This window comes from Mchenga conophoros, linkage group LG4, assembly GCF_057382185.1.
Source record: "Mchenga conophoros isolate Kocher_MC1m ecotype Shallow Benthic linkage group LG4, M_conophoros_male_GT1.1, whole genome shotgun sequence".
Lineage (NCBI taxonomy): Eukaryota > Metazoa > Chordata > Actinopteri > Cichliformes > Cichlidae > Mchenga > Mchenga conophoros.
In genome coordinates this window covers 9,032,364-9,104,452 of record NC_140529.1, presented here as the reverse complement: position 1 = coordinate 9,104,452, position 72,089 = coordinate 9,032,364, and the positions used below count along the sequence as shown (strand labels likewise).

Sequence of the window (72,089 nt, the reverse complement as noted above, 5' to 3'; positions counted from 1 at the left end):
ATGTGTGCGCACATGACAAACAAAGAGAAGAGAAACAAATTTAAAGAAGACAAATATTCCAAAAATCTAAATTTGCGCCGCTTCCTTCACATGGTCTGGGTTTTTTGGGTGAATGTGAATGTGTGAATGTGTGTTGGTGTGTGAGTACATGTTTGGCCAAGATAAATGTAGTGTGCAGATGAGCCTACCCACTATCTAGGCAGCTACATATCCCTCGAATAATGAATGTATGTGAAAACCTGCATATAAACCTGTTATTTGCATTTTATTTTTTTTATTTATTCAATATTACAAAGATTACAAATTAAGTAATCTACATATTCCAAGGCTGACACTATATCATGTGGCATTTGCCAAAGAAATAAATTCATTCAAGCAAAGCTAGATACAAAGTAGTCGGTGTACAATTTAAAGAGCAGACAGCTACACAATATGGGGACCAGATTAAAAATTCCATCTTCTGGTGCAAGTTCCCCTGAACTGGGCGTCTCAGATGTTCAGAAAAGGACAACTTTTCTCTAGTCCAGTCAGGGTGCACTCTGACCCTCGAGTATCGTTTGTACTGTGAGCACATGAGTGATGGCTTTCAAGGAACCCTATTCGCTATACTTCCGACTGCGTGAAGGCTTTCCGTTGGATAACATCCTGCATTAAAACCCTGCAGGCTCAGAATGGGACAATAATAATCAAAGTTTTTAAGCCAGTCAGGAAGTTAATTTCTCTCTCCTCCACTCATAACAGTAAAAGTATGTGAATGGTAAACTGGGGCGTGTAGTGTAAAGGTTCTATGAGTGGTCAATGGAAAATGGACTGCCATTTTTATAACACTTCGGTACTCTTATTGATGAGTCAAACTGGATTAATGCAAGCAGCTTTACCATTAGGCTTTTAGCTGCTCCTCTGTTGCTCTTTGCTCAGCGCCATCATCTGATTATTCTGCACTTTTTCCTCTTTCAGTGAACCCATGCTGGCTTTCTCTTCTTGAAGATGGCCTCTTAACTTCTTAAAGTTACTTCTCCTCTATGTCTGTTGAGGGTAGACTATAGGCTGATTAATTTAGCATCTCCTTAACATGGTTTTTAAGCTTTCGTCTTCTCTTTGGGGGATTTAAAACGCTCACCAATTTTCCTAGTTGTTGCAACTTGAAGGGGTAAACCAAGGCCAAAATAATAAAGAGAACTGGCAGTCCTAAAAGGCAGTTCAACCTTTCTAACTTCTAACTAACTCTTGATAAACAAGCTACATACAAATAGGCTGATGTCCACAGCAACACTAACGCCTCACTACAGAAAACTCGAGGCTTGGAGTTTTGGAGGGGCTTGGAGGCCAAGGAGAGGACCAGAATGCTGCTGCTGTCAGTTGTTGCTGGGAGTGCTGCTGGAACTTGTTTTTTTTAAATGTAAGTATTTGACACCAGACTCACTATTACCCTGACCAGAGTGTCAGCACACTGATGCCAAAGGACAGTATCACTAAGATGCCAGCAGATATCTGAAAATGGAAATGAGAACTTTCTCAGTTATCTCAGCTATTTGTTCATGTAAATTCAACATTAATAAATGTCAAAATAACAGCAGCATATCAGTCAAGATGCAAATTCCCAGTGATTAGTAAATGGACTGGTTCTTATATAGCGCTTTTCTACTCTGTCTGAGCACTCAAAGCACTTTATACAACTAATTAATTCACCCAATCACTTCTAAGCTTAAGTATCTAACATTCATACACATTCACACTCCGATGGATGCATCGGAGAGCAACAACTTGCCCAAGGATATTTGGCATGCAGACTGGAGCAGCCTGGGATCGAACCACCAACCTTCTGGTTAGTGGCTGATCTGCTCTGCCACCTGAGCTACTAGTAAACTGAACTATACGACTCAAACTGTACCAAACTATTACTGAGCAAACTACAGTGTTTATTCTATCAAGAACAGTGAATGAGTCATCAAAGAGGTGATTTTGAAACATTCTGGGAAAAATTCTTCCATCTTTCCTGCAATACCTGAACATGTAAAGTTTATATATCAACTTCCAACATAAGTGTCACAATATGATTCATAAGAAAAAAGCTCAAAAAAATGGACTGGTTCTTATTTAGGACTTTACTATTCTGCTTGAACACGTTCTCACAAGCCTCTTACACAAATTAATACTCAATCATTTTTCTATATCTAAGTAGCTCATATCTGACATTCAAACTACGACGAATCCATCGGGAGCATCTCAGAGCTCAGTATCCTAACAAAGGGTACTTTGGCATGCAGACTGGAGGAGCCAGGGATTGGCCTGCTCCACCTCCTGAGCCACCCCAAGGGAACAAAAAGGGTTGGTTGGTGTGGTTTTTTTTTTTACATTATGTTTTTTATGCATTTTTAAACTTTTTGGGCTTTTGGGTAAATTTTTAAAAAATGGATCTCAGAACTTGTTTAGTTTAATGTCAACATTCAGCAGGTATCCAGCAGCACATTTAGGTTCAAGGCTATGATTCAGTTGCATTTTAGTGAAATACTTAATAACAACAAGTTATTTGTCATATTAAGTGTCATAGTCCAAATATTCCCAAATCCCAAATATTCAAAAATGTAATGAAAGTAAGGCTAACCTCATTATGCCATCCCTAAATTAGGATTAACATCTACCGGTAATCTGGTGGATGTTATTAAACTGAGGCATATTGAACGTGTGCTTAAAGCTAGTAGGAAGTGCTGAAAGCAACATGAAATTCAGCAGTCCAGCCCAGACGGAGAAGAAAGGGTTAAGATAAACAGGGAGTCTTCACTTTAATCTTCATAATGGAAGCTAAAGAGAACTAATGATGCTTCCTCTCTCCTCCTCCCTCTACTCCTTTATCCTTCCTTTTTTCCACACCTCCATTCTTAACCTCAGGACCCTATCATCCTTATTGCTTCTCTGACTTCCATCCTTCACCACTCCATCATTCCTTACTCACCTCCCTGTCTTGTCTCTGCCACGTTTCCATTTGCATCCCTCTCTTTTTTCCCTCCTCAGACACAGTCAGGCATTACCACAGTGACAAATGTATCCTCCTACAGCACAGTACTGCCCACTGTATGTGTGTATGTGCGTGTGCATGTGTGTCTAGGTGTGTCTAGGTGTGTGTGTGTGATAGAATACAAGGATGGAATTTGGATTAAGACCAACATTTAACTTGTCTTAAAGTGTTAATGACGAAAGTGTGTGTGTGTGTGTGTGTGTGTGTGTGTGTGTGTGTGTGTGTGTGTGTGTGTGTGTGTGTGTGTGTGTGTGTGTGTAAAACTTTCTGTAGTAGGAGATAGAAGTGTTTTTTAAAAATCTTGCCTTGCGAATAAATATGCGAGAATGCAATGGGTGGAGAACAATGGAGGTGTTAAGACAGTGTGAAAGAAATTATAATGATGAAGAGAGGTACATAAGTAAAAATGGGGAGGTTAGAAAGCTGCAAGGCATTCTTATCCAAATGCATCATGAAATGTTGCTTTGTCAGATGCCACCTGCTTCCACCCGTAAACATAAGTTATTTCATGGTATTGGTTCCTTGATGCTGGTTTTTCAGAAAGGAGACACTGGTCTGGTTTGTTTTTATTTTCACTTTTTTATGTTTATAAAAACAGGCCTGGCTCAGGATATTGGGTCTGATTAATTTTGACTTACTTAGAGTGTGTGAATAGTGTTGTGTAAGTAGACAGGATGAAGAATCTGAAGCAGGCAATTGAAGGAGGGAATTTGAATGTTGTCAACATGTATGTTCCACAGTCACACATTTAGAGGAGAGAGAGGAATTCTGGAATAAATCAGACAAAGTGGTAGAGAGTGTTCTTGAGAGCAGATTGGATCAGACATCGATCAACATACAGGTGAAGGGAACCGTGAAGCCGTCTTTAAGAAATGTGTTTAAAGTTTTTAGAGCATGTTTAGTGCCACCTTGTGCCATTACAGAACATGACATCACTGGGTTGGTTTATGGTTGGTTTATGATTACTCAAACGACTGGAGAACTGGGCAGGTCTTTCAGGAACTGTACTAAACTGGTTCAAAACATACTTAGAAAACAGGAAATACTTTGTATCAATAGGTAACTTCACATCTGAGCAGACAAGTATCACATGTGGAGTTCCCCAAGGTTCCATCTTGGGACCCCCTCTGTTTAATATTTACATGCTCCCACTGGCACAGATTATAAAGAACAACAAAATAAACTACCACAGCTATGCAGATGACACACAAATATATATCACAATGTCACCAGGAGACCGAGGCCCTGTACAGGCTCTTGGTAAATGCATTGAGGAAATCAATGACTGGTTGTGCCACAATTTTCTCCAACTAAACAAAAACAAAACTGAAGTAATAGTCTTTGGCGCCAAAGAAAAACGATTACAGGTCACCAGAGAACTTCAATCTATACATCTAAAAACCACAAACCAGGCGAGAAATTTGGGTGTAGTGATGGATGCAGACCTAAACTTAGAAAAACACATTAAGACAATAACAAAGTCAGCTTACTATCACCTCAAGAATATTTCAAGGATAAAAGATCTGATGTCTCAACAGGACCTGGAAAAACTAGTCCATGCATTCATCTTTAGTAGGCTTGATTACTGTAACAGCATCTTTACAGGTCTACCTAAAAAATCAGTCAGACAACTACAGCTCATTCAGAACTCTGCTGCTCGAGTCCTCACTAAGACCAAAAAAGTGGACCACATCAGTCCAGCTCTGAGGTCTTTACACTGGCTGCCTGTCCGTCAGAGGATAGACTTTAAAGTTCTGATGCTGGTCTATAAAGCTCTGAATGGTTTAGGACCAAAATACATCAATGACCTCCTGACCCAGTATGAACCTTCCAGATCCCTCAGGTCATCTGGATCCGGTCTTTTTTATCAGTTCCCAGAGTCAGAACCAGACACGGAGAAGCTGCATTCAGCTTTTATGCTCCTTATATCTGGAACAAACTCCCAGAAAGCCTCAGATCAGCTGAAACACTCAGTTTATTTAAATCCAGGTTGAAGACTCACCTGTTCTCAGCTGCATTTGAATAAAGCACCAAATCCACACTTTTAAGCTTAAATTTCAAAACTTACACTAACTACTGATCTTATCTATTTCTGATTTTATCTGTTTTGATTTTATATACTGTTTTGTTTGTTTGTTAAGCTTAAATTTCAAAACTTACATTAACTACTGATTTTATCTACTGTTCTGATTTTATCTGTTTTGATTTTATATACTGTTTTGTTTGTTTGTTTGTTTGTTTGTTTGTTAAGTGGGTTTAGAGCTCTGGGTAGCTCCCCAGCTGGGTCTAGACTGGGTCTAGAGAGTATTTTAAATTCAGGGAATTTAAAATAGAAAGTAGCTCGTCCACAGAAGGACTGGTAGCTCCCCTTACGATAAGGGTTCAGATCGCGCGAACAGGTGTGAAATGTGTGTGTTTAGTTAGTTTGTTTGTTTGCTTGTTTTAATCAATTTTAAATCATGCTTTTTATTTGTTTTTGTTTCTAATGTCTCTGTAAAGCACTTTGAATCACCTTGTTGTTGAATTGTGCTATACAAATAAATTTGCCTTGCCTTGCCTTGCCTAACTCAGTGGAAAACAAGGAAACTAAAACTGAAAAGCAGTCAATTACTTTTTTATGGTAAAAATCAAGGATACTGTCCACTTTTACTCTTAAGCTCTTAAGCAGTAAGATGTTCTCCACCACTGATTTGTGGTGATGATACAGGAAAACCCAGCTATTAGCCTTAATGTTAAGGTTTGTGCAGCACTTTTGGACTGAGGACAGTTTGGAGAATAGCTTCTTTGAGTCAGGTGCAATACTGCTTCACCAGATTGTGAAGCTGGAGTCAGACACTCTGTTTGATATCATATAGATTAAGTCTTATCTGAAATTGAATCATCCATTTCACATGTTTGTTTTCAGCTGAGTTTAGTCAGTCTGTCTCTCATGTTCTTTTCATCCTGTTCTCATAATAAACATCGTCCACATCCTCAACCAGCCTGCGAGTCCCATGTTTGGGTCCCCTCTTCTCCACATCCACACAGCAACTGTGACATTTATTACTTGTTTTTCTTAAATACATAACTGATAATAAAATAAAGGGTCCATTTTGTATCACTTTTGAAACCTAAATTATCGTCCAAGTGTAGAATGACCCAGCCCTTATCACTGACCTCGTCCACTCACCACTTTCAAACAAAAATAAAAGGTTTGTATGAGTCGAGAGGTTACATAAGTTCCATTTTTGCACCTAAACAAATATGAATAAGTAATAATGACTCAGTACTATAGACTGGTAACACTATAGTTTAATGATTTACACATCTGCCTAACAAGTGAAAGATTTCCCCATTGTATTCCAGGAGGAGATACAAATCTTTGGGGCTGTGTCAGGAAGGCCATCTGTTGTGATGACCCCTCCCTTTAAATAAGGGAGCAGCTGAAAGTAGCTGTCATACTCAATATAACAGCCTGAGCCACCAACACATTGCACTGGACTCCTTTTTATTTTTCTGAAAATGTTTGTTGAAGATCATCAGTCTTACGCTGTCTCTGACAAACGTTCCCCGGAGTCCATGTGGGAGTTCAGCAGGTTGTGTAGATGCACTTTACAAAACTCACCACCGGATGGCAATGTTCAACCAAAATATGTGCACAACACCACCCAGGGCTTCCTCACCAGGGCAGGTAAACATGGTTTTTGTTGTTTTTTAAAGCTGGTGTGTTAATATATGTAAGAGAAATGTATCAGTTACAAAAGAGTATTATTACTCTGTACTGTCTGTGAAATGGAGAATCCCATTACATACAGTATTCACACAGAAATGTCACATATCAACTCCTCTCTTTTAAGTCTGTTTAAAAACAAAATTCATTTGAGACTTAAAAACACCACTGATTAGATATTCACCAGTCAGCTACCATGAACACACTTAAAAGCAGTTTGCATATAAGGTGTAAGAAAATGTGTTCTTTTATAAGCCTTAAAATACTACATCTGAACACAGAAGCAACTAGACTGAGCTGTTTGCTCATCATAGCTCTTATTGAAGTGGCACTGATCAAGAAAAGACAGGTTGAGCTGAAAAGATTCAACCTTTTTGGTCTGCTAGTTCAACGGACGCAGTGAACGAGTGTGTAGGTGGTGGTACTTCTTCACTTCCTGCCACCATAGACTCATTTCAGTTTGCTTACCGGACTAATTGTTCCACAGACGATGCCATATCTCACCTGCTCCACACATCCCTGAGTCACCTGGACACTGGCAGAGGGAATTATGTTAGGATGCTGTTCGTGGACTACAGGTCAGCATTCAACACAATAATTCCCTCTAAGCTTTTCACCAAGTTGACGGATCTAGGACTCAGCTCATCACTGTGTCAGTGGATCCTCAACTTCCTCACAGACAGACCCCAATCAGTGAGGGTGGGAAAACAAGTCTCTCCCCCCATCTCACTCAGCACTGAGGTACCTCAGGGCTGTGTGTTTAAGCCCCCTGCTGTATTCACTGTACACTTATGACTGTGTAGCCACATCCGACACCACCTCCATTGTCAAGTTTGCTGACGACACTGCTGTTGTGGGCCTGATCTCCGACAACATCGAGACGGCCTACCTGGAGGAGATTAGGAACCTGGAGACCTGATGCCAGGAGAATAACCTCCTCCTAAACATCAGCAAGACTAAGGAGCTGATCGTGGACTTCACTACAAAGCAGGCGAGGAATTACAAACCCCTCATCATCAGTGGCACGCCAGTGGAGAGAGTGGACAGTTTCCGATACCTGGGTGTCCACCTCACTCAGGACCTGTCATGGTCCTGTCACATCAACACCCTGGTTAAGAAAGCTCAAGGTGAAGGTGCTCAAGAACTTCTACTCCTGCACCATCGAGAGCGTCCTGACGGCAAACATCTGCACCTGGTTTGGGAACAGCACCAAGCAGGACAGACGAGATCTGCAAAGAGTGGTGCGCTCGGCCGAACGCATCATTCAATCAGAGCTCCCTGACCTGCTGTCCATCTACACCAAGCGGTGCAAGACCAAAGCTAGGAAGATTATGATGGACCTCTCCCATCCCAACAATGGACTCTTCTCACTGTTGAGGTCTGGGAAGCGCTTCCGCTCCCTTAAGGCCAAAACAGAGAGAATGAGGAGGAGCTTCTTCCCCCAGGCTATTCGGGGCCTGAACCAGGTGTAGGACTGGACTCTCCCAAACACGTCACTATAAGACTGGACTCTCACACACATCACATCACCACACGCACCTATAATCCTATAATTCCTATAATTAATAATGTTTATAATCTCTTCTGCTATTTGCACATTCTTTACTGTAAATTCCTAAGTTAATTTGTAAATTTTGTAGTAAACTGTAAATTGTAAATATTGTAAAACTTTTTTTTCTGTCATTTAATGGTTGGGCATTGTACAGCTACAAGCATTTCACCCCCATGTCATACTGTGTATGGTTGTGTGTGTGTGACAAATAAAATTTGAATTTGAATTTGGTACTAAACTGGAATTCACCGAGCTCCTGAGTCTTTTTGGTGCTTGATTTTATACAATCATGGAAGTGATTGGAACACGTGAATTCAATGAAATGAATTTGCTTGGGTGAGTCAACACTTTTGGCAGGAACACAAACCTCAGGGAGTGGTATGTATGTCTTCCTCAAGCAGGCCCTCTACCATAGGCCTGGGTGTTTGAGAGAGAACGTCCAGGAATGGTGATGCTATTTTCTGGGGGATTGAGGAGGTTGGTCAGTAGTTGGTGATTTCATATCTCTAATATGGAACCTGACCTCCCCCGGAGCAGGTTAGTCTACAGGATAAATTACCACAGCGATGTAATTTATGTGCATTTTTACTCATTACTTCTTATACTGACGTTTTGCAACTTATTTTTACATTCATTATACTATAAGAATGGACAACCAGTCATCTTGGTGGGAGGGGACCTTGGGGCTTTTACCTACTTTGACAGGATGGATGCTGGGTGGATAGTGTGTAATAATATATAATTCTATATAAATATAGAATTATATTCTAAAAGCCTGTGTCACCTATGAATAAATTGCACATCCTTATTGCACATCTAGAATATACCGCATGTGTTCTGGGATGATTTTTATTATATACAGCTAACTTAAAAAGCAGCGCCACATTTTTATAACAATAATAAAGTCAGAAAAGAAGGTCAGCCATGCTTCATTAAAGCTGTTTAATCTTAATGTGTCAGCATGTCAGAGAAATTCTGCTTTAGTTTAATAAAGATCTGACAGCTTTAGTTTCCACCATGTGATCTATTTTAAAATGCATTTAGAGAATACTTACCTTCTGCTAAAGGCTGCATTATAACAGGTGTTTTAACATGTACATATCACTATTTTTTCATATCGATGCATCTACTGTTAACTATACCACCATAGCCTGGATAAAGAGATTAGGACATGCTGATTAGGCTCACAGGGCTGCTATTGTTCTTGATTTGCATGAGTCAGTGCTGACAGAGAAGATACAGTTTTCTGTCACCATGTTCAACAGCTACGTGTCCAATAGAGACAAGTGTGCGTGTGACAGGTACTTGAGTATTGTACTTCCATAAAGTCTCAAACAAGTAAAACAAAGAAAAGTACTAGAGTAGGAGGTAACAACAGAAAACCTTGTGTTAACTGTGTAGATTTTTTCATGTACTGAACTAGTCAACAAAGAAATATGCAGTTTCAATGACTATGAAAGATAACCACGTAAACATTTCTTCTGTTGTTAGCAAGTTCACTTTCTTTCCCCAACATTTGTTTCCTGAAGATTTTGTGAGAACAAAATACTACGTTCAGTTGCTCCATTGTTACCCACTGAACATTATAATGACTTCAGCTGACATCTTAAAATTCACCAGCTGACAGGCGAACCGCTTAGGGGCAAGGTTAGGTTGCATTGTAACCACACATTAAACAAACACAGAATCTAACCTACTACCTCTACACAGGTACCAAGCCACCTGGTGCATGTTAAGAGATAGTGTATGGTTAAGGTTGGATCCACATCTATTTTTTTATTAAAAAAATAACTATTAGGCCAAGATGCATGTAAAAGATTTAACTTGAAAGGTAACATCTTCCAGTTTCTGATAATATGCTTGTTTATTATGTGGCTAAAGTGCAATCTAACCATAACATTACCCCTAAGTGGTTTGCCAGTGACCTGACCTGTGTTCAGAGGTAAACGCATACAGCCCAGTTTGATCTTAAGTGGAGCAGACCAGTGAAATTCTCCTTTCTATTGTTGTACAGAAGTTTAACTAAATCCTCACTATATAAGAAAAAGAAGTGCAATTTCAACATTACGTCTCAGTTTTGTTTTTTGTTTTTTGAAATGATAAAGAAATGTTGCTTGTCGTAAAATAAAAGAAATCTTTCAGTCTAACTCTTTTGGCTTAAATTGTTAGAATTTAATTTATAAGATTACAGAAAAAGTTCCTCAGACTGTGCTGTAATTGTAAAACAGAAAGCTTTTGTTAATTTGGTCCTTTTCTTGTTTTGTTTTTACTTTAGATCACCTAGAAGGTCCAAAATTGATTCCTTCCTTCTCATTTCCAAAAACCATCCAGTGGGCCGGATTGGAGTTGTTGCCAGGTTGATTCTGGCTTTATGTTTCAGTATAGGTGATGATACTTACCATAACCCTACCCTTGCTTCTGTATTTGGAGATAATCAAAAGCCTTTAGGAGAGCACCTGTGTCTTTTATGTGTAGTACTCTGTCCTTTGACTCTGTGGCCTCCACAGTCCTCCTGGGAAATACTTGAGGGGCTCACTGAGAATAGTGAGCACACTGGCTCCAAAACTACTGCACCAAAATCAAAAGAAGCGGATGTCATATATTTTCTTTTAGTTTTGCACTGCATTCTTCTCCATCCAACATTGAGGGAGAATTGCATGCGTTTCAAGGACAACTATCTGCACACTTGTGACATCGAGTGATTTCCAAGTTCCTCCTCTTTCTTTTCATTTTCATTTACTTCATTATTAATCCTCAGGGGATGGTTCAGCTCCATCAGGGTTGTAAAAGGCACAGTTCCAAATTACACACTGAACTTTAGTCTAGGCAGTAAACACCTCGCTGGAGAAAGAATGTGAATGCATTATCTTGAAGAAACCAAGTCATAAATGCGAGACAGAGGTCTGGTTTTGAGATTTATTTGCTCATAATTCTACATTTAAAAAAAACGGTATCAGTTTGTGTGAAATAAAGATAACATTAAACTTGCACAGAATGATCACATAATTGGTGCTGAATTTCCAGTCAGAGTAATAAGGAAATGTTGATAATTAACATATAAGTATCTGATACAGACTGATTATGGTGTACAGATATGACCCATGCAGAGGCGTCTGCAATATCTTAGATTTTGCTCAAAGTACAGGTTACAAAATACTGTCATCTGGTTGATTACAGAAATATAATGTAGCATTGGTCTGTCACATTATGTCAGAATGTCCATTGGCTCAAAGCTAGTGTGAAGGAGTAAATACTACAATGAACCTTGGGAACTCACTTAACAGCAGTTCCTACTGACCATGTAAATAAAACTATCAACTGTCTAGGAACAGCTCAACAAACTAAACATTATAGCAACCAAGTACTAACTACAGGGATCCAAAGCTACTATGACTTCTGCATATGTTGTGAGAAACAAGGGTACAGTATGAATAGCCAGCTTTGTTATGTTTGAGTCAGTCTAGCTTTCAGTTTGACATTATAGGTATTATTGTTAATAAATAATAATTACACTGATTGCTAGACTACGGTAATCAAAATATATGTTTTGCATGAAAGTTATCAGTAAATTTGGATCATTATTTGCTGACATACTTTGGCAGTTTTAAAGTTTTCTATGAAACCTGAAGAGAAAGATGTAGGCTGAGATAAAGTGAAGGTTAGTTTAAGGTCAGGAAGTGAAATGTGGTTAATATTGTACACACACAGTGCAGTCTGTGTGTGTCAGTGGGAGGGGCCAACTGCAGCACCTGTAATGCACCACCTGAGAAGAGACAGACAGAGCAGTGAACAGAAAAAAAGGAGGAAATACAGAGATGAACACAAAGACATGACTGAACGAGTGAGTTAGCTCTCGTTCTTGTATCGTCTGTGAGTTGGAGCCTTTTAGAGAGACCTTCAGCGGGGTGGATGATGTCAGACGTCCTCATTTAACCACACGGCCTCCTGATGCAGGTGTAATCTTTCTTAGGGTAGTTGTGCGGGAACAAAATGGATTGCGGACACTCTTGTATGAAGAAACGAGGATTGAAAACTGTCAAGTGAAACATTAGATTCCATGTTTCTGCCAGATTGCCAAGACAGCTTATGATTAACTTGGGCCTTGTAAACTCAGACCCACTTTCTGTCTGAGAGGGCGGTGAAACAAAGGTCAGCAGGACAGTGAACGCTGAACTTTTGTGCCTGGAAGCCTAAATTCTGGAGTAAAGAGGCTGGAAAGTGATTGGGAACCTTGCTAAACACAACTACAGCAGGTGAGTCCAGAATCATCTCTGCCTTTAATAAAATATCTAAACTGAGATTTGAAAAAATGACAGCTGCAGCGCATTGTTGCCATGTACGCGTTGCCTTCTGAAGACTTAAAAAATAGAAGTGGCCGTTGTCATGTGGGTGTTAGCAGCTCTAAAGTCCTTGCGTTGTTAAAGTAATACATTTTATCAAATGTCATTACAGTAGTTAATGTTTGACAAACAGGATAAAGATTAGAAAACAAAAAAGAAGTAGAAAAAGATTTTTCTTCAAATATTTTTTTCTATTTTTCATCTAATTCCAAGCAAGGCTTGGCTACATTGTTAATGCTTAATTTTTTATTTAAATTAGCACCGTATCAGATTCTCACTTAATGATCAAATATTGTCATTTTCTCAACACTGCCAAAATACGTTTTGACTTAACTTTTACGCAAACAAACCCAACAATGTGAGAAAACGTTGGCATTGTAGGTTTTCCACAGGCAGAAGAGTGTGAGCTCAGACCACGCATTTGTTTTTCCCCTGCTATCCCAAAGCTATTTAACACTGATAATTGCAGGAACATCGTTTTTTGTTAGTAAGCATTTAGGCATTAATCAGGAAATGTTTCTGAGCTTCGGACATTTTCTCACCCTGCATTCAATCTTTGACTATTAAAAGTTCCAGTTGGATTAATTCAATACATTAAAAAAAGCGTTACATTCATCAGTGATCTGTGGGTTTTTGGTTTCTTAGGTACGTCTGCCTGTCAGGCTGGCTATCAATTTCATCCACACACATAAAGTCCAGTTGTCATTGAATTTGCCAACGTTTACTGGACATATATAACATATGTGCATCTATAAATCTGCTCATTGATTGTACAAAACATTTGCGTTCTTGGATTGTAGAGATGTGCTCCTTGGAGCTGTTAAACTACAGTGTGGCTGTAAGCACATGCATTTTAATGTCTGCTTTGTGTGATCATCTGACAGCACTACTCTGGTCTAGTACCTGCCAGGTACAATACTCTCTCGCACACACACTCACATATCGTAAACATTATGGCTATTAATGCAGAGACTACACCCAGAGCACCATCATATCTGCAGTGACAGTAGTGATCCAATCTGTTCAAAAAATCTTCTAAAAATGTATGATTTTGTTATTTAACAGGACAGTTGCTCTTCCTACAACACAACAGCCAACACAACAGACACCAAGCCAAACTGAATAGAGCATTGTGGAGCATCAGTAAAGGAAGAACCCATTCAATCTTAATTTTCCTTTTCTTTCAATTTGAAACTCACAGCATTGAGCTTGGCAGAGGATCCCTTCTAGATGAACTGTTTTACCTCAAGGTTCCTTTGTGGACTTTGACCATTTGGTGCCACGAAGTTGCTTTTAAATGCATGAATCTCTACTTTGTGTGTACATTACAGGGCAGAGAATCCTCACAATCACGGGTCTTTGGACTCCTGTTTTAAGGCCTCAAGTTGGACTTTGGCCGCCATTAGCTTAGTCAGCAACATTTATTGGTTAACAATGTGCATCTGTGACATCAGTTCACTAATCTCATCAGCTAGCTTGATAAATTACCCCCATTTTTTCAGGACCAGTGGATTATCAGGTCAAGATTTATTCAGCCAGTTATTCCTTAAAGACAGAGGTGCTGCATGAAAATAAGCAGGCAGACAAACTGCAGCAGTGGCTGTGTGAAGCTTACAGTTGGAGAGACCTGATCAGGGCCCACCTGACTGATTTAACAAAACTAAACCTCTCAGTGTGTCCACCACTGCAGGCTGTGACCCGATGATTATCAAACAACCAACGCTGGCCCCTCTGACCAGCATTCATCAGACAATGGTGATAAATTCTTGGAGGGGCCCCTGTTACTTTTTGCCTAGGGCCCCAACAGACTCTAGAATTGCCACAAATGCAGATAAATGGAAAAGCCTTGAATTTAACATTACCACGCTTACCATCCTCTTTCAGCATCTCAGTATTTGTTATTTAGCATAAATTACAGATGACAGTTTTAAAATATGTGAATAATTAGGGATGTGATCTGATGATCACACTAGAGCAAAAGTCAGAGGCTCACCAAGCTTACTGCAATTTATCCTGATGAGAAGAATAACCTAAATTCGGAGCTACCGGTTGTGAGGACGCATCGAGGAATTGTGTGACAAATACGTGTTTAAGCCGACAAAAAAAAGAGAGAAGATTTAAATTTAAACAACAAGCAGGAAATTGGCTGCCGCAGTTAAAAGGTGTTCAAAGACGGTGGTTCAGACGTCGATGCTCGCTATCACTTCAAAGCTGAATAGAACCTACATCAAAAGAGACAAAAGAAGCTCCACAACAGTCAGTTAGCTGAGCGTATCATATGCTCCTGAAACAGAGAGAGGGCATGTGTGTGAGCGAGTAGAAAAGAAACGGAACACAAAATAAAACAATGTGGTCAGTTTCTATTTGCTCAGCTGAGAGAAAAACTTGCCTCGGGCCACAAGGCGATCAGGAGCTGGCCTGCAGCCAGTTTGCATGCCAGCTGGGAGAGTTAGGTGATCTTTAGTTGATAGGTCATTTTAAAGCCGAAATAATAGAACATTATTTTTTTTAAAAGGGGCCTCAATGTGAATCAAGCTGGGTGATTTCCTGTTTTTCCCCTTTTACCTATATTAAATTTAATAGTATTTTGCCCCGCCCAGTACGCCCATCATTATGCTCACTGGAACCATTTGATCATGTAGGAGACTTTAACACTATATCGCCTGTACTGTCCACATATTGTTGCATAGTTTTAATCAGAGTCTACTGAAGCCAAAGAATAGTTTGGATTTATTTCTTGCTTTGCTGAGAATTGGATAAATGATCTGTACCAATCTCAAACCTGTATGCAAAACACAGAATAAAGTCACAGATAAAAGAAAATTAGCTTAGTTTTGCATAAACACTGAGTGCCATGGGAAGGAGTTAGCTTCTCTCTGTCTAAAGTTACACATGAGAGTATTAGCGTGCTAATTTTCAGCAGGTATAACAGTAAAGATTAAATGATAAGAAAATGCCATGTCAGGTTTATTGCAGGGCAGCACTGTTGGCTTCACAGCAGGATGGTCAAACTTCACAGCAAGTTCAATTCCTCCATCTAGTTATTAAGTATAAACACAAGGCTGACAATGCACAGCAAGCTGCAAACCAACCAAAGTGACTGCAACTGCAATTATACTGTAAAAACATGAGCAGGTAGAAATAGAGACGACAATGCAACAAGCTTGCTGTTGGGGTTATTTCTTCCTTAATGAGGACACACACATGATCTTAGTATTTGGGTATTAACACAATGTGGACGACACAAAACACAGATGAAAACAAGCCCACTGAGACTTCCAGTGATTCTACTGCAGAAACTTGAACAGATAGAAATGGAGGCTGCTACCTGACTGGTTATCGGTTTGTTAGCTGTTGAAGTCCAGTGCATGGCTGCTAGGCTGGGGTTGGTCACTTTTAATATCACTCTGGGTTCTTGGCTAGCGAAGTGCAAGTAGATCTGATAAGCAGGCAGACTAACAATTCCAAGGAACTGAACTGCTGGGAACCAAAGCTCTATAAGAACTGGTTCTCAATTCCCATCCTTAAGTATATCAATTGTAACTTTAACAGCAAATCCAATCAGTCATTATTATAGGTAAATATTTCAATCTGGGCCAGAATGGTTATTTACTAACAGTAAAGTATAGTAAGATTTACTATAGACCTGCACTCTGTTTAGTATTACTGTTATTATTAATATTATTGTGATTGTTACTGTTTAATCTACTAGTGCCATAATTCATGGATTAATCACACTGTATGTATGAAGTTTACAGCGCACATGTCACGTTTGTCAGCTCATCATGACTCCAAAAATCACACTGAACAAACAGCCAGGAACACGATAAAGCTGTAACATATCATTTGACATCAGACATGCACACACCCCACACACACCCACTGGGGATTAATCACAATGACTTCCTATATGTTTGCCTTCTTATTCAGCTTTTTTTACACAGACATGCAGGCACACGCACATATAGTAATATGAGTATGTCCGTATCCACGAAATGTGGAAACTATTGGATTACACTGAAATATTAACAATGCCATGGGCAGAAAGTGTTTAGATACACAGTCAAACACACATATAAACAGAAATTACTACCCACACATGCACATTATTCTTATTAAATACAATTATTTATAACAAATTAACGAGTCTCTAGTTTTCTTATAGCCATCCTAATTAATTTTTTTTCTTCTCTTAAGGTTTATTCCACCCCACATTTTATTCATCATGGCAGAGTCATCGACAGGCTGGTGGAAGCTCACTTTTATGAGGAGAAAAAAATCCCAACCAAAGGTTTTGTATGAAATCTCTCCAGAATTTGTGTCCAACTCACCCAGCAGTCAGCATCGTTCAAGTGCAGCCTCAGGAGCTGCTGCCCAAACAGAAGATGCCCAGCTGGAAGCCCGACTGGGGAAGATCGTGGACAAGACGACAGCCAGTAAGGGGCGTCACGTCAAAGTGTCACATTCTGGGAGGTTTAAGGAGAAGAAAAGAGTGAGAGCCACACTGGCGGAAAACCCAGAGATATTTCCTGGGAGTGGCCCTGCCAGGGATGAGAACCAGAAGGCTGAGAAGTGAACATTACACAGATGAAGATTCACAAACATGTAAAGACTAACGCAGACGCATTTATGAGAGAAAAAAATACATACCCTGTTCAAACGGTCCAATCAGTCAACAAGAAGGAAAGGAAAACAACACAAAATCCAGCCAAGGATCTCTGGTAGATCTGTATCTTGAGGCACTTTCAGTCTGTTTTCAGCTTTGGTGATTGTCAAACATATGCTGCTGATAGTAGGACAAAAAGTGTTTGCAGGGATTTGAACAACTGTTTAGTCCATTAGTCTAGTCTCTGTTTTTAGTCGAAACCCTGCCTCATCACCTTATAAACACCACTGGATCACCTGGACTACAGTTCAGCTCAGACACACACATGGACTGTATCTACACAGCAATGTGTCTTTAACTCAGGCTCCAAGCAGAAACTGGATAGAACACGAGCTATGACAGCGTAAATGTGTCATATAGCATATTTAGTTCAATGCTTTAACAAACCAGACCCACTGAGTGGTGATACTAGTAGTGCAATAAATAGTTTTTCAAATTAATATCATTTCAGGTCCCGGTGATCAAATATCCATGAAAAGTTTTCTCTCTTTTTTCCTTCATGTGTTGCATTGAATGCATTTAATTATAGTTGAACTTTTGCACTATGATAATGGGCACAAAGAAACACTTCATCAAATGACTGGTTCAAATAAGAATTCCCAGACTGGCTTTAAAGAATTTCTTTTTCTCTTTTACCACCACGTTATAGTTTATCAGCAGATATTTCAGATTTCAACAAACTAAAACAATATGTGGATATTACTTCTTTCCAATAGAAATGTGGAACCACATTGTTTTGTTTCTGTTTTTCAAACAAAATTATCAATTTTTTGTTTGTTTGTTTGTTTGTTTGTATGGTTTTATTGACATAAAACAAAACAAATTCTACTAGAATCAAAATTTGGCACCATTAAAGCACAACAGAACTACTGGGTCAAACAATGGAACCAGTAAAGTTAGTGGCTACAGGACTGAAATCCACCATGGTTTCTTTAAAAAGAAATGACCCCACACTCTTCAGACTTCAGACTCTTCACACTGAGTTAAATGTTGGGGAACGTTCACCTCTGAATTTCCACAACTGACCATATCAACCAGAAGTTTGAAGGCAGATGTTAGAAGTCACTGATGCTAATGTCTATAAAAATGAAATGCAGGAACTTGTAAATTATGGGGGGGTTAACTAGTAATTAGTAACAATTTATGAAGCTTTTTCACTTAAATTGTTTACCCTTTTCATAAAGCTCTTTAAGTGAAACCAGCGTACTCTTTCCCAGATCTAACACTGAGGGAGAAGATGCAGCCGAGTAGTGAGGAAACAGAAGGAAAATTTTAATGTCATTGGTGCGATAAGTTGTGGTGAATAGCTAGCATGTTGAGCTTCGCTCTCGACCAATTCTCCAAACTCATCGGGACATATTTCAGGTGTGATACACATGTATGAATGTTCTAGAATTGAGAAGAAACGTGACTGTCTGACAACTTTCTGGACACTGGACACCACGAGGCAGTTGTGTCCTTGCAATGAATTTGAATATGTCCTGATTTTTGTCCAATGTGTAGCAGTAAAGAATGCTTGTTTCATGTTTTCCTTTTTTCTTTGTAGATCTATAGTTTATCTGTTAAGCAATATAGTTTGTGTGTGATTTTTTTTGTTTTTGTTTCCTGGGCGGGGGGGTGTTGATAAAGCTCATTTAGCAGGAGTGTCTAAATAGTTCCAGTTTAAATCATGTTTCTTCATGTATTTTACTAAACCAGCAAACCTGGAGTAAGAACATTGAGCATGCTGAACAGACATTATTGAGGTGCTCACGGACACCCACACATTCATTTCATCTCATTTGTTATCCAACAGAGGAACACATCCAACTCTGACTCAAGTATTGCCTTATCATTTTAGCTGGAGAAACACGCTTTTCCTAGAATCGCCCACTAGAGGGTGCCATTGTTTAACTCAAAATAGAATTTCACTGTTCAGCCGCTGCTCATCGTTGGTTTTCATGAGAACATTTGCCTGTTTAAAGGCATATAACAGGTGAGCCCTGCTGGTCTTTTTTTCTTCTTCTTTCTATTGTTCTATTTCAAGAAAGGCCAGCAACCCTGAAAGGTGTTGTGTCCACAAAAATAGAATAAAAAGGAGCTTGCAATTGACTTAAGAAGCTTGTTTCAGAAAAGTGCTCATTTCTTTTATAGCATCTACACTGCAAACATCGACTTTTAGTCTGTTCAGTAGTAGTGTTTAGTTTTAACTTTGTGTGATATTAAGATGGTATCCTTCAGTTCTTTATTCAGTTCAATTCTGCAACTGATTCGACTGTAATCACCTGATTTTGGTACTTGGCATTGCTATTATACATTTGTAATATAAATAATTGCTATATGAATAAAACCTGCAACTTTTAACCCCCAAATGATTTGCTTTTGTGGTGGGTAGTGCTATCAGCTGTGCAACTATTCATTTATTTATTTATTTTTACAGAATCGTCCTCGACAGCTATTCAAAAAGTTATACAAAATGAAACGTCATAAAGAGTGTGACATTGTTTGATAAAATTATGCCCGCTAGTGGTTAAAGGCATAATAAACGGACCATTTGCATGTTTGGTTTTGCAGCAGTATAATGAATCCAGTGTTATAATTTGGCAGCATTTTAAAATCACAAGAAGAAGAAGAAGAAAAAGAAGTGTAAGGAAGGTCCTTCACTGCTGAAGGACACATGAGAGAGACTGAAGGCAAGAGAATGAGACGTGCAATTTAAAGTATTCAGATTGACTTGAAGAAGGTAGGAGGAAAGACGACTGGACTACAGCAATAAAGCATCGAGTCTTACACGTAGGAAGTGATGTAAAGGTTTCGACTAGCAGTCGGACAGCTGGGAGAGCAGAGAGATGAGTGAATACAGAGCTTCCTTATTGACCTTATGCATAACCTTCATGTCTAGAAGAGTAAATTTGACATTTTTAGTTTAAACACCTTTAATATGTACACAGGAGGTCAGGTATAACAGTAAGTCTTTACAGATATTTAAATGTAGAAAATATTAAAATTAAACAAAGTTGTTGCACCTCATTCCTTTATCATTTGGTGAGGCTTGCAGCAGATTATTGAAACATGAGCAAACATGCATGCAGCTTGAAAAGGCAGCATGACCGTCTTTATTCTTCAGCACAGCCTGAACTCTCGTAGACGATCTTTGGTCTTGCTTTTAGTAGTTCTCCAGGGTTCTTGTAAGACGTTCTGAAGTTCTTCTTTGATTGCTGTCTGTTTTTTGTTTTGTTCACTGCCAAGACAATCCCACACTGCTTCAGTGATGGTGAGATCCGAACTCTGGGGAGGTCAGTGTGTCACTGATAGCGTTCCACTGTGTCTTTTTCATCACAGCTATGCCTTCATTGCATTGACAGTAAGTTTGGGTTCATTATCATGCCGAAATTTAAAGGCAATCAGATGTTTTCAAGTGGATCAATATTTGTGCTCATAATTCCATCAATTATGACACGATCCCCACTCATGAGCATCTATAGACATCTGTTTTACATTTGTAGACACTGCTGTTCCCCTCTCCTTACCTCTGTGTGTTAAAGAGAATTTTAAACAAAAAATTAAAAGTTGGATTCATCGCTCTGATGTTCCCACTGATTTTCATTCCAGATTATGTGTAATAAGGCATACCTCAGCCTTTTGTGCCCATTTCCCTTCCTTAAAAGGTACTGTCATTTTTTAGGGTTATTTCATTAAAGGACGTAAAAATAATAATTTAGTCAAAAATACATTGTTGTTGAACGTAATTACATACCAAACTGAATCATTATCACAAACTTAATATCAATCCTAATCCAAAAATACATAGCTGCTTCCACAAACTCGTGCCCTCTGCATCAATACAGCAGAGACGGACACTGCTGCTATGACTAATTGTGTTTTATGTACATGGCTAGAAACCATGTACATATGTAGTACACAAGTCTACACCTCCAGACTCAATTTATGAAGGATCATAAATAATAATAAATCACATTATTTCAGCCATTCTAGCATTATTTTGTGGTAATTACCCAACATTGTAAAGACATTTGAAAATTTCAACTTTGATTTTTTTTCCCAAAATAGTAGTAATAGCAGTAAAATACGTATATAATAAACATGTAAATATTGTAAACAAATAACTAAATGTAATAAAAGTTATTTATAAAGTTATTTACAACCTTATAAACAGTACACTTGCAGAATGACTAAAACTAGTCAACTGAATGAACAACAGGCTGTGAGGTCAAAGGTTCTCAAAGACACCGTTTACTGGGGAAACCTGCAGTCAGCTGAGACTGAAGAAGTCACTTGGAAGTCACTTTATTTTAGAAGTACCTAAAGATGCAACTTAAAATTGGTTCTTTGCCCATTTCTTATGCAGAGAAAATTTGGGTTAGGTGTCTTTTTTATACTTGAATAGTTCATAGGTTGGTGTTAAGTGGACTAGCAAACAAACCTCAATGTCCAATGAAAAAGCAAACAATTTTGAGAATGCCTTGAGAACTACAGCTGAAGACCACTTAAGAAAAAAAAAAAAAGAAATCACAATGAAATATAAATTATATTTTTTAAATGGCTCAAGGCTTTTGCGCAGGTATGAACAGCTGTAAAAATCCTCAAAATCTCACCACATTAGACAAATCATTCATTGTCTTTGTATAATGTGTCAGATTTTGTGAAGGCCACACAAAAAGACAAAAAGCCAAGAAGGTCAGTTCTCTCGTCTTTTAATAACACATTCATATCTATGCTCTGTTTTGTTTACAAGGAGTTTAAAACAAGTGTTGATGACGACTAAAGGAATCAGGCAGGCAGAAGGTGAAAGTCCATATACTGTAAAGACCAACGGTGCCATCTGCTGGAAGGAGGGAAGACCTGACACTCCTGATGAGCAAGGAGTCGCCTCAGGCTGCGCAGTCAACAGTGAGATGGGTTTTTTTTATTAATTTGAGGTTAGGTCAAAATGTGATTATTCTAGATCCAGCTCAGTACAGAGGACCTCCCTCCTTCCAGCTACACCTACATTATCAGCTAAAACAACAGGTCCTTTTGCTTTTCATTGGAATTGAAAATAAATCATCAGTCGGCATAGAAGGTCCTTGCAGGGCACTAACTCATGTAGGTTTTTCACAGAGAGAAAGAAAATGCTAAATGCACCCAAACACAAGAGATTCAATCTGCTGTCATAAAGAAGAGAGAAAAATGTAAAGTCAACCAAAAGAATATTTTGAAGTTAAAGAAAGCTTAATGAAACAAACTACATAAAATGCAAATTGGATAAAGAAATCTCTTATGCTGGGTTGTTACAGAAGAAAATTAAAAATTGGTGGCAAGAGTTTCCATCTCCCAATTTCCTTAATATTCCATTTCAAATACAAGTCAGAATGCAGAAAGAAAACAAAATCATCTTTGGAAGAAGTACGTTTTTTTCCTTTAATAGACTATCCACTACAGTATATGGAGATGCCACTACCCAGTTATTTATTTACCTATATTTCTTTCAAATGACTTTTTTTGTTTGTTTTTTTTAGTTATTTTGTGTCCTTTTTCAAAAGTTTTTTTTACCATTTATCTATTTTTTCCTTTTCCTAAGAGGTAGATCAACAAAATAATTACATGGTTATAGGTGTTGTGCCCCTTGATTTGGGAGGTGAGCAGCAGGGCAGAGCCGAGGGAGGGTTACGAGTAATTTTAGTGTGTGGTCAGAGCGAGATGAGCAGAAGAACTGAAGTTTGTCTTAAGCTGTGATGTGAAGTAGGGTTAGTGAGTAGCATCGGTAGCTTTGAGCAGTTTAACTGAAACACCTTTCCCAGGTCAACAAGTTGACGCCCTGCTATGACTGGCTCACTTCCTCCCTACGCATGAAGAAAATCTTCATCCCGTCTGGCTCATGTCACCCTGCATCACAATGTGTCCATAGAGTGAGTGTGTGTGTGTGTTTTCTCTTTTTTATTCATGTATTTTTTATTTTATTTTATTATTTTTTTGCATTTACTTTTACAGTCCCATCTCTAAGCTGAAGAGGTACAATTGCAAAAAGCTGAAAAATAAATTAATAAAGTCCAAGAATTGGGGGGGGGTTGTACTAAAACACTGTCACTTTGTTGTCTGACTGCTCGCTCTTACTTTTTTCTTTGAACAAACCAACAAGAGACAATCTTCTAGCTGAGTTTGCTTGTGTTTTGAGGTAGCGTTCCTAGTTATGTGTCAAGAGGTTTGTTTGTTTGTTTGTTTGTTTGTTTGTTTGTTTGTTTGTTTGTTTGTTTGTTTGTTTGTGTTTCCTTCTTGGGAAAGGAGTCCCTCTGTCAGATTCTGTTTCTGAATTGTCAAAGCCCCATTCCTGCTGACGGACAGAGGGGTAAGAGGTGGGGAAGTGTTAGGGACACAACATGGAGGAGTTTGTGCTGTTTTAGAGCAAACTCTGCCCATCCTGGAGTCAGTATGTGTATGTGCGCGTGTGTGTGTGTGCGTGTGTGTGCGTCTTTTGTCTGTTTTTTGATCAGGTAAGATAAGTTTACTCAAGTCGGAATTTCCTTTCGGTCGGAAAGGGGCAATACCAGTCAGGATCTGTTTTGCCAGTTTACTGCGTGTGCTTCTCATCAGTGCTGACCATGTTCTAAAGCATGCCGGGTTTAAAGTACGACAGGCGTAACTCAAATAACTACGTGTGACACAGCCAAGACTCATCACCAGGAGCATTTTAGCTTCTTTCAGCTCACAGTTTTGCTTTTTTGGCCCACAGCATCAACTTTGTGATCGCGTAGCAACAAAAGCAAAATTCTGGCTCTGGTAAGTTGTGAAAATATGTGACTTTGGAACCAATATTAGGGCTGAATCTTTTATAGGTTACAAAATGACATCAGTGACTAATTCATACAAGCCACATGAGGTTTCACCATCTACTTGCTCAAGAGACGGGCAAAGGTGGCGCAAACAGCTAAACCTTCTCCCAGAAGTCATAACAAGAACAGGGACTGTTATGAATATTAGACTTATGAGAGGATGTTTTTGGATGCCCCAAATAACTGTTTGTCAGTAGGTTTGCCTTTCTTCTTGGAGCTCTATATCAAAGTGAAATGAAACCAGTGGGGAAACGTTGTAGAAAATGGTCAGCCATAACAAGCACACAAGCAACAGGTAAACATGTCTGAAACACTGGTATGGTCCTTTAAACAATGTTAGAAACCGTGTCGGTTTTAACTCAAATGTTAGCGTGCTGGCAATGATACTGTTTTTATACCACGTGGCACCTCTCACTACCAAACTCTGTCCACTAGCTGATACAACTTATTGGCTCAATCACTCAAATTGCAATAAAAAAAAACAGAACAGAGAGGAAAACCAGATGAAAATGAAGAAATAAATGATTTTTGTCTCTGTCTCCGGCTGCAATTTGTGTGAGCCATTCTTTCTACATTCTTACTTACAGAGCGGGCGTGGCGAGCGGCACGGGGGCGTGGCGAGCGGCACGGGCGCGCCTCAGTTTAAACTGTACTGTCGTCTCTCTATCGTAACGAGACAAGAAGGGTTCAGGTGAAACTTCACCTGAGTTCTAAAATACTTCAAGTCCTTCTCAGTGAGCTCATTTGCTTAACGTGGCTCTATACTGCATTTTGGACTCCGCCCCTTCCTGTTTGTTTGGCACAGTCACTGTGACATACTGAGCTACATGTTAGTACTTCGTCTCATTAAGTAGCTGTAGATTTCTGCATTAAAAAAAGCTAAACAATAAGATGGGGTGAAATTCAACTATTTTCCAATAAAGACTCAGAGTGTGGATTCTGGGAAAAATAAAGAAAAACGTTTTTGAACAGAAGCGAGCAAAACGAACACAATGGAGACCAGCGCAAGAGAGGGCAAGGGACCCTTACATTCCCGCCCACTCCAAAATCACTCTTCTACCAGAGGACAGAAGAGCAACGACAAAGCATGAAAACGTGGTGTGAAAGAGCAAGAAGGGAGAAAACTCTGACTCCTCACCATCCACTGTTTTTGTTTTTTTAGATTTGCATCAGATGTTCTCAGTTGTTTGCTGAAATATTTAATCGATTAGTGCAACAGTACGTCCCCAGATGTCACTTCCAAACAAAGCTTGCTGTACTAAATAAGAATGAAAAATAAAAAAATGTCGTTCGAACCACTCCAGAAGCCCGCAGGCTGAGGGATGAATCCTGAATAGCATGTTGGTGGCTGTGAACGGAGCGCTGTGGTTTAGAAAGAGGTGGAAACTTAACAGAGTCGAGCTGTGACGTTAGCGCCTCTGGGCAAAAATACAAGCGCAGACGAGGTGGAATAGATTTTTCCCTGTTTGTTGATGAGCTGGTGGGGTAGCCGATTAAGCTTGTACCAAGCACAGGTAAGACATTAAAAAGACAGTTATTTGGCAGTGTCCTTCCGCAACTTGGCTAAGCGCAACCTTTCTGTCTGATGGTTCTTTCCCACTTTGATTTTTAAGGTTTTTTTCTCCAAAAGTACAAAAGGTTAGAGATCACATTTCGAACATGTTATGTACAGGTTAGAATATTATCCCAGCTGCGTTGCTGTAGCTCCCATCTTTTTCCTCTAAAAGATTTGTGGATTTTCTCCACTGGGTTCTCATCCTACTTTTATCTGCTTATTTTTTCCTCAACCACATCACCCAAACACATCCCCTGACTTTTAAAAAAGGAACATTTAAAACCAGCGAACACAGACGCGCCTGCATTCACACATACACACAACAAGCACACGTGTAGCCAACAGGGAGCATCTGAGGTGGCACGGTCAGTGCACAGGTAATAAATATTCACATTCAGAGAAGTCCGAGCTAGTTCCTGTGTGTAAGTAAAACACCTGACACAGTACAGCTACTCTGTAGGTGGACCGCTAATATTTAAAGTCCCAACCTCCAGGTGAGAAAGGTCGCATTTTCATATGCCAATATTGCAGGTCTGTAAAGCAGTCTCATAATGTTTGGCGCTTCGTGGCAATGTCGTCAAAATAAGACGAGGAGAGGAGGGTATTTCAGGGCACACGGCAGGCCAGAAGCCACAGGAACGGGGTATGACACAAAGGTTATCCGATTACCCCGGTGGCGAGCTTGGTCACCATGTGCACTTGAGGATCCTCTCTCGAGTTAAACATAACTCCCTTTTGGCCATTTCTCTGTTTCAGACTACAGAGGCTCCACTCACACGTCAGGAAGACCGAGCATGTTTCCCCCCAAAAGATGGAAAAATGGGACCCGTTTCTTCTCTACACCAGCAGACCGATCTCTCTCCACTTAGGAAAAAAGAAAACAGCATCTTTGTCATCCTGAACTCATTCAACCATCACACCAGAAAACACAAAAAAGGAAGAAAAAAAAAACTACCAAAGCCATAACTCAATACCTAAAAAGAAAAAAAAAATTTTTCTTAAAAAAATAAAAAAATATTCAGGACTCTCAGCAATTTTTTTCCTATTATATAGAAGACCAGCAAGCAAAAAAAGGAATACTGAGGTAACTTTACCCTGAGGTAGGTTTTTTCTTTTTCTTTTCTAATCTGTTCTAATCTTGGCGAGAGCGTCCAAGCATCGACCCCGCCCCTCATTATCATACGCAGGCAGGGTCTGGAGGCTCCGCCCACAGGCCTTCAGCAGACAGGGAGAGAGAACGAGGAAGCTGCTCCCTTCATAACGACATTACCATTGCTGAGCTCAAGGCAAGGAGCTATGGAAGACTTTGCTTTTCGTGCTCGACCAAGATCAGCCTCGGACTGCCTTCATCACTGCAGACATTAAAGGCATTTTTATTTAAGAGAAAAAACGCAGGGATGGCTGAAGCACCCGACTCTCCGTCCGAGACTGACCTTGACTTTCTGCACAAACGTAATGAGCATAATGTCTGTCGCTGACACACTTACTCATACTTGTTAAGCAAAGCCGTCAATACATTCACACCAGGGGCCGGGCTAACTCACATATCATATATATATAATATATATAAAATATGCCGTTTGGGGTGCAGGTCGCTCGCCAGCGAGCACAGCTGCTGGCAGTTGTTTTTTTGTTTTTTTAATCTAACACGCGAGCTAAGCCGCTGCAATAGAACTGCAGGACCAGCTGCGACCTCCACTCCCGTTACTGTCTCTTGCCGCGCCTTCCGCCACATAGCTAAATATTGGAAGGGCATCTTCAGTGCCTCCCCAGCCCCGAGCCTTATTGTAGGCTAAATGATGCTACACAGTACAGGCAAGGGACTAAGAAAAATAGAGAAGACGTCCTCGTTTTTTTTTTAAAGAGGAAAGGCAAGGCGGCCAGGCGCAGCTTTTTTTTTTTTTTTTTTTTTTTTTTTACATTTACATGAAGATTATATATTTACAACCTCATATTTTCTCTTTTTTCCTTTTAATCTCTCTACTATCCTGAAAGGTTTTAAAAGAGCAGTGTTAACATCTGCGGCCCCTCTTCTACGCTCTCATTTGGCCAGTAGGTTAGGGGCGGGCGAGGCAGTGCCAGACCCCGCACCTATCCTCCTGTGCCACTACAGCAGTTCCCCTGTTCCTTCTCCCAGCTCCACCTCACTGCATTCTATTAATAATAGCTCTGAATAAAACATTTCTATACATATATCTCTATGTTAAAAAAAAACCACCTTTAAAATATAGGACTGACTGCAGATGGTTGGAGAGGTCTCTTGGAGGCGATAGGACAAGAAGGCACCTGCTAGTGTGCCTGGGAAACGCAGATCTGCTATAAATCGGAACCCACCATAGCGTTGCTTCATCCATACATGGAGAATAAAGTCGGCCATGTTGTTTCGACTTATCTGGGTGGGATCCCATAAAGTTAGAGCAGATGAGGAGCTGGCTGCAGCCATACCGAGGCACACTAGGAGGAAACTATACCCTCTCTCTCCATGTTCCTCCTTACCCTCATCCCACCATCCTCACTCAGTTTCTCTTCTGGCCTGGAATCTGATCTCTGTTCTGTTTCTTTTTTCTTAATCCTGTTTTTATTATTTGTTTCATCTTTTTGATTTCACTCGTCTTTGTTCTTTGTCTTTCTCTGTGATTATTGGGCGTACTCTCTCCCTCTTTATATCTCTCCCTGTCTCTCGCTGGGTCCGTGTGTCGCTCTCATGTATCCGTCCGTCTATCCGTTCGTGCATTTGTCTGTCTGTCCTTCCGTCAGGCAGGGGGCCCGCGGCATGTGAGAAGGGTGCGGGGACCCCTCACTTCCTGCGTGGCTGGTGGTCCTGAGTCAGTCCCTGCGTAGGTCTGCCCATCTCTGTGAAGCCCGGCGAGTGAGGGCCAGGGCCCATGCCAACTCCGCTTTTCTGTGTCTGTTTGACCTGGGTCAGAATGTCTCTGATCTTTCTCTGGGCCAGCTAGGAGACAGAGCAGAGTTGAGAAGATGAGCTGCATAAGTTACGCCTTTTTCCCCTGCTGCAGGGAGACAAAGTTAGCAACACATTAGATATAGCAGACAAAACTGCGACTTCAGAGTTTGGTCAATTTTAGGTTTTTAGAAGGCATCAAGAAAAAGTTCAAGTACACAAAAATGATATTTTAGACAATCAAGGATGACAAGAAGATGAACTTTCTGAGTATCAGCAGCATGAACATATGCACCATTAAAATGAATCAATGTTAGCACAGATACTTAACCTCATAAATGCAGGAAGACAATCACATGCCATTGGCTACTTATAAATGCTAACATCTTTTTGGTAGCTAAGCTAACATAGCTTAGCATAGCGAGCATACAGTGCTGAATAAAATAAATATGACTAAGCCATGAATGTGTTATAATGTATGAGGTGTTAAATACGCAACAGGGCACTGAGTAACCATTAGCACCACCTAGATGTGAGTTCAAATTTCAACCAATCAGAGAGGTTTTTTTCTTTTTTTTCCATCATTGCTAATTAGAAGTGGTCACTGAATTTGTCTCACACTCACACTTTTTGGATTATGAGAGTCAAAGAAAAATACCTGCAAACAAAAACTGAGACCTAATTATGTGTCAAAACAATTAAAATGACACATTACAAAGGTCATTGTAGCAGTAGTGATACTTCATAGTTCATAACCATAGAACAGTTTGTTGAGAACATGATATATGAGCACATTACAAAACAGTAAAGGTGTACCTGGCTAGCATAGAAATGCCCATTGATCTTGACGATGACCTGGTCGTTTTCATCAGGTGTCTGTTCTCTGGGAACCACCACCTCAGCTGCTGTCAGGTTTTGCAGCTCGTTCACCTGGAGACACGAGACTTGGTTAGTGCGGCAGCAACAGTCCTTAATTAAAGCACCCTGATGTGCAGAATATGTTACTACTGGAAGTACACCAACGTATACGGTTTTGTGGCTTACCGTCTTGCCTCCCTTGCCAATCACTCTTCCTGCAGCAGCAGCTGCCATCTTGATGTGAGTCTCAAGTTTGACTTCTTCCTTTGGCCCAAAGAAGTTCTCTTCCTTCAGTTTGCCATAGATTCTGCCCTGAGCCTGGAGGAGAGGGCAAACAAAAGAAGGTTAACACTTTTCAACAACCAGTTGTTCCACCAACCAGGGATATTATCTCAAACAAAAGAGGTAAATGACTATCAGTGATTACCTTAAACTGAGCCTCAGGGGGTCCTGTCACAATCACCATCCTCATTTTGGAGTCTGGAGATTCAGCTGGTGCGATCTGAAGGAGATACAAGAAATACATTATTCAAATCTCAGTGTTTGGTTTGAGAAGTGTAAATGCTCTGTAGTCCTCACCATCTAGCAGTATTTGGAAAAGGAAATATTAGTATTTTCAAAATACCTTTCTGCAGATGCAAACAAAGTATTTTTCCCCTGAAAAGTGTTTACAAGATGCATCTGTTTATCAACACACCTTAATGGAGGCTCCAGCAAAGCGGCTCAGCTGTTTGATGTGCTGTCCTTTCTTTCCAATGATTGCTCCCACCGCCTGTGCTGGGATGTAAACATGGACCGTCTCCTGTTCTGGAGCCTGAAAAAAAAAAACAAAGCCAAGAAAATCCCATTAAATAAATAGCAACAGTCTTTTAAAAAGAAAAAAGAAAGAAAACTATAATCAGCTGATCTCTCAGGTAATCTTACCCCAAAGCAGCCGTAGGGGGTGCCACCAACTGCATTTCCAGGTGGTGGTGGGGGCATATTGGAGGAAGAAGGGAAAAGGCCCAGAGCACCCAGGTTAAGGCCAGGGATCAGATGTGTCTGTTGCTGCAGAGAAGGACAGCGTAGGTAAGAAACCGCAATGACAGTTACAATAGGTGGGCTGGTTCTAGTGTTGAACCAACACAAAGAAAAAAAGCACATCTCTCGTACTTGTGCTGTACTACTGACATTATTTGAATACGATTCAAACAGCCTCGCCATCATATTGCTATCATAAGTTCACAGAGTTCAAAGTCCGTCGCTGGGCTCCCCTCCAGTTTTCTGTGAGCGTGCACTCACATTCATCGCTGCGATGTCGTTCTCGTAAGCCTCCCTGACCTTCTTCATGATCTCCACCTCAGCCTGACAGCAGGCTTCGATGGAGCCTTTAACTGTGATGGTTCTCTCTGGATTATACAGCGTCAGGTCCTGGAGACTGCACACAGAGACGGCACACGGCGAGGTGTTACTCACTGATGTGGCTCAACTAGAAATTTTATCTGCTCATGGGTGAGCTGCAGTGAGGCGTCTTTCTGTGCTTTAAATCAATAAATCATTCACCTCAGCTAATACACAACCACAAGTTGGTGTGTGTCTTACGGGGAAATGGTGATCTTGGTATCCGTGTCCTGCTCAATTTTCTTCAGGTTGCGTCCCTCTTTCCCAATCAGCCGCCCAACAAAGTTGTTGTGAGCCATGATCTTCAGAGGGACCTCATCAGCACTGCAAGTGGAACCCACTGTTATTTTCATGCTTGCTGCTATAGAGAACTCATCAGCTCCAGGATCAGTTTTACTGCATTAGGTTGTTACCGTGCTGGATCACTATGATAACTTACGTCTTAGTGTCTTTGGCCTCCTGGTGCATGATGTCCAGGATCATGCGACAGGCAGCTGAGCAGCCCTCAGGGGTAGAGTGAATGCTGATGGGCTTCTCAGCAGCACCCGCATTCTCCTTGCGGTGGACGTCAATCCTGCAGCAACAGAAAGAAATGCACACATGGAATTGTGTATGTCAATTCTGACACAGGGAAAAAGCTCAAAAGCAGAGTTTTAAAATGTTAAAAAAAGCATTTTTTTAACAAGAACCAGAGTGTCTCGATACAGTTATGAAAGCAGATTTTTCTTTCTAAGAGCAATAGATATCAAACTTTTAAATTTGAGCATTTAAAATCATACATTTAATCTGGAGTGTTTAGGAAAAGGTTTCATATCAGAATGCTCTCATCCATCCATCAAACTATCTTACAGATCATACATTAAGTGTGAAATAAACCCATCACGCTGTTACCCACTTGCTCTGTGTCTGCTTGGTGATGTTACGAATGGTGGCTCCTTCCTTGCCGATGATTGCGCCAACGTACTGTGTGGGCACCAGCAGTCTCAGAGGGATGTCGGCATGTGGAGGTTTGGAGGGCATCCCAGAATTTGGGGACCCACCGCGGGGTCCGCCCCGGGGCCCGTAGCCAGGTCGCCGGCCGTTATCAGGCCCCCGCTGGCCTCCCTCCAGTTCAGAGGTTTCATCGGGGATGTAGGAGACACGCAGGGCATTGTTTTCAAACTGGTATCCATTCAGCTTCTGGATGGCTCTGAGGACCCAGCACAGCAGCAGTAAGTCATATTTACTTTGATTATCGACACGGCACAGTTTTAAGAGGTCACCGCGACAAACATATACATACACATATATATATATATATATATATATACAATACATAATTAATTAGAGCATAACAACAGACTCTTTGCAGGTAGATTTTGCAACAAATGCTACACAAAGTCATGATTCAACTTTTCACACACACCTTAGCGGTTTGTTATACACAAAATGGACCAAAATTCAAAAGACTGTGGAAAGAACAAGAGATGGAAAAATATTAAGATGAGCAACTTACTGCCTGGCTTGTTCGCGGGTTGCATAGGTAACATTAACCACTGCGGTCTCACTATCTGTGTTGACTGAAAGAAAGAAAAGAGGAAGTCTGAATACATTGTAACTTGTTTCATTACCAGGTTAAACAGCATCCTCGCTGACTGACTGATGTGTGTGACACATTAGTGCACGTCTCTCAGAGCGTTCTAGAGTGCACGTGTGCTTTTGTCATCAAAAACTACTTTTTCATGTGTATTCAATGACATATTTATTCCTTTATCACTGGTGGACATGGGTGATTACAAGCTCCTAGGTCAACATGGATATTTATCATTGGCAGAACTATACTTTTTGCACTAGCCTAACTGCATTTAAACAGGTAAGTTTGGCCACTTACAGTGTGATTGCACAAAAAACATTACATAAAGGGGTGAAAACACACATGAATCAGTCATTTACAGTGGTCCTTCACTATATCGCGGGTTGCTTCAAACGTTCCTTTTTGCTAAAGCATATAGTTGGATCAGGTGACCCTGAATCCTCCCTTAGTTATGCTGCAACAGGTTTAGTATTAACACTATATGTTAATAGACCTCTCTGCACTGAATCACACTTGTTATTAATCTCTGGCTCTCTCTGGCCACCCCTCCCTGAGCCTGGTTCTGCCGGAGGTTTCTTCCTGTTAAAAGGAAGTTTTTCCTTCCTACTGTCGCCAAAGCGCTTACTCAAAGGGGGCCATCTGATTGTTGGGTTTTTCTCATTATGCATTATTGTAGGGTCTACCTTACAATATAGGGCACCTTGAGACAACTGTTGTGGTGATTTGGTGCTGTATAATTAAATAAAACTGAACCGAATAGAACAAAGTATCCACTTCATGTACTAGCTCATGTAACACATAGAAAGAAAACCACCCCCTTAATCATCACGGTCATGCACCAGCTCTGCTCATCTGACAGCTACAGGAAGGTTCTTTGTGTTTTGCTACTACATTTAAAAAGCACATCACAGAGAGTTACGGTTCTCTTTAAAAACAACTAAACACCAAAATGGTTTAGAAGACAGAAGCCTTTTTGTGTACTCTAACTGAATGACTCAATCCTAGATATGCTCTCTAAAGCATGAATATTGGCACCCGCAGTCATTTCTGAACTTTTGGAATAACTCGAGTATCTCATCTTAAATCGTGGAAATAACAAGCATCCAAAAAAAGTGTCTGCAGTGAGTACAGGTGTAACTGTGCATCACTAACACATAGGTTAATGTTTTCATAATATGGCTGTAACTATAAGGTACTGTAGGTGAAGATCAGAATATATGTTACCAGCAGCTAATGCAGAAAGAGTTGCTGTGCTTTTTCCATGCACCACATACTCTAAGGTTTATGGATCAATAGCATGCTGTCTGGTCCAGGCTCAAATTGAATCAGTGATTAATATCCACAGTTAGCCAGTCGGTTATATGATACTGCCAGCATTTTCTACTTCTGTCCCATGGAGTACCTCAACAGTGACATTCCTGCTAGATCTACTTGTTCTCACTAATGTTCAAGAACTGATATAATAATAATAATAATATATATATTGGTAGTGTGCTTGAGAATTCAAAAAGTGATGATGCAGGGGTTTAATCTGTGTGGAAAGTGTTAACTGGATTTCTACATCATCATCATTAAAAAAAAGAAGCTTTTCTCTTTGCCCACTTTTTAAACAATTGAAGCAAAGACTTGATTAATTACAATAATCAAGAGATCATTAACAATAACCTACCACTTTGATCAAATCACTGGTTTTCACGCCACAACACTGAACGCTATCATGTAAAACGTGACAATCTGAATTAATCAAATATCTTTTGAGCATTGGATCATTGATAGGAACGCCCTGAGCTCTAGTAAAAATCTTTAAAAGATAATAGTAATTATTCATTTGAATAATTTATGGTGAAAATATAAAATAAATGGAACTGAACCAGTGGGTTTAAGATGAGGGCCAAGCGAAAGTATCTTGTGAATCCACGGTGCAGTGTTGAACACAGTCACCTTACATCATTGGTTGAGATTAGGAGCGACTGTAAAGTCTAAACTCTGATTTAACACCAGGTCAAAGAACTGTGCCAAATCAAACCTGCAAATACGCTGCAGAAACCTCTTTGCCAAAAGGTTTTTGGTGGTTCACTTTTCACCACAAACTTGCTCAGCTGAGCTGCAGTTACCAATGTGCTGCCACTAGGTGTCAGCAAAGCATTATGCTGTCCAACAATAGCGCAAAAGGAGAAGTTTAACTGCCAGATATTTTTATTTAATGACACATGTGGGAGATAAAAAACATAAGTAACAAGTACTAAAATAAAATGTGCTTCAAGTTTATTGAGATCTCACCTTGTTCACAGTTTTCTACGGTTCCACACTGGCCCAAGAGTCCATCCAGCACCTGATGGAGAGACGGAGAGAAGGGAACACTATAAAATCCCAGCACAAAACCATTTTAAGGAAATCCTAGACAATGTCATTCAATTCAAAACATCTTTTTGTTAGCACAAATGATTATTTCACAAACATATGTGTAGAGTAATATAAGACAGGCATTCACTTAAATAAGATATTTCATCATTTATGTGTTTGTTGACAGGTCTGCAAGCTCAGGAGCAAAAGACGCAATAAACGAAGAATAACACCACTCAGCTGGTCACTCTTTGACAACAAAATGACTTTGTTTTCATTTCTGTGAAAAATCAAGATAAATTTAGCAGAAAAAGATTGAGAGAGAAATAAAATGAGGCTGCTGGACAATCAGCTACAAATGTTAAACATGTAAATATAACCTGAGATCACACCAGTAATAACTGAGGAGATTTTAAAGGAAACGAGTCATCATGATTCCCCAACTCCACCCCAAAGACAGACGTTCACATATTTACACAAACTTAAAGCTCTAAATTTACCAGGATAAAGCTGAATTGTTTTTTTTCCCCTTTGAAATTTTTCAACTTAAATGTAACAGAAAACTATTAAACCCAACATACTTAATGAACTTTCATTATTTTACATTCATACATAGATGATGATGTCGTAAATGCCTGACCCCAAAAACTGTGATTCTAAGGTTAAATCATGCGCGCCTGTAAATTCTGGATGTTTATTAAGGTTGATTCAAGCACGTTTCAGTCAACTTTGCATTGAGACGTTGCCCTCACGTGGACAAAGGCAGAAGTCTGGCTCGTATTCACGCACACATACGCACATGCACACATGGAGCCACTCCCACAGGCGCTCGCTTGCCAGAAGAGGCAGACGGGTGTGCCACGCCCTCACAAAAACAATGAAAGTGCACAGAGCTACACACCAAATGTAGGGAACAGTGATCCTTCCACTTTCCATTCTTCTGTAGTCAGTCATGTTTGATGAATCAACAGATTTAAAGCCTAACAGGGGAAGAAAAGTCTGTAGTTTTGCCCTAAAAGTGCCTTCTGCACTCTTCTTTCCATTCCATTTCTGTTTGCATTATATACACACATATATATGCTTCAAGTCTCTACCAGAGGTCTGGGAGCCTGAGGGTTCGGCACAGTATCTTAGCTGTTCCTACGACTGCGCTCTTCTGCACAGAGATCTTAGATGTTCTTCCTGGGCTCTCCAGGAGCCACTTGCCTAGCTCATCCTATTGATGTAGCATTCCAACAGTGCCCTATTTTTGTCTCTTTCCCACCGATGCCTTCTTGCTCCAGTAGCCCACTTCTCATCAGGGTCACCTGACACAGACATTGTTAATCCGGGCATGTCTGAGGTAGGCTTGGTTAGCATGGGGTTAGTCTAGCCTAGGAATCTTACTTCATACAGATGCCCCAGTCGGGACTCGAACCTACGACTCCTGTTTCAATTTTTTTTTTTTTTTGCCAGACAGACCTGGAAAACCCATCTTGGATGGGAGAGAAAGTAGTGGCCATTTTGCACACACTGTTTCCCTTTTACAGTTTACACATAAGCAAGCAACGTATTTGTAATGTGATGTGGCCATCTGAAGTGTCAGCCATAAAATTTGTACGTTATAACCTTAAAAAAAATAAAGGAAATGGGAACTAACCTCCCACTGCAGGTGAGGTGGAATGTTTCTGATCTGGAGTTTCCTGGTTCTGTGGAGAGAAGAAGATTTAAGGAAATATTAACGCTTTGCAAACAGAAAGAAGCTTTTAAAAGTTTCAAGAGAATGAAATAATGCTTGTGTGTGTGTGTGTGTGTGTGTGTGTGTGTGTGTGTGTGTGTGAGAGAGACTCAGAGATACAAGAGAGTGACAGGAAGAAGCAGCTGCTGAATGAAGCCAGAACGTGTCCTGAGTGACAAACAGGTGATGAAAGCAAGATAGCCTTTGGTCCAACACTAAACCGAAACAGTGCACCAACCTTCTTTGCTATTATTAGTTCAGATGAAGACGTTTATATCACTTAGAAACAAGCCCTGTGAGCTACAGATCTAAAGATGCACATTTGCTGTTCTAGCAGCGAACAGTTAGGTTTCTCTACAACACTGTGGTGACCTACAACAGACTGGCGACCTGTCCAGGGTGTACCCTGCCTCCTGCCCTGCGACAGAGGGCATGGACCCTATTGCAAAAATGAGCCTAAACCAGCTGAGTGGTTAAGAAAATGGATGGAGGTGTGTACAGACTGACCGACAGTGTTCAGTTCACGACATTTGTGGCACCCAAAGTGGGGTAAAATGCACACACACACACACACACACACACACACACACACACACACACACACACACGCAGCTCTTAAATGAACCCAAGAACAGCGGAGAAACAAAGCCATTTCTAAGGCTGTGGGACTCCAGCGAACTATGATGACAGCTACTATCCACAAGTAGAGACAACTTGGAACAGTGGTGAACCTTCCCAGGAATAACAGACCAGCCAAAATGATTCCAAGTCTGCATCAATGTCTCATCCACACGTCAGTGGATGGAGCTTCACAATAAGACAAACCAAGTATTTTGAAACTACTGCCAACCATATTTTACAACAGTGGAAAATTAAACCAGAAGGAGACAGCATTGGTAAAACTAATTATGTGATTAAAGCAAGTTTGCAGCTAATAAACATGGCAATTTAACTGAAATACTAATTACAGTGAAGGTTTGAAATTCCATTCTGCAACGGTTTAGTTTTTCATCAATGACTCAATATTGACTCTGCCAAACTCACCTACATGCTATTTTCAAAACAAAGCTTTTTAAATCGTCTCTATCTGAACATGTCAGACTTGAGGTAGCCAGTTGGGAAATTCTCTGCATTTCTCATATAGATCTGTCCTATATCACCTCGACCTGAAGAGTAGCCACACCACCCACACACAATGAGAGAACCATAGTCCGACACATTTTCCCCTCGAATAAACCCATTTGTATCAGCTTTTTTAAAAATGTGTGAACAGATCTGGTTTTCCTGCCCACATCTCTTCTTTAACCAGTTCACCAGTGGATAGATTTCCACAGGCATGAACCTTCCCCCTCTGTGATGGTTCCTCATTTTCATCCTTACTCAAGACTACTCTATCTGCTACATCTTTCACTTTTAATGAAGCCGTTTATATTAAAGAATCATGCTAGTGGCATCTTTTAATGTTAGAATGGTTATTTTATTTGGCTAAGTAACTCAAAAACCTTTAGCCAATCATTCTTCTATCTTTACCGTCTTTAAGAACCATGCACCCCACCCAACTGAGCATCAATAGCTTTAAACGGCCAACCCCCATACTAAACGCCAGCCTAACCCCCCAGGAGGCTGGAGCACAGATGAATAGCCTTTTGTACATATAGAATACCTGACATCCTCCATCCATACTCCATTCCCCCACCTCACCAAAAAAGAAAGAAAAAACCCTTTTGATCCTCGATGAGCGCTTGGCTATCAGCTACGTCACCATCTCCAGCCCAAATAAATACTTTTTTTTTGGACAGACCTGTCCAAATGTTACATGTTTAAACACCACCGACTACACCAAAGTTCAACTTTATCAACACATTAGCCCCTCATTATCCTTCCCGTTGTCATTCCAACCCATCACCCCCACAGACAAATATATCCCAACCCCCCATCAGGCCACGGCCACTGAACCTGTTTGACCTCTGGCGTCACCACCTGCCAACCAACAGCCTACACCATTGGCTGAAACCATGGCAACAAGTTAAGAATGGGCGGGAAAAGAAGATGGATGGGTGGGCGGATGGACAGCACAACAAAATGCGTCACATTTACTTATGTGCTACATCGCTCATCTGTTATATCTTTTCAGTTTTAAGTATCACCTTTTTTACTTACATGTGGGTTTGCCTGCCTTTGACATATCTGTTCAGCTGCTTCACAAAATTAAGATGTTATTTTTATAATATATGTTTTGTCATTAGGCAAAGTAGTGAAAACAATAATGCTGAACTAGACTGTTGTTAGCTACAGATATATGCATAAAAAAAACAAAGTAAAGGCAATTTTAAGTGCACAAGACTAATTTAAGTGTCAAACTGCACAGCTTAAAATAAACATAAATTAACGAAACAAGAAAGAAATCTGCTTTGAGACGTCCCGCCCCCCCCGCCCCGAGTCCGCGTTGATGCGCAAAGATGGAAACCCATTGTCAATGCAGCTTGAAAATGCCCAAGGTTGAATATAAAACCTGAAGGTGATGAGGTTCCCTCAGCTGTGAAGGCATTAAATCCAAGCTCTGCTCCAGTCCCCAGCAGGACAATGGAGCAAAGAGAAAGACAAGAAGAAAGGAAAGAAGCCAAAAAAAAAATGAAAAGTGAGGTCCTCAAGGAGGTGGTGGAGGAGAGGAGAGAGGAAAAGGTCTTTGCTCTAGAGGGGGGGGGGGGTCAAAGGCCGAGGGTCAGAGCTCTTCAGATTAGCCTCCAATACCACAGTGAGGCAGGTCTGTGGGTGTAAACGTGACGTCCTACACTTTCACAGCAAAAAAGTACAACAGGAACTCAATAACAATCCCGTTCTTGGATCCTTCTATGTCCCCCAAATGTCATCGTGTCCACCATCAAGGCAGCTATACACAAAATAGTTCCAACGCCTGTTCAGAGCTTCACTGATGATGTGAGAAGTATGCTGCTGGTTACAAGGCTACAAAGGGCAAACTAGTCGTCACAAAAGTATCTTTACTACTGCTTTACTCACTAACTAGATTGGGACCTTCTTACCTTTCTGAACTCTTAACTGGCGTCCTGCTAATAGATCGTTACAGTCAGTTGATCAGATACTTCTGGTACCAAGAAGCAGACGACAGCAGAGGAGACTGGGCCTTCTCCCTCTTCGAACTAGGACCTCGCCAACATTTCACATCTCTAAAACCACATTTTTAGTCTCTGACGTATACATGTAGTATTTCTAGCATTACACTCATACTTCATGAGACACATGAAAATGTTTTAAGAGGCAAACGTTACTTAAACAAAAATGCATTTTTGTAATAATTCAGTCTACTTTTAGTTTGTTTTGCTTAGGGAGACGCTTGTGCCACAATGAAACATTCATTCATAGTTATAGTTTAATCGACAAATTTGGAAATGGGTATTTCAAAATTTCCATTTCAGAATATACAGGTTTGGTTTTTTTTATTTTACTTTTAATTTTAGCGTTAGATTTATCTTGCTGTTAGAAGTCAAAGGACAGTGTTCACCCAGCACTGTAGACCATGAGTTAACCACGAATAACTTTGACTGTTTTACCCTCTATGAATAAGGCAAAGCATTTCCTGTTAACATCAGAAATCATCCAAGTGGTTTTAGTTATGCTTAATGAACTTTAGAGACGCTGTGTGTAATGGCACTGCAAGCAGCAGTGTTTCCTTTCATTTCATTTATGAAAGAAAGAGGCTCAGAGCTGAAAATCAATGAAAACTGTCCCCAGCAGTCGAGTAGCACAAAACGCACATACATGTAATAACACACACAATCTAACATGGCAGCATTCAAAGCCACAAAGTGTAAAGTCACCCACAGTCAGGGCTGTGATGTGTGCATGCATGTGTTTCAACAGTGTTTTACTGCTCCCAGTGGGACTTTTCAGTGACACAAAAACATGTTTGACAGGTTTCACTGCCAACTCTTCCAGCAGAGCAAATAAAACCCAGATGACAAATGCTACTATTTTTACTTACTGAATAAGCATTTATATTAATGAGACATATTTGGAGAGTCTTAAGTGTAAAAAGAAAGGATACATGGTCAAAGACAGAAGATTTTCAGCATGTGGGTTCAGAATGGTTTCTTGTCAAATCAAATCAAACAAAGTTTGGTTAAAGTCTGCAGATAACAAACCTTAGAATGAGTCCAATAAATATTAAGATGATGCAGCTGGACTGACCTCAGTCAAACAAATACTCCCAGTAATAGGAAAACTAAATGCATACAAATGGTGCCAATTACTCTACAAGTGCTCATCAATACATCTCAAAGTCTTTTATCTGCATTTTTATTATTGAGCATTAACTGCTTTCTGCAGAGTGACCTCACCTACAATCACTCTACTAAACCACTAAACCACAAATGAGCCGAACAGGCTCAATAAACAAATCAAAAGACGCGAGTATGGCTTAAAGAAGCTTCTAGCAAGCTATGAGCCCCTTTGTCCCACTGTCGCACTTTGGCAACAGTGGGAAGGAAAAACTCCCTTTTAACAGGAAGAAACCTGTTAAAAGAAGAAACCTCCAGCAGAGAGGTCTGTTAACACATAATGAGTGAGAAAGGTGACTGCATTAACACCTGTGGCCACACAGGCCACAAGTTTGACTTCACCACAAGAAATTTCCTAAACACTTTTCAATTGCAGCTCACAAACAACTTTAAATGTCTGTCATCTGGATGAGACATCAAACAGCCACAGTTCTCTTCTCTAGCACTAACACAACATACATTTTTAGGTTTAACAGCAGCCAACAATTCCACTTTTTCTTTTTGGGAATTTCCAAATGGAGATCGCAAGTGCCAAAAGTTCCCCTAAAAGAAATGCTTCTGAATCTTTCTATTCGCCATTTTAATTCACATTTTTAAAAATTGAAACCTTAAAACTCATGCATTCATGTATTTAATTTCAAGTCTAACTTAAAATGATAATCAAAAATCTTACAATTTCAAAAGTGTTAAAGGAAATGAATGTGAGAAATAGTCAGAAACGAAAACCTGGAAAATTATTATGGTTTAAAATAAAAACAGCTAAATTATACAAACTGGAACATCTTTGCACTTTATTTAGCCAATAACGACACTCACTGCTTTGTTTGTACCTTTCATTATTAGCGACCGCGGTGGCTAACTTTCACAGAACTGAACATTTATTTTTTTGTGGGTCTAAACAAGCGCGACTCTTTTTCCAGACAGAGATATGCTGTAATTAAGCTAACTAGCTGTAGCCTTATTGTACAAAATAAATCTCTTTAATATGTGACTGAATTTATTTTTTGGCTAGGTGTGTAACCACTGATTGGCAAAGCCCATGAACACAATTTGAGACCATTGTGTAGAGAGAAGTCATTACCTGCTTCCATTACAAAACCCTTACAACACTCAAATATCCCCTAGCAAGAAGCAAAGCTGGTTGCTGGCACAAGGGCACAGAAGTGCAGGGGGTTAATATTTTATAAGAGCTATCTGGCCGGCTTAAAATCGTGGATGAATATTTTATCGCTAACAGTGAGGAGTGAGAGGATGATGGCGACCAAACACCATGGCCCAATCTGCCCACCAACGTTGTCACCGGCCAAAGACCCATCGTCCAGTCCCACCTGTACATCCATCAGTTAGATGGAGACCATCCTTTCTCTGCCCGGTTACCCTTCAAAGACAGTGCTCCTCAAAGCGCTGAGCTGGCAGGTTAAATAGACGCGGAATGACCATCGATGGTCAGGTGAGATAAAGAAAAGGTGGATCGGCCTTTGAATTTAAAAATCTGGTTCATCATAAATTCACTTAAACACAATAACCTCACAGACTGCAATGAGAAAACAGTCACAGTGGGCTATTTTCAGTCTTTATTAAGCAAACAAGTGGTGCTTCCTTTTGAAGAGCCTTCATATTTTTCCAGAACTTTTCGAGCGATATGCCAAAGCCAGTAGAATGAAAATCTGCTCTCCGGTAAATCTCGTTTGCCTCACTGTGGGTGTGGAAAACCAGGCCCAGGTGTGTCTCATCCTTTTCTTCCATACGTATTCCCACTCCTTTCTACATCTCTGTATGTTTCCTCCTTCCTCCATGCCCTGGAGTTTTCCCCAGGGCTGCAGGCCGGAGTGACAGTTTCAGTAGAAGTAACTTTAGATGCATGAAAGCTTTAAATAGACAGTACAAACCTGAGGAGGAAGGAGGAAACTGAGCAAGAGGTGGTGGGAATAGGGGAGAGGGAGGAAAAGAACGGGTGGGTGGGGGGTGGTGCAATGTAAGGAGAATAAAGCCGTAGCCTGTCCGTGCTAGATAGAAGAGACAAGTGAAGCATATCAGTCAGTGGAAAGGATCGTCACCTACCAGCTGGAAATATGTGTTAATGCACAGGTGTGGAAAAGAACTGTAAAAGAAAAGAAGGGAACATCTCCTAAAGAGTAAATCCACGTGGAATTACAGAAGGCAGAAAACCGCATGCTCTCAATGGGTTCATGATGTCTGGCAATTTAACGGTGTGTAAACAATAAGTTAGTTACTGATTTTGTTTTCCAAATAAGTAAGCAAACCCACGATGAGTACCACTCCCCATCTTCAGCATATTTGGAAGCTGAATCCAGTCTGTTACATCTGTGAACTTCTCTTCTCTAAAATACCAAGTCAGCATTTTTTTCTAATAAATAAAAAACAAACAATATTGTGCAAAATTAAACACAGACCTGGAGAACTGTCCAGGTCTGAGAACATAACTGTCACCATTTCTGGATTTGCCTGGATTTATAGGGGAAAAGCTGTTTCCCTCACCGACAGCACTCTCATTGGTCCATCAACACCCAGTTCCACAACTTAAATCTAAGTCCAGCGCGAGCTTTGTGGAGGAAGCCGACGGTGCAACAGCTACATGCGAAGGTGCACAATATGTGTGTGTTACTCGTAAATATCCCCGACTTATAATAACAGAGTTATTAACTTTGGTTAATTAATATGCAAAAACTTTGCTGAAAACTGAAAATAACCTTTAACCAAAAAAACCCCAAAACATTTATTTCTTACTTTTATTTCTTTATTCCCTTTTACACTTTTCACATACTCATGAGACAAGAACAGAATAAAAGAGAGAAAACTGAAAAACAACTGATTCACTGCCTGTGAGAACTTTGAATTTAACGTGTTGGCGAGAGAGGCCTCCGTTTGGGAATTCCTTTAGGTTAAAAAGGGGGGAGGGTGTAGCAGTAGGCTACGGGTCAAAGTTCAGGCTCTGTTCGCCACTCTGACCCCGCCCGCTGCTCGTGCGGTAGGTCTCCATTTTGGAGAGGCGAGGGTCTCCATTTTGAGAAGTTGAATTGCGCCTCGCTGTTTAGGTGGGCCGTTTGTATTTGAGGTCTATAGGCACAGCTTCCATCTCAGGGTTAGGCCTGTGACATTGTTACCGTGGACAAACTTACCAAATCAGACTTTTTAAATTATTTAATATTCAACGTGTGCCGTTTATATAGGTGTGATTCAGCCTCTGTGAAAACGAGTTAGCCCGTTACGCTTAAAATAATCCCTGCGTTTAACATTCGTCTAAACCTTGGTTTTGTATTTAAAATTATATTATTAATAATAATCACATGAGCTGTTGGCGTTTCAGCACCTCCACCAGCTCTCCCCTCTGCGCCTCCGCCCCTCCTCCTCTTCTCGCCATTTTGTGTTCCTATAGCCGTGTCATATAACCATTGTACCAGGCGGAGGAACTGCGGCCCCACAGCCAAGCAGTGGCGTTAACCTATAGTAGGAAATGCAGTCTGCGCAGTGATACAGGCGGGATCAGGGAGTAACCTCGCGTGTTACACTGTTGCACAGTTTATCAGAAAGCGGTCACCTATTGATAAACGGGAGACGAGGCCGGAGACGGAGGTGCTCCTCATGTTCAGATTGTAAGGTCACATGTCTGTGCGCCATTCCTGCTGATTGTAATAAAGTCTCCACGGATAACCCGCGACGTGGAGACAAAACACACGTTGGCGTTGTTGTCGAGTTAGAGAGCTTTACGGTCCGCCCTGAAATGGTATCCAGCATAAACACAGGTGTTAGAAAGCCAGGTTTGCGGCTTCAATAGAAAAGCATATTCCTTCCTTGTATTCCCCCCCCCACACACAAATAATACTATAGACTACATACATGTGAGAACCAGTCATCGGCCATGTTGACCAGGCAACGCCCATTTACTACAATGAATGTGCAGTCACATGACAGCGGAGAGCACATACAGCACATGAGAGGAGGAGGGCGAGGAGCCCACATACGCCATTACATGAACATGGGATCATGCAGGCGATGTGTTGGGTTGTGGGCTTCTTCATACGTCTGTTTTATCTCTCAGCTACCACCATAACAGTTGATTCAGTCCTGTTATAAGCTGTACAGTTGAGTAATATTTAAAACACGGCTGTGGTGTGAGTACGGTTCACCCCTTTAACACATCCCTCCGCGAGGTGCCTTACTCTCAGTCTCCGCATACTGTCGGAGATAAGTCCGCCACGAAATATTTACGGGAACTAATATGCAGGCCGGGAGTGCGTGCAGACACCGATCTCGTCTTAATCACCTGAACATAGGGATTCACTGTGAGCGCGCGCGAACGCTCTGCTTCCCCTCCACGCGCAGCCTGTGTAGTGGGGAACGCGCATGTCCATTCACAAAGTGCTTAAAAACTACTCTGAAGTTACTCCAGCGGCGCGAGGGAGGAGGGGGCTAACAGCCTTCTATAGAATGTGTGCCACGAGTGCTCGCGGCTGATATAGCGGACACGTTTGGGGGTTGTTGTTCGGGTTTGTGTGGCCGCGAGGATTGGAGAAACAAAAAGTGTCGGCTTCTGTTTGCTTTTTGCAGCCGACAGCAACGATTAAACTCCAACCTGAGTAAAAGTTGTAGAGGGTTTTTTTAAGGTCCCGAATGAACGCTTCGAGTTTAACACTTAAAAGAACGAGCCGCTGTATGACCGCATCTCTACATTTTTTTATTTTTTCGTAGCTCAACCGACAAAGTTGTGATGCGGCTGAAAACAGATTAATGTCACGTAGAGCCACGTTCTCGGGTTTAATTTGAACACGAGGAACAACTCAATAATATGACAATATTAAATTACTGTAACATGGCGAGTTTTCTCTGTTACTGTAGGGTCTTTACAATATAAAGCGCCTTGAGGTGACTGTAGTTGTGATATATGAGTGAACCGCCATGTTAACCTGATAACGGCAGGCTGTTGCTCATAACATGTATTTTAATGACAGGAGACGGTCGGGAAAATATTGAAAGATTTGAACAATAGTTCTTGGACCAATTAAAGACATTTAACTCCAACAAAAATCTTGGTTAAAGAATCAAGAAGAATGTTACCATCTAAATCCAATTACTACATTTTTCTGATTTTTGGTAGCTTTATTTCTTGAAAAAAAGTAACAGGCAAATATTTTTACTGTTTCCAGTTTCTTTACGTTTTATAACAAATGTGTTGCAAAACAGTCAGAAGGAAAAAGGAATAATTAAGATTCCCTGCAGACAAGAGAACAAAATGAGAGTGAAGGCCTGCCTATTTTTCACCTGCAAACAGCAAACAAACAGTTTTAATGTCAACTCACAAACTGGTTTTAAGTACGGTTTTTTTGTTCATGTTGGATCCCCTCACCTCTACAAAATAAACAACATGAGCTGATGATGTTACAAAGAAAGCCAAGTTTACATTATTTTAAAGGAAAAAAATAAAAGGTCTAAAACTAGGGCACACTTCTGTGAACCAGAGATAACAAATACCAAAATCGAATATTAGAATTTAAGGATTCACTTTGCTCTTCACATATTTATTTTAACTTGTCAAATGTTTATGATTTAAAAATAATAATAATAATAATAATAATTGAGCAATATTTAAGGTGGAATTTCAGGGAAAGCTGAAAATGGGACGCATGAATATGAAGGGAAAAAAATTAATACTTTGAGGAAAAATTGTGTTATAATCTTTTAGAAGAGTAGGTCTTAGTATTTTATAAACAGACAGATTCTTTCTTCATAACATGTCTCTCAACAAAAATACAGAGTCCAGCCCATTCATCCTGTCACAGTCAGCAGGGAACTAAAGAAAAAAGCCATCAGCTGATTTTTAACATTGCAGCTTTCTATACTGTCTAAACATACAGTCAAACATTGTGCAGAAAAAACGAGTGAAAGCGACACATGATTGTTTGATTTGTTACACTGGTTTCAGCTGTGAAGGTAAAGCACTGTTGAGCGAGAGCTTCGGGATTCAGTTTTTTTTCAACAGCATTAATCTTCTGTCATAAAATAATGAAACGAGAGTGCGTCTGCGCATTTAGGAACTTCAACAAGCTTCCAGATTTTACTCTCTCCACAGACTTTTATCGAGTCATTTGTGCAGCTGTGTCTGGGTAAGAACACAGAGCTTTTTCTTACTGTTCATTAAAGAATATTTGTCAGGACAATAATTCTGGTCCAGAACTGGAAGACTTCAAACACATAAAACACAAACACTCCACATATTCATTCCTTAAAGGCAACACAGCCATCATATGTCCAGAAAACGGACTCTTCTTATGTTAATATTTTAGAGACAGAAACAACAAGTTACCAAGTTTTGCATTTTTGTAAGGATTTATTTCGTGGACAGCAAACAGAAAGTGGACGAGGGCCCAGCTTCTGCCTCTCCCCGCTTCAAAAACAAAATGGGGGAGAAGGAGTAAGAAGGGAGGGGAGTTCCTGCTTTGTCTTGAGAGAGAGACAGCGAGTGAGAGAGAGAGAGTGATGTCAGCCTCTGCTTTGTTTTGAATCTGTGAGGAACAGGGTGGGGCCAAGAGTAGCCTATAGAAAAGCAGCAAGAAAAGGGGCCCGTCTGCTCACCGCCCACACACACACACAGACAATTTTTTTTTTAATTAAAAAAAAAAAATTGTGTATGTTATATACATATATATATTATATACACTAACACGAACTACACACTTCTCCTGTCTCACCGCCTTGGATTTCCTTCCTTGAGTTTCCAGCTTTGAACAGCAGAGGGCCGAGTGAGTCATCGAGCTCCTCACTGCTGTTCAGACCTCAGTGAAACAAGTTTCTATAGCATAGCCAGCAAAACACTGACAACGTGGAGTTGAGTTCATATTGAGATGAGAATTTTAGGTCTGTGGTCACTGCAATGAGCAGTTCAGGGAGAAAAAAGGAGAAAACTAATCAAGAATATCAACATAAATATATTACAACTGCAAACTGTACTGCAATAAACATAGTAATGACAAAACACATCGTTATCATACTTTCACAGGAATAAAATCCCTGGTTTTGCGTCCCCACACTGTTAACATTTGCATGCAGCACGGCTCACCCAGACGTGACTGTGGTGCTCAGCAGATTGTGTCTGACAAACATGACAGCAGTAAGAGTTCAGAGTGCAAACAAATCTTTCAAACTGTTTTCCCACAACATCAAAGCTCAGTCCTTAGACTCAACTTTATTTTTTAAACGTGACAGATAATTAACAACACTTTACATGTACTGAATTTAAATATTTAGATATTACCAAAGCTTTCAATTTAACTCCCTTGTTGTTTTAATAAAAATAATAATAATCATTATTATTATTATTATAACAAATAATAATAACACATAACAACATTATAATAACTGTTTTTAATGATATTTTGTTTTGAATTTTTGTTTTATCACAATTTTTAAGCCAAGTAAAGTTTAATATGAAAATAAAAGAGAAACTCTTCACCCAGTTTTAACTAAATAACCTCTCCCTTTGTGTGCAAATATTATCCAGGCTCAGATGTGTAATTAAGTTTCTCGTGTACAAACTAAGTCATGCTTCATAAATCCAGGTGTAAAACAGTAAAGTGTAAACAGAGCTTCAGCGAGCACGGTGGGAAAAAGGAAAAATTGCTGCACACACAATGTTTTGCAGAGTGACACCTAATCGTCACTATGAAACACTTTTTAAAATATTATTGTGAAACATGAGGGGAGCTTTCATTCCAACTTTATTTAAACCACTTGTCTTCATGTTGTATTTCATACAAACCTTATCTGGTAGCAAACAGCTACATCAGATTTAAGTGAATGAAAAGGATTTGTAAAAATACAAATTCATGCTGCAAATGTAACAAAACCCAGCTGCATTAATTAGGCAGTGTACTCAAAAATAAAATAAAATAAGAAAAGCAACATGTGAGATTTTTAAAACAATTTTAAAATGAATAAATATGCAGGAAAATACTAATGAAATAACTAACACAAATTAGAAAATGCATACACATCTTCTATAACATTATCACAGATTTCTTTCATTTAAAAATAATTTTAAGAGGAAAAAAACAAACAAACGTTTTTTCTCGTCTTAAAATGAAAGCCAGTCCAGTCAAGAACAAAGACATGAAGATGGTAAACATTCATCATCATAACACTGTAAAGTTTATGGCAGGAGCCTGGCAGTGGCTGTCGTCACATCACTTAGTCTGAGTCTGCCAGCCGTTTCCCTGCTAACTCATTACCAACACAATGAAGATCATCTCTCATACACCTCGCCTGAGACTCCCTAAGCTTTACCATCACATGCTGCTGAAATGCAGAGCCAATAAATACGCTCTCGTAGTGCCCATGAACATGGCAACTCTCCATCACCCTGACAGAAGAACTGAAGCCTGCTTGATTTAGTTTCAGAATAACAGACGACACTGTGCAGCGACTCTGACCTGTGCAGACCCCTCAAACTCTCACAGTATCTTCTCGAAGGTTCTCACCCAACATCACAGCATACAACCGTGGCACCTCCTTCCACATACACACATGCCTCAGCACCACGTGAGCTAGTGCAGTGGATGTGATATGGCACACCCCCAGACTTGCACACACCCACTTCAGTGAAGGGAGGAGGGAGAGAGGCATAGCACACTTTTATTGCTGGGGGAGGGGTTTCCTCTTTCTTTCTCTATCAGTCCTTCTTCTTCCCTCTGCAGCTCATGTGTGTGCGAGTGTGCATATGCATGTGCGCGGCCACACCGCATGCCTGTCTGTCAGACATGTGACCAGCAGGCATAGCTTCTATTTTAACTCTGAGAACGGCAGATTGAAAGGAGAAAGAAGAGCAAAGTTGACAGAAAGCAATCAAAATCTATAATGTGGCTCAGGAAAAAGCTTTATGTATTTCAGTTCATTTAACGTTCATTCAGAGGCAATGCATTTAAAACTGAACTAACATTTATACTCAAGTTCCCACAAAGTGATGTCCAGAAACCCTCAGGGTTAAGAGTTCACCCAGATTTATGTGTCCACAGCAGGGATCAAGCCACAGGATGATTCGATAAATCACAGTGTTGACACATCAAAAGCGAGATGATCACAAATCCCCACAGTCATCCTTTGGACAATGAAGCCTGGACTACTACTACTACTAAATCCCTCTTCCCCTGACTGTCAGCCACGAGTTGCTGCTGCAGTTTGGAGCAATACTGCAGAAAACACTAGTGGATTTGACCAAATGTTGGCTTCTCCGAGTTCCTAAGCCCAGTGGTCCCCAACCCCCGGGCCTCGGACCGGCACTGGGCCGCGAGAGTTGAGGCTCAGGTGTGAAATGTATGGTTTTCAGGGTTTTTATCGGTTTTCAGCGTTATTTTGTTATCGTTATGATAACTGTGATAGTGATATTTTATTCCTTTTGCAGTCATTTATTCCTGTTTGTGGCAGGGACAAATGTCATAGTAACAGTGTGTCAAGCACAAAAGGTTTTCAGCTCTTCATCATGTCTTTAACCATTTATTTATGCACATTATTGGCCAAAAGATTGGTTAGTGTCATCCCATTTGCTGATATTAGTCAACAAAAAAGTTGCTGATACAGAATTTCTGCACTGATGCTGATTGGTGGATACCTAGGATAAATTTATAGGTCGTAAACCTCGACACAGAATCACGATTTACACACACAAAAATAAAAACAAAACAAAACAAAAAAAACAATCCTTCTCCCAAGACAATGGCTTTTGCTTTTGCCTGCTCTTTATTCCTTTCACTCTGAATGCGATGAACCCAGCACTCGTGCAGATTCTCAGCAGTGGAAACTCAAGTCGCAGACAGACAGACATAGTGAAGCCATGTTGGACACAGTCAGTGAGTCACATTAAAAGGTTGCTAGTTTAGCTCAGTGGGTAACATATGTCGCATTGATAGACAGAGTAGGCCCAGGTTCGAGTCCCACCCACCCCTTTGCTGCACATCTTCCCTCCCCCTCTCTGTTTTCCTGTCTATCCACACTGTCTCTATCCAATAAAGGCTAAAAGGCAAAAAAAAAAAAAAAAAAAAAAAAAAAACCTTAAAAAAAACAAAACAAAACACTGAAATTTAAAAACCATTGTTCTGAGTCTAAATATAGACCGAGCAGCCCGTCAACGCATTTTGCTGATCAAAGGCAAAAGAGTTGCCTGCAACGCATTTATGTGGCACGAACATTCATCCGAAGAGAGCATTTCAACAACTTTTGCAAATTATGCTCAATTTCACACAGAAATTAATCAAGTGAAGAAGCAGAAAGAGTGAAACGTTTTAACATCTTACAACATTCCAGGAATTAGTCAAATTGCATGGCCCCTGACAAGCAAACACTTAGTGACAGTGGAGAAGAAGAACTATGGGCAGAAATCTGTGCCATCAGAAACTGAATTTGAAAAAGTTAAATTTGAATTTTAATGGCTCGGATTGAATCTGAATTGTAACTTGAATAAATGCTTTTAAAAACTGAATATGAATTAGCCTAATTTGAAATTCAATTTATTGGTTTGAAAATGATCAACATTAAATTGAATTTTATATTCTGAAAATGAATTTATTTGCTTTGAAACTGTATTTTATCCTTTAAAAGTTTAGCTCTCGAATAATCTCAGATTCACTTCACACCATTCAGTTTCAGTTCTACAATTCAGTTTTTTGGGACTTACACCCGGTTCCGGTTCAAGAGTAATGAGCGCAGATTAATAGAACTACGTTTTACTAGCGGACCGAAAGTGTTACTGACGGGAATCTACAGCATCTTGAGCTGAATTAAGACTTCAGAAGTCATTCGTCATGTCGAATGACCAGCGGATAAACTCTCAGGTTGGTAATAAATGTATTACATGTACATGTATTACTGTAGCTGCCTCCACCAGTGTGTGAATGTGAGAGTGAATGAATAGTGGCATTGTAAAGCACTTTGGGTGCCTTGAAAAGTGCTATATAAATCCAATCCATTATAAGAACAAGCGTCACGTTAACAAATGATAGCCGTACGGTAACTTTTATGCTTCTTGTAGCTGTTAGCTAAAGACGCCAATTTAGCCTAGTTTGCCCTGAATTCAGCTTTGACAAACAAATATGATCGACTGCCCAAACCTTTGTATTTTAGCTTTATTTATGTCTTACACAGCATCCCAACTCTTTAGCTAACTTAATAACTTTAGCTAAAGTGAATAGTTAGTCTAATTCATTAGTGCAGCATTACTGGATCACCTCTGAAGTGATATGATATACAACTATCACTGAAACAGCAAACTTTGTAAATAAACAAACAACACTTCTCATTCTCTAAACGTTTGGCCACAGCTGTAGATTACACTATCAGTGCTTGTTCACTCTTGACAATAATTACATTTCTTTTTTTTCCTCTCTTTTATTTTTTTCTTATCTGTGTGAGCACCTGTGTGTACACCTGTGAGCATGAGCGCGCTTGTATTTAAAAGGTTCCTTCATGTAATGATCTGCTAGAGGGTGTGGGGGAGCCACAGCCCCGTCCTCCAGGGCATGAAGCAGGTATGGAGGAGATCAAAACTCCAGACATCCAGAGGCCCCCAGAACACAAGAGACCAAGATGTTAAAAGATGTCCCCAGAGAGGTGGCGTCTGATACCCAACCTGACATATAGACACAGACATACAGGCACACACAGATACAGACATCCATTCCCACCCTCATGCTCTCATATGCAATTACTCCACACTCAACCAACGTGGAGACAGACATAGAGAGACACTGTACACACGATCACACTCCCCAAGCGTACTCTAAGAACCGGGTCTAGGTACCCTTGCCCCCGGAGGGGGAAACTGCACCCAGACCCAGGGGGTATTACCCTTTTCCCTGGGGTGGGGAGAAGCAGACCGCCTCGACTCCGCAGCAGCAGGGAGGCCCCACACTCCAGACCCCAGACAATAATTAAATTTCTAAATTCTCTTTGTGCATTTACAGGTAAACAATATCTAATATTTTATCTAAATGACTGCTTTGTCTTTGAAAAGGTGAAGAGCCTGCGGCCGGTGATGGTCCAGTTCTACTTTAAGTACATCCTTACGGTGGCTCACAGGACAAGGTTACATTCCTGTCCTGCCAGAAGAGAAGAGAAACTTCAGAGTCTTCATGCAGTTCAACCACACCTGTCATATTCGAGGGCCGGTGTCATGCAACTTTTCCATGCGTCCCTGGTGCAACACACCTGAATACAATTAGTAGGTCATTAGCAAGAGTATAGGACTTGACTGCATGCTGAGGTGGCAACCCCTAACCCTACTCAAGTAAATTTAAGTAAATGTATGTATTTGGAAACATATACTTCTAAAATACTTTTATTTCACCATGTTTATTCACTCATGAGCTGCTGTAACATGAATCAAATGGCTGAAAACTATTCACTTTAGCTAACTTAATAACTTTAGCTAAAGAGTTGGGATGCTGTGTAAGACATAAATAAAGCTAAAATACAAAGGTTTGGACACCGTTTTGCATGTTTCCCTACTGTAGGGGTCTCTGCAAGCATACAGGGCTCTGACAGGGTACAAGATGACAACTTTGCAATTCTACTAGAAACAGTTTGTTTGTCAAAGCTGAATTCAGGGCAAACTAGGCTAAATTGGCGTCTTTAGCTAACAGCTACAAGAAGCATAAAAGTTACCGTACGGCTATCATTTGTTAACGTGACGCTTGTTCTTATAATGGATTGGATTTATATAGCACTTTTCAAGGCACCCAAAGTGCTTTACAATGCCACTATTCATTCACTCTCACATTCACACACTGGTGGAGGCAGCTACAGTAATACATGTACATGTAATACATTTATTACCAACCTGAGAGTTTATCCGCTGGTCATTCGACATGACGAATGACTTCTGAAGTCTTAATTCAGCTCAAGATGCTGTAGATTCCCATCAGTAACACTTTCGGTCCGCTAGTAAAACGTAGTTCTATTAATCTGCGCTCATTACTCTTGAACCGGAACCGGGTGTAAGTCCCAAAAAACTGAATTGTAGAACTGAAACTGAATGGTGTGAAGTGAATCTGAGATTATTCGAGAGCTAAACTTTTAAAGGATAAAATACAGTTTCAAAGCAAATAAATTCATTTTCAAACCAATAAATTGAATTTCAAATTAGGCTAATTCATATTCAGTTTTTAAAAGCATTTATTCAAGTTACAATTCAGATTCAATCCGAGCCATTAAAATTCAAATTTAACTTTTTCAAATTCAGTTTCTGATGGCACAGATTTCTGCCCATAAAAAACTCCCTTTTAACAGGAAAAGGCCCCTCTCAGAACGAGGCACAGGACAGGACACCCACTTACTGCGGCTGGTTGGTGGCAAGAGGAAATACAAGAAAGTGGAGTGCAGAAAAAACACTTTCAAATTAATGTTCAATTTTAAAAAGTTAAGAATCCTTAAATTAGTTACAGATGAAGGGGGAGACCAATGGGAGCTCAGTGCTTCCGTGGTGCTCAGTGGGTGAGCAGGCAGCTATACTGCACATGGCTGGAGTTGTTCAAGTACGACCTGTGGCCCTTTGCTGCCTGTATTCCACATCTTCACTGCTCTACTATCAAATAAAGGCCAAAATGTCCAAAGAATATTTAAAAAGAAGAAGAAGGAGAGGGAAAAAAAAAAACAGAGCAGACCACACATCAAGTTTAGTCTTCTATCAAAGGTTGAGAAAAAAAAAATAGAAAACCCAAAATCACATAATTCCTGAATTATGGAGCTCACGAGTTTCATTATGGAAAAGTGGTGTAAATGTTCTGATTGGTTCCCCCACCGACACCACCAAGGGAAACCCCATCACTACAAGACACTGAGAAGTGTTTAACACTTCGCAACAATCTTATTAAATTAATAATCAGAGGACTGGGGACAAATGCGTGTATTTGTCCGAGTCCTCTGATTATTAATCAGTAGATCTTCACTTTCTTGACATTTTAAATTCTCATTTTAATATTTATACACTGAATTTCTTGAGGGTCTGCAGACACAAGACTCTAAACTACTCACTCTCATGTGTGTTCTTACAGATATGTTTATTAAATGTTGAGGTCAGGAAAGCGATTCCGCTCCCTGAAGACCAACACAGAGAGACTGAGGAGGAGCTTCTTCCCGCAGGCGATACGGTCTCTCAATCACACCACCACACAGTACTGACCCACACATATGGTTCTTACACACACACTGGACTTTCTGGACTTTGTTTTTGCACAACACTGGTCACTATATTCTTCATTTCCAGTTAATACTTGTACAGCTGCTGTTATTGTGTATATATTTATTTATATTTAGATTTCTTCATACATTCTTATATAGTTCTATATTGTGTATTGTGTATTTTGTTGTACAGTTATTTTATTTTCAACTTTAATTTATATATTTTATCTTATTCTTCCCAGTTAAATTTACCCTTCATTCTAATTTGTGTTGTACAGTTATTTCATTTTTAACCTTAATTTATATTTTATTCCTTCCTAGTTAAATTTACCCTTTTTAATTTTTCATATTTATTTCCTATCTTATTCATAGCCTTTCCTTTTTTGTTTTCTTTAGGTCACGAGCAGTTGTCCAAGCATTTCACTACATATCGTACTGTGTATGACTGTGTACGTGACAAATAAAATTTGAATTTGAATTTGAATTTTAAATAGGCAAGGCCCATTTTACATAATGATTATTTGACATGCCGCTACTAGTACTACTAGCCCGTGAAAACAGCAGTGAAATGTCTTCTGTGACCTCTTAATGACAACTCTGTTCAGCTGCATTATGGGAATTGCAGGATCTAACAGATGTATTGCTTAAATGATGAATTGTGGAAATTGTGATACTTAAAAGAAAATCTGCAATTTAACTGAATGTTTTATATCATTAGCATGTTTTTTAAAAATTAGTTTCTACATCACTATTTTGCTTTCCAAAACACTGTGGCTGCAAACTTTTCTAGACAAATTAGACTAAAAATAAATGAAATTAAACCCTTTCAGCATGAGCAGGGTTCCAATTAAAACACACCAGGTCTAATTTACTGTTTCAGTCTTTCTAATACAGTTATTTGCATCACATAGGAAAGGCTATCATATCATTCAAAATAGTACCGGTATACAGTGGGGCAAAAAAGTATTTAGTCAGCCACCGATTGTGCAAGTTCCCCCACTTAAAATGATGACAGAGGTCAGTAATTTGCACCAGAGGTACACTTCAACTGTGAGAGACAGAATGTGAAAAAAAAAAAATCAATGAATTCACATGGTAGGATTTGTAAAGAATTTATTCGTAAATCAGGGTGGAAAATAAGTATTTGGTCACCTCAAACAAGGAAAATCTCTGGCTCTCACAGACCTGTAACGTCTTCTGTAAGAAGCTTTTCTGTCCCCCACTTGTTACCTGTATGAATGGCACCTGTTTGAACCCACCATCTGTATAAAAGACACCTGTCCACAGCCTCAAACAGTCAGACTCCAAACTCCGCCATGGCCAAGACCAAAGAGCTTTCGAAGGACACCAGGAAAAGTATTGTAGACCTGCACCAGACTGGGAAGAGTGAATCTACAATAGGCAAGCAGCTTGGTGTGAAAAAATCAACTGTGGGAGCAATCATCAGGAAATGGAAGACATACAAGACCACTGATAATCTCCCTCGATCTGGGGCTCCACGCAAGATCTCATCCCGTGGGGTCAAAATGATCATGAGAACGGTGAGCAAAGATCCCAGAACCACACGGGGGGACCTGGTGAATGACCTGCAGAGAGCTGGGACCAAAGTAACAAAGGTCACCATCAGTAACACACTACAACGGCAGGGAATCAAATCCTGCAGTGCCAGACGTGTTCCGCTGCTGAAGCCAGTGCATGTCCAGGCCCGTCTGAAGTTTGCCAGAGAGCACATGGATGATGAGGATTGGGAGAATGTCATGTGGTCAGATGAAACCAAAGTAGAACTTTTTGGTATAAACTCAACTCGTCGTGTTTGGAGGACGAAGAATACTGAGTTGCATCCCAAGAACACCATACCTACTGTGAAGCATGGGGGTGGAAACATCATGTTATGGGGCTGTTTTTCTGCCAAGGGGACAGGACGACTGATCCGTGTTAAGGACAGAATGAATGGGGCCATGTATCGTGAGATTTTGAGCCAAAACCTCCTTCCATCAGTGAGAACTTTGAAGATGAAACGAGGCTGGGTCTTCCAACATGACAATGATCCAAAACACACCGCCCGGGCAACAAAGGAGTGGCTCCGTAAGAAGCATTTGAAAGTCCTGGAGTGGCCTAGCCAGTCTCCAGACCTCAACCCCATAGAAAATCTGTGGCGGGAGTTGAAAGTCCGTGTTGCTCGGCGACAGCCCCAAAACATCACTGCTCTCGAGAAGATCTGCATGGAGGAATGGGCCAAAAATACCAGCTACTGTGTGTGCAAACCTGGTAAAGACCTATAGTAAACGTTTGACCTCTGTTATTGCCAACAAAGGTTATGTTACAAAGTATTGAGTTGTATTTTTGTTATTGACCAAATACTTATTTTCCACCCTGATTTACGAATAAATTCTTTACAAATCCTACCATGTGGATTCATGGATTTTTTTTTCACATTCTGTCTCTCACAGTTGAAGTGTACCTCTGGTGCAAATTACTGACCTCTGTCATCATTTTAAGTGGGGGAACTTGCACAATCGGTGGCTGACTAAATACTTTTTTGCCCCACTGTACATTTTTTCATGATATAAAAGTGTGATAGTGATATTGCTGCTATAGCAACAGCGTGCTTTTATGCTCCCTAGTGCAGATCAGCGAGAAAAGCCTGGGCATGTCTGAAAGCTTCATGTCAGCCACTGACGATTTAGTACCTAAAAGGGAGCTACTTCAAACACCTCCCAGGAAGCACTGCATTTTGCAAAATGTGTAGGAAAACTGATCCTAAAGATGGAAGCAACAAGCACGTTTCACCAGAGGCAGAAACACATTAAAGTACAACCCGGCTACAAAGGAAGAGATGCTAGTAGGTGGTGATGTACGACCCAAATGTAAATAAATGACTCCACCGAGCGCTGCTGGAGCACTTGCTAGTTACACTGAACGTGATGGTTCTCTTATGTTGTGTCACTGGATATAATGCTGTGTTGTGATAATGTTTGAGACTATTTGCCCAATTCTAAAGAAATAAAATGCCCCCTACAAAAAAAGCAAAAGATAAAGACAAATTGCATCAAGGCTGATGCCTCCTGTCCACAAACGTGTGTCCTGTCGGACAAAAATTTCAAGAATTCAGATCTAGCGGGCAACGGCGTTGGGCCCCAGCTCCCTCGGCTCCATCTGACAGACACGCACGCAAACACAGACACGTTTTCATCCCCTTCAGGAACGGGGGTTTTGTCGCCTGTTGGTGAGGAGCTCAAGTTTGTAAAAGGCCATAAAAAGCTATTAAAAATTCATTAACTTAAAAAAATTAATAAGTTAAGGAAATAGTAAGAAAGATTCAGTTTGATTCAGATTAGGTCACCATTCTCAACACCTCATTTTACAGCAGCTGGGTAATTGTTTAAAATTTTTACTTGAAGGAGGGGTTTGTTTTTTTTTTAAGTTTAGTTTTTTTCCTCGTAGAGGTTTGATGTACGTATTCTATAAAACTAAAAGCATCCAAACTGTGCTGTAAAGTTATGGATTTCTACTCGTTGGTTTACGTAAAATCCACTTTGGTCGGGAGATTAAGTGAAGCTTTGTGCTCTTTGTCTGACTGTTTATACAAGAGGCCTGTTGTTCTCGGAAAACAGAAGCGGAAGTGGAGGAGCTGAAGGAAAATGTCTGCAATCAATGCAGTTCAGTTTCCTTGCATAAGCACGAAGGAAGACCTCCATTTCTGACCTGTTAGAAATACATGAAAGTGTCATTCGCCTTTGCAGATAACTGATCTCATGCTACGGCTCCCCTTGAAATCACAGTTCCTATTTAAAATGAATGTGGCTCAGATTGTTTTATGCAAAAAATTATAAAATTAAACCAGTTTTTGTATTTAAATGTTATAAATCAATTCCAACGTGTAGGATTTTTTGCAATTTTACAGCATTTTTGAACTGTGTTCTCTGTGGTGTTGTATTTTTATTTGTGTAACTGTCTGCTGTCAGGGTTAATGCTGACTGAGCTTTGTAACACCCTGAAATGATTGGGGTGAAAACACCAGCTCAAAATACATGACAGTGACTTACATCCTGTAAAACATTATTTTAGTGCTTCCACATTCAACCAAAAGCTGAGAAACACCAAGAAACACAGATTACCACTTGATGTATAGAACAAATGCTTTAGCAACCTGGCTAGCCAATATTTGCAGGGAAGCTTCTGCTTTGCTAAAGAAACGCGTTATCTGTAATAAAAGCATGTGTTATATTTGGTTAGCACTGGTTTTGTGGCTTGTTTTTACTAGTTGGTAAAGTTTTAGCTTAGCTTTAGCTTTTCAGCCTAAGCAGTCAGCTTCTAAATATATATATATGTCATATAAGAAATAAAAATGAAAAAAGGTTAAAAACACATTGACAATATTGTCAGTCAATAACGGGCCATAGTACAATTTAAGCAATTCTTTACAGTGCTGTAAAAATCCTTTAAAGAGAATAAATACAACATTTTTAACAACTACAGACTAGATGTACCAATCTTGTGGCAGAATTGCATTCTCTCTATTTAACTTGACTTTTCTGTTTTAGTTTTCAGTTTATTGATTTTATTGCAGACAATTATTTCTAAATCTTTGTGAAATGGTTTAAATAGTTTACTCTTTTCTTCCTTTATTTTATAAATAGAGCACAATTGTAATCATATGCAATATACAGCACTAACATATTGGAGGAATAATAGGTGCAGTTCATACAACTTCAGTACCCGTTCGACCAAAGTGTGGGCTTAAATGTGCACGTTTTAGTTTTTTAGAAAAACTGAAAAAAGCAAGTGACTAAGAATGGGGGGGGGAAAAAAAATCTGTCCTATTTAATGGCATTACTGTGTGCAAGTGAGGCAGGACTCAGGTACATGCACGCACACACACACACACACACACACACACACACACACGTAAACATGAGGGGCCCCATCCACCATGCACACCCGACCCCTGGCCCCAACAACCCTCCTCCCTTTCCTACTTTCGTTGTCTTCTTTTCTTGATCACTCCTTCTTCCCCCCACCCCTTGAATGTGTGTGCACCAACTAATGTAGGGAGAGGACAGATGGTTTGAACCAGAGAGAAGAAACAATCAGAAAGATGGGGTGGAGGGGGTAGGTGGGGGTCTTCTTAAAGAGACAGATCTCATTTACCCCTTCACCTACATTACACGCGTGCCTCCACTGTCCTCGTCCCTTCATTTTTACACCCTCTCCTCACCTTATTTTGGCTTGGACCTTTGTAATTACATTCTACATTAATATTGTTCTTTAAGTTTTAATGTCTTTTCTCTCTTTTATAGACTTAGAAATGAAGAACCAGTGGTTAGCTAAGTTTCTTTGTTTTTGCCTTTCAAAATAAGAAAGTAGAGGAAAATGCATTCTTACATCTTTAAATTTCACTTAAGCTCACATGTAACCATTTCTATTGCCCAGGCTGCTCAGATAACACTGCTAATGCTGCTTCTTTCCTTTTGTTACATTTGGATTTAGAAACAAACAGCAAAAATCTGACAATGCTCCACAGAAGATTTTAAGCAGTCATGGGCCAGGAAACAGACCAGTTCATATCACAGACTTGTGCCTGTAGAAATTAACCTTTTAATAGTTGGATCAGTACAGTTTGTTTTTACAGAGTAAAATATTTGAAATCGAAATACTTTGCACAAAACACCATTTCTACATGTATGCTGACAGAAATAATAACTAAACGGGATAAAACCATTAAATAGTTCCGGCAACACAAACACCCATTTGAAACAAAGCTTTCACACAGATAGGAAGACTCAGCATGAATATATACGACACCAGTTTGGTCCAAAAATGTAGACCAAGTGAAACCAGTTACTGCAAGAACTCAAATATCACAGTCATATCACACACTGCAAAATGATTTTACGTTGTCTGATTGGATCATTTATGCACTAATTCAAGTTAAAATAAAGCACATTTTTATTCATGGTTAGCTTTCATAATAAGTGGTTAGATTTTCACAAAAACAAAAACAGATCAGTTTAATTCCATTACTTTATAGGAAACTGACTTCACTGTAGTTCCTATTATTTCAATGCAGTGAGCAAAACCTAAACTTAATGAGCATCACCAAAACATTTTTACCTGAAAGAAAAACAAAGAGCAGCTCTTTGTGTGCTTCTGTGCGACTACAGTGACCCTCAATGACTAAATACCTTCATTAATGTTTTGCTATTCTCACTGCAAAACTAATGAGATACAGAACACAGCCGAAAATAAACTTCCACAATACACCCAGTCTGGATGCTGGAATACTTTTCATAGAAGAGTACAGACTGCACTAGACGCACACAACAGCAGCTCTGTGAAATTACATCCGACTTAATCAGCAAACGGAAAATTGTTTATACTGCAAGCTTCCATTTGAGTAAGACGGCAAATTACTAGTAGTAGTATAGTGGTAGGAATTGTAGTACTGATGTACGTTAAGACTGTTGCTGCCAAGCGGAATGTTTTGTTTTTGTTTTTTTAACTGTAGCTTCAATAATTTGCATTTCAGGAGCAGATTGTCTCTATTGCAGGAAAAAATGAATTACACAAGTATGTGGGACATTATCTCCCTGCAGTAGAACAGAAGTATAAAACTGCTTTCACGTAGCTGCAGTTGAGTTGAGGAATCTGTTCATGCCGTCTCAAAATTATCCACAGCTATTCTTTTAGTTTGAATGCACGGTTTACCTCTCAGTGCATCAACCACTGCAGAGCAGCAGCCTGTCTAATCAGATTACAACTGAGCTATCCCTCAAAACTGTTTGTCCAACATCCCCGAGCAATGCAGTTCAGCTGACATCAAAATTTAAACCACATTCATCCTCCTTCCTGTGACTCTCTCTGGATCCTTTTGGTTTGTCTGTCTGCTCCTCGTTCCCTTACCCGGTCTCAGCTCTTGCGCAGACGGGGCTGAAATGGTTCGGGGATCACGGCAAAAAACAAGAGGGCGAAACGAGCACACTGTACCAGAGAGTAACCAAAACAGCACAATGAGACCATGAACACGCTGAGCAGAGAGCGAGCAGAGAGAGCAGAGAGCGAGGATAAAGTATAAAGTCAGAGCATGCATGTGGGTGAGCGAGGCACAGTGCTGCTACCAGACGATTGGTCGCACCCCTCTTGCTCCCTCCGCCCACTTGTCCCCTCCTCCTTTGCCAGCCATGAGAGAGGAGGAAATAAAACCATAGCTCGCCTCTCTCCTTCAGCTCTGTGTACTGCTGTGTGAAAGTGCTAGCCACACACATCCAGCTCCTCACATGCATGATCGTTTGGGTGCATTTAAAGCTGCGGCACACTTTACATGGGGGAAAAGGCACAAAGCTTCAGCAAGGGAAATTACACAGAGGTGAAAAACAGAGCAAAGATTTACACACACTGCATACATTTCATAGCTAAGAAAAAACAAAGAAATCTGCTAAAAAACTTGAATGTTTCGATAGCATAGTGTTCACTGATAAACAAGATCTTTATTCCAACACAGCTTTGTCAGCAGATATTCAGGCATCTGATATTTTAAACACTGCTTTTTATGAACAGAGTTTAACTGTGGTACAAAACCTACAGCCTCATCACGTATACAGGATTTTCTGGGCTTACCGGTAGTTTACAAACTCATAACACACATTTTTGGATGCTAATGGAGTTATAAAATGTCACTAATTGATTCCTTCTCTGTACTCCATTCACTGCCCATACAATTTTGTTACAATCATGTAGAAAATATAACATTTGCATTCATGTACCTTATTGATCCAAATGCTGGACAAACCATTCGTTTATTTAAGGAGAAGAGAATACTGGCTGGTTTAGCAAATTTACCTACGAGGCTACAAATGACCAGAGATTAAACACTGTGGAGGAAACTGGTCAACTTGGGCCATCCAGACATTCTGAATAATTTTGGGAGAATAAAATTGAGATGTTTTACACAGTCATCACCTCTCGATGGGGAAAGGCCTGCTTAAGATTTATTCAGACTACTGGAAATACAACTTGTTAAATTTAGGAACTGCTTAAATAGAACCTGTCTGGCAGGTGAAGTAGGCTAAGAAATGTCAAAAAGTGTCCTGTTACTTCTGGCATAAAACCAATACAGCACTTCATACAAACGTAACAGTCAAACATGGTGGTGGAAGCATGAAGACTATGACTGTTTTGCTGCTTTCAGGAGCTGGATGACTTGTAGTAATTGATGGAACCATGAATTCTGCTCTCTATCAGAAAATCCTAAAGGAGAACATCCAGAAGTCAGATTGTGCACAGAAGCTCAAATCCGCTTCAGTTATGCAGCAGAGCAGTGATCTGCAACATACCAAAAATTCCAGCTTTGGCGAAAGCTTTTTCACACCACTACATGTTCGCTTCACCACGAGATTCAAACTTTAGAAGCAGGTGGGACAAAGTCTGAGGCCATGGTTCTGAGCCAGAAAAGGATAGATTGTGCGCTCTGGGTTCAGAACAACTTGCTTCCTCGAGGTCGAGCTTGGGTATCTCAGGGTCGTGTTCATGAGTGGGGAAAGAATAAGACAGAAAATTGATGGACAGACTGGTGTCTGCAGGAGAGGCTGTACCAGTCTGTTGTGGTGAAGACACCAGCGTCATGGAGAAACTGTGGATTATGGCCACAGGCTGTGGGTAGTCACCAAGATAATGCATACAATGGCAAAAATTAACTTCCTCCAAGGGAAGTCCAGATTCATCCTAATGAGCCCACAACGCTCACTGGACTGGTCGTGTTGCACGCAAACGGTGACGTCACCATAGCTCCATAACATTTATACCAGTGCTGAGGGCATGAGTACTAGTCCTGCAGTATTTTCCAAACAGATGTCAACACTCAGACAAAAAAGTTTTTCCACAGAAAATCGCCTCTTTTCAAACTGTTGCAACATTTCCCCCTAAAATGATGGTCACATGATCAACCACTCATGTCTTCAAAAAAACTGAGGACTGCACAACCAGCCAACATGATGCCAAAATGCAGCGAGCACTACCGGATGTGACATCACTTTTAGCGTGCAGCAAAACTTGAGTGAAATGGGCCCATTAGAGATTGTTATGAGTGCTGTCACTTGGGAGGGGCTCATAGTAGAGCGATTGCTCATCCACAGCAGAAAGAGCCAGTTAAGGTAGTTCAGGCATCTAATTACGGTGGCTTGAACGTTAGATGTCTGGGGCAGACTCAGGACATTCTGACTTTGGTCTTAACATCTCCCCAGAAGACCTGACACAGTGGCCAGGGAGGGGGACGTTTAAACGTTACAAGCCAGGGAGTTTGGGATTCACTAATGCGATGAAGACAACATCACCTAATGATGCACAAACTTTGACAGACCTCTTAGACTCGTCAGAAGTAGAAGGGCAGTTTTGATCATGGAAACTGTTTTGTCCACCTCAGAGAAAAAAAACAACAACTCAAGTGGGAAAGTGTTAAGATTTTTTTTTGTTTGTTTGTTTGTTTTTTGGGTTGGGGGGGTCAAATCTAAAACCACTTCCTCGTCTTCTGACTTGGACACTGCATGCTAAACAGTGCCCCATTAAACCAGATAGCAGGTTTATTACAAAAGCATTTACAGCCAAGCTTGTTGTGGAGATGATTTTATATACGTCAAACTCAATTACAAGAATAGACAAACAAATGGTGCCTAAAATATCTAGAATATAGCTGTTGCATCCATTAAAGGGAAAAAAAGTGGGGGGACACAACATGTACAGTAACTTCACTCAGCTGCTAAAAAGAAAAAAAAGCCAATACAAAATGTGTAACACCATTACAGAAAGGGAGGAAATGACATTTAGCTTTTGAAGCCACTTTCATAAGAAAAATGGAAGGATATCAGTATTTCAGAGGATGTTCCCAGCCATTTAACTGCTAACACTGTGATGTTATTTGGACGTGATCTATCAGTCAGTCTATGAGTCGCAGGAATCTTTTTCTCTTTTAGAGGTTTTCAGTGAAAATTAATTATTATTATTATTATTTAAAAAAAAGATTCCTAAACAGTGAAACAATGACAGCAGATATGCTGGCATGCTTCACGTGCAGCAGTATTTTCAGGATTCCATGCATTTTTTTCCTTTTGAAGGAAATGCAAACAGGAAGCTGTAACACATGAAGACTAATGCATGAAGAAAGTAGAACAGGTTGCAGCCTCCAATGCAATTTCTCCTGTTTTGAAAGGAGCCAACATCATCATTTCCTTTTTGGATGCAAATGGAAAAATGAGTCGAGACTCAAAGGAGACTGGAATTAATTCCCACAATTATGAAATTACAAAATTTTGGTGTGCTGTGCATAATAGCCTCATGTCGCGGTGAAGGCGGGGTGCAAATCCTAGCACACTGAACGCTAAAGATAACATTTTGGTGCCAAAGGTCACAGCATACCAGAATCAGACACTAAACCCTGCCTCTAGAAGCAAGGACATACAAAGATACTACAAAGTGGGAATAATAATTATTATTATAATGGTTTTTAGCCACACACTAATTATGGGTGAATTATGTTTATTCAAAATTCCAACTTTTTTTCTTTTTGCTTTGTTTGTTGTTTATAGTTTTAGTGCAAGGAAGAAAAAGTCTTCAGTGGAAAATAAATAAATAATCGATCTGTTTTAAAGTACAATTGTTTGCATAATACTGACCCAACAACTAAGTATTGGCCAATGGCGTCTGTAAATACCATTATATTTCCTGATGTCAGACAGCGGGGCTAATACCAGTTGATACTGATATTCTGCAAGTTGCCCGTGCGAATGTTTAGAGGGAGTGTAATAAAAAATGTGAACTTTGCAGGAATGCACCTAAAATCAAAGGCTAATTTTAATATTTTGTTTGACTACATCTCTTGTAGAATCAGTGTAAGACAATTATTACAAGACTTCAAAGACTTTAAAAAACGCAAAAGAAACACAATAAATAAGCTAGCCTATAATCTGTAGCAGCTCTCGTTTTACCTGTGACATCCAACAAGACTTTTTTTTTTTTTAAGTGCCAGGTTGCTGCAACAGAATTTTGCAGAGCATGGGTAACAGATGGAAAAAAAAAAAACACACACACACACCTACTCATGCCATTTATATTTCAACTGGGTTTAACGGGATTTTTGGTGGGCGTCACCACTGATTTTCTTCACGCCAACAGCAAGCGTTCTATACATTTCCCCTCTCCAAAGAGGGAGGCTTGTTCTCTCTGAGAACCCACACACACACAAAAACTCCCCTCCCTTCTCTCCCCTCTCCTCTTCCTGTAGCTATTACAACCCCAGCTTTCCACCTTGCCAAACCCTCTGCAGCCTTACACAGTAACCAAACAGCTCTCTCTGAAACTTATAACTCGTCCATCTTTAACGTCCATACACACAAACGCAGAAGGTACCGTTCAAAACACGGTCAGGTCAGGACAGCCAGGGCCAGCGCCCCCTGCACTGAGACTTGTGGAATATAAAGAAGGAATTGAACCTTCATTCTTTTAGTTAAGGGACTGACACCCCCACCCCACCTCCTTCAAATAGCCCAAAGGGCTTGTTCCTTCAGAACAGCCGCCACTCCCACACAAACACACACACACCCTCCTTGAGGTTCAGAAGCAACTGCAGGAGAGCAGTTTTAAGACGTTTAAACGTATGTACTCTGGCAACTTTCTTTTAAACACGTGTAGAAACGCGAGCACCCCCGAAACCTTTTACTTCCACGTTAGAATCACAATAAATGAGAAACATTCAAAACGGTATCAAAACAAGCAGCTTATTGAGTGAAAGTAGATAAAAATAAAATATATGCTGGAATCTATTATTTTGAGTGTTTTTGCCCAAATGCGCACGTCGCCAGAAAACGCCTGATTCGTTGCCCCACAGTCTTTGTTTGACAACTGGAGGATTTTAAACATTTACAAAATAATTTCGTAAAATCAGCGTTTGCTCAAACAGCTCGCACACGCTTGTATGCTGGAGATGAGCAGATGTTTTGCATAAATATTTAAACGCGATCATTTTGCGACATAATTTGGATAATTTAGCTCTGGCTGACGGACTACACGAACAGCCATTTTAAGAAAGGGCTTCCACAAATTTCACAGTTTTCCGTCATGTTAATATTTTTCTAATTTTTTAAAATTTACTTAAATTTAAAAGAAAAGCACACACACACACACACACTGGAACACGTGATGTAGGCCACGGGGCGACCCGGGCGCTGACGAGACCCAAAGTGACACACTGTGGAAAAAAAAGAATAAGGAGCAATCTGTACAGTGGCTGCTTCATTCAAGGCTTCGCCATTTTGCCCTCCATGCCTGACGTGGTGCAACTCCTCTTTGCGTGGACGCACCACGTGTTGTGAAACCACGAAGGGCCACAAGCTCGTCCCACGGTACCCCCGCACCCACCCACTCACAAATCACCTTTATTATGGCTCTTTAAGGTGATCACAGTCAAGATCTGGGACTCTTCACGCACCCGCTAAGACACCTGAAGGCATTACAGCCATGTTAGCTCCGTGTGTAAGGCGAGTTTGGCAATAAGTGACCACACTCGGCCCCACTCATCCACACAAAGACCACGCTGCTGGGATGTGTGTGCCACAGCCATGTTGCAACGTTTTTACTCTGCTTTCGTGGCGCAGGGCGGGCGCCCCAAAAGCCAGCTCAGTTTGAAATATTCGGCCTTTTTCATACAAAATCCCACGAAGAGTGATTACGCCAAATCGTAGCATTTATTAAAAGGCAACAAGTGTGGAAATGGGGTGGAATCTTCTACATTTCCTGGCCATTTTGGCTCATGGTGAATACGCACACACATATACATACGCACACATGTGGCCAAATGGCGGAACATGGAGAACTGTGCTCAACTCGTATCTGTGCCAAAGGTTACGGGCATAAATGATGGGCTATAAGAGAATTGCATAGTGCTGTTTGAATGAAGCAGGTCAAATGAGCACAATGGACACCAGTTAGAGCTACTACTGAACCGCAGAAATTTCATTGACACTCACCCAATTACAAAGAAGCCACAGGTACAGGTACACTATCAGGCTGCCACATAAATGTGTCCGAGTTGGCGTGAAGCAAAAGGTATTTAAATGTGAAATATTCACACCCAGCACCTATTCTGGGTTAAAACGAGCATTATATATTTAAAAGAAATACTACAATTACTAAACAGCACAGCTGTGTTTTAATTGGAAAGACGTGTTATTAATTTAACTAAAAAAATAAAATAACAGCTCCATTAAATCACAATTTCCTCGTCAAATACATTCTAAAAGAAACCTATAAACGAAATAAAATAATCAACACACCGCATTTCCGTCACAACTCCCAGCATCATTAAAAACTGATTTGTTTTCAGTGTGAACGTTAAACCGAAGAGTTTTAATAAAAGCAAAAAGCGAATATTATCCATGCACACGTTAAAGCACTGAAAGGTTGTCCAACACGTGAAACCACACCACTATACATTTATAAAATACATATGTGCCAGTGCATTTTTAAAATCGTGTTAAAGAAATTGTGTAGTGGCTGTAGTGTAAGGAAAGAGTAATTACATAAAAGGCTGGGCCTAGAGCATATAGTAAACCACAGGACGTGCTCACATCAACACTGCGACTTTACGAAGAACCTATATCTACGTGCTTGTTGAGCTCACTCTAAAAACACAGCAGCATTTTAAAAGGACGAGTAAAAATCCAACCACACTGCACAGAACGGCAGGCACCTAGCTAAAGCTGTCACAGTTCAGCTCCACAGCAATGGCCGACAAAGTTGAGGGTCCACGCTACACTGCCACACCAACAAACACAGCCAAGCTAGCCACTGCTAGCCTCACAATGGCTTCTAACGTCAAGTGGGCGCAAGGGCCGAAATCTGTGTCCCACTAATAGCAAATCATTCAGTGAAGTCGTTGTTTTCACTTATTACCCCATGAGAGAAAGACCCACATAAGGTGATGCAACACATGAAAGGTTTTTTCCCCTTTTCTTTTTGAGAAAGGAGGGGGAGGGGTGATACAAGTGCTCAATGTACCTTTGCTTCTTGGGGACGGAGTGTTCGACCTCAATACGTTTCCCATGAAGTTCCACTTTACCTGAAAAAAGGAAAACTGGTTCAGAACAAAGTGTGGCTAAATGCTAACTGTGTACTAGCTGCAAAGGCCTACGAAGGGAATCTACTGTATTCAGGGAACACAGTGTGGGTTGCCTTGCGGTTCACTTATTTCCAATTAAACCTGGTGATCTTCCAAGCACTCGTGAAAAGTACTAAGAAGCAGTTATGTTGAAAGTGCTCAAAACATGCCCTAAAGTCGGGGAGCAAGTGAATAGTGTACATCACGTCACTTTCCGTCTGCTTGAATCCCTCAGAAATGCCAAGCGATAACTATACGTTTATCAGTTTAACTCTGAGTGGCAGTTAAAAGGTTTCAAGCCCACATGGTTGTAGTGTGAGAGGGTTGTTTGGAGAGTTTGGTGAGGGTTCAGGAAGGATCAGAGGGAGCTGACTGGCATGGCGACCTTGCCTCCTCACGTTACATGTGTAGGGAACCATGAGAAATGGGCCACAGAGCTGTCGCCACGCAGGAAAGCGAGCTGTACCATAGCAGGGTAGGTTTGTGTAAATTCTGGGTTGGTCTGAGGCCAGGTTTGGTAAGGGCTAATTTATTTGTTTCTGCCTTTGTCATAGTGGACTCCCGGCTTAAAGGGGGAGGGGAAGCAGCAAGGCTTCATCCTATATCACAAGAGAGTAGGCTACTCTATCCAGTGCTCAGGGGTGCAAGATATTAAAACGCCTACCAGAAGCACGCATTAGCTTGAAATGCACGTGTCATAATTAGCACAGTACTGTTAGAATCTCCTTTGATAAATTACAACGATATCAAGGAAAGCTTCACCAATGGCTGTGTTTTACAGTATAGCTTTACACTACGTGCGCCCCCCCTCCTGCAAAAGTTGAATGGCTCCCGTGGGTGTGTAGCTTTCCACACACTAATATTCCTTATTCTAACACCAATAAAATAATTTCAGGAATTTATGTATTTATTTAATCTCGCGTGGAGCCTCGGGAGGCGAACGGATAATAAAACTGGGATACACCGCTGAAGGTGAGCATGCAACCGGGGCTGTGCGCCGGCGTCTACGGCTTCCCTATATATAGAATGAATGAAATTAAAGGTGGAAATAAGAGAAGGCTTTTTTTGGTGACTTGTAGTCCACCTTAACTCACCAGAAAATGTCTCGATAGCCTTCATGGCCCAGTGATCGTCCGGACAATCCACAAACGCATAGCCGGTTTTCATTAGAAACTGTCCGGTGTATGGGATCTTGTGTTCGTCAAAGGTTTTTCCTAAGTCCTCGGCAGTCACGCTTTCGCCTAGATTCCCAATGTATAGCTTGTGCATTGTGGAAATTGTTTTCCCGAGCCCAAAAAAAGAAAACAAAAAACAAAGCCCAGAATAACTAAAGATTGGAGCCAGCAAAAAGTTTCTGCTGAATGTGCTAATAGCGCAACAAGATATTGTCACACTTGCCACTCAAACAGAAAGTGTAAATCACGCTAGAGGACAAAAGTACGAAATAAATTTGAATTCACGATGACAAATTCAAATAAAAAAAATGTAAAAAAGTAGAATCAGGTGGTAACGTTGAATATTGCTGTAAATCCAGTTGAATAAGTGGAGCAGGAGAAGAAATGAAACCCCCTGACTTGCAGCCGGCCCCAACAGACGAATAAAGCAGCAGCCTATAGCCTCTATCGCGCTGTGGAGGAGGTGGGTTGGACTGGGTCTGATGATGGGTCTATGGCAGAAGAGTGGGAAAAACTATGGCGGGATCAGATCGGGAGAAATGTTTTCCTCTCTCTCTCCGCCTCTCTCTCTAGTTTTCTATCCTTCCCTCTTTCGGCGATCCGCCTGCTGCCGGCAGAGGGGTGACGCCGCCCCTCGTCGACTCCAATTCACGTTTTTTTTGTGTGAGAGAGGAAACCACGTGGTGTAGTTGGAGTAGGTAAGCAAGGCGGAAGGGAGGGGGCATCCCCCTCTCATCCCAGGGTTTTCACCAGATGAGCGCGTGTGCGTATGTGCGCCTTCATGGTAACAGAAGCCGAGACTCCCAATTCTGTGCTGTACAGTAGTGCACAACAGTACAGTTTGCGTGTTTTCCTGAGCGGTGGGGGGTATGCATCACGATGTACATGTAGACACCCGCGCTTAATACGGGCGAATATGGAGAATTGCAGCTAAAAGCTGATAGCGGACAGCGTGTGAGCGTCTACTTTGTTGGTATTTATTTTGTTGGGGGGTATTTCCTCCACCCTTCAGTCTAGTGGAAGGCCTCGGTGGCCATAGCCGTTTTACATTTAAATAACAAGGCACCGCCCGCTCATTCTACTGCGTAGCACCCCCACCCCTGTTGTTGCTGTTCCCGCCCTCTGGATGGGTATGATTTGTGCTAAAGTTAAAGAAGTTGTCTTCGTGACGTTACATAAATGACCTATGGTGAACCCATGGTGGCTGTCAAACAGCGGGACGGGGCCTCCATTTTGTTTTAGGGGCCACAAGTGTGCTGTAGTAAGATGGTAGGAAACCCATGTCCTCGTTTTCATACGTCGTCGCCAGGGTCCTTTTCCCCACCAACTGGAACAATGTGTCAGCTATGGCGTCGATGCATTACAACCAGGCACACTCTCGTAGTTCGTCTCGCTTTAAACACTTTACTGTGTGTTGTAGTTTCCCTGTGAGGTCATGGCTCCCAACAGGCGATACCCAGAGTTAAAGTACAGCGGGAACATGGCGCGCTAGCCTCTTCTCCAGCAATTTCTGCACATTTCTCGGTGTGAGGCGCACACAGGAAGTAATACCATGGCGAAGTCGCTCGCTACGCTTCACACGCACACTGCGCGCCCCTCTGGGTGGATGTCTCCTCAAAATGGAGGCAGTGCGTGATGCAGGCCTGCCTCTCCCCCACTCACTCATCACGCTGGAGTTTGGCTGTGGATATCGGCTCCCTTCTCTCCAGGTTGTGCCAGTCTCGTCTCATAGTTTTCTAATTTTGACGGGCTTGGTCTTGGCTTTTAAAGGGTCCCCTTTTCTCTGTGCACGAGGTTTGGACTTTTTAGCCATACTGCACACGCCCGGGGGGATACGTGGCACTCTGGTGAAGCTTGCTTTGGTTAGAAAATGGC

General features: G+C 40.6%; 2 protein-coding genes across 2 annotated transcripts; one reads left to right on the top strand and one right to left on the bottom strand.

Annotated features, from left to right (window-relative positions):
• The first annotated feature begins 12,045 nt into the window (after positions 1-12,045).
• Positions 12,046-19,628, top strand: prr15la (proline rich 15 like a). The gene is made up of 2 exons (XM_085270244.1): positions 12,046-12,530; positions 16,815-19,628. Exon 2 carries the CDS (start codon positions 16,843-16,845, stop codon positions 17,191-17,193), a length of 351 nt encoding a protein of 116 aa, XP_085126370.1. The 5' UTR covers positions 12,046-12,530; positions 16,815-16,842; the 3' UTR covers positions 17,194-19,628.
• Positions 19,629-23,464: 3,836 nt separating this feature from the next.
• Positions 23,465-71,122, bottom strand: igf2bp1 (insulin-like growth factor 2 mRNA binding protein 1). The gene is made up of 15 exons (XM_085270243.1): positions 70,134-71,122; positions 68,940-69,000; positions 36,343-36,391; positions 34,641-34,692; positions 32,283-32,346; positions 31,683-31,976; positions 31,227-31,361; positions 30,989-31,111; positions 30,689-30,824; positions 30,332-30,454; positions 30,105-30,221; positions 29,835-29,909; positions 29,594-29,725; positions 29,366-29,479; positions 23,465-28,600 (listed from the first exon to the last, which is right to left on the bottom strand). The coding sequence occupies exons 1-15, from the start codon at positions 70,306-70,308 to the stop codon at positions 28,445-28,447; spliced, it is 1,806 nt and encodes a 601-aa protein (XP_085126369.1). The 5' UTR covers positions 70,309-71,122; the 3' UTR covers positions 23,465-28,444.
• Positions 71,123-72,089: the final 967 nt, after the last annotated feature.

Coding starts and splice junctions, on each gene's coding strand:
- prr15la (XM_085270244.1), top strand. CDS start 16,843: ATGGCAGAGTCATCGACAGGCTGGTGGAAGCTCACTTTTATGAGGAGA.
- igf2bp1 (XM_085270243.1), bottom strand. CDS start 70,308: ATGCACAAGCTATACATTGGGAATCTAGGCGAAAGCGTGACTGCCGAG. Junction 31,362..31,682: donor ACCAAGCAGACACAGAGCAA/GTGGGTAACAGC, acceptor CTGTTGCTGCAG/GATTGACGTCCACCGCAAGG. Junction 29,910..30,104: donor TTGCTGGAGCCTCCATTAAG/GTGTGTTGATAA, acceptor TATCTCCTTCAG/ATCGCACCAGCTGAATCTCC.